The following is a 59259-nucleotide window of genomic DNA, read 5'->3' on the forward strand; positions in this document are numbered from 1 at the left end:
AAAAAAATGTGTGAATCATTAAAGTGAAAGAAAAAGTACTTTTAAAATCCAGGAGATCTCCCCCCCCCCCCAAGAGGGAAGCTGACCAGTATCTAACTAAGCCCAGAGTTATGGAGATACACCTTATTTATAAAATTTCTAATAAGCACTATAAATTTACCTAGAAATTAACTTGATAAGTAGTAGAAAGGTTTCCCCCTCTCTCCTAAACGTTAGGGACCTATGGTTAAGACAGAGGGGACCACAAGCAAAAAAAATGGTTTGAAGGAGCCACCTACGAACTGACTGACGGACCGAGTCCATAGACTCCCATTGCCTTCCCTGTTCGATGCTGCTCCGTATGAGTTGGATGCCATCGACAAAAAAACGTTAGGAAACACTGTCACGTACGTTGCTGGCTGTTAAACAGCAGTGACTTTTGAGAAATTTATAGAGGTATTCGACATTCTGCATGAGGACTTCCAGTTGCCCCGTTCTGCAGTTTTGCGTATCGACAAGCCACGTACCAAAATCTCGACACGTCTGATATCTCTACAGCCGATATTGCAACGTACCATAATCCTGACAGCCCAAAGACTCCCATCCAGTGGTGTTACAGTCGGGAGTAGTGTGAGGTTAGCGCCAATTCCAGCAACCACAGATTTTGATCTAGAAATCCAAATCCCGTACATATAGCTCAAGACGATCACCCACAGGTCTGAAACACTTTCGACGTCCCTGCTCCCCTCAACACAACAGCTTACAGAATCTTCAAAGCCGGCGGTTCGCAACTGGGGGTGTTATAGATCCCCAAGGGGGCCTACTGTGTTTTTTCACTGGAGGGTCCATGGCCCAACAATTAAAAAGAAAATTTTAATTTAACTAGCTGCAACGTTAGTAAACCTGCAGTAGTAATATTGTAACGATTTGAAAAAAAATTTTGTTTTTTTTTCTCTTTTCTTCTAAAATGTAGTATGAACCATTGTTTTTTTGCAGTTCAGTAGATGGCATTGCTATCGCATCGCCTTTTCCCAGTGTCGGATAGAATGTCGTCCATTATTCGAGAACGTTTCCACTGATAGAGAGCTGTAGTTTCTTCTGCTAGAACTGTCTAGAACTGCTAGAACTAGATCCATGGCTGACACCAAAATTTCCGGGAGGTCCGCAACTAAATTCATTTAGGAGCCGCTGTGTTTTAAACGGATTCCTATTGTGTCACTACAAATCTTTTCTAACCAAACATTTCCTCTCAATGGAAAAAGAGCACCCTCCTCAAAACAATTTTCATCGAACACCATAACTGAAGACGCCGGAAATAACAGAAGATAAGTGTTAAATGAATGCGAAGATTTTAACAACTGGCTGTTGCGAAGATATATTTTGGAAAGAGAGAAAATTCAACTGCCCCTGCGGGGATTCGAACCCACGTCCTTTCACTTTCCGGGTGAACGCGCTAGACTACAGAGGCACCGAATCTCTCAATCTTTCCTTGGAGCTCGTGCACACTGAAAGGGACCATACCGTACATGGACGGCCGGACCAGACTCAGGCCAAGCTCACAACTGCTGACGCTGCCACCAGATGGCGACTTATACAAGGATGACGTCACTCGCCGCTCCAAGGAAAGATTGAGAGATTCGGAAGTTAAAACAGTCAATAATGAGGTGATGTGTAGATAAAACGACCATAGCTGATTTTTTTAATTCTTCAACAATGAACGAATGGGTTGGATTTTTATACAAACACAACAGTAAATAACAAGAAAGGAAAAATTACAGGTAAATGGTAGGAATCTATGAATTTTATTTTATTTTTGTGCTGCTTAAATTCTGTGTTAATTCTATATAAATTCCATGTGCCGAAACATTAATTACTATATTTTTGGTGTTCATAAAAGTAATCCTACGGCAAACATAAGAACCCCAGTAGCACAACGATATAGTACAATATCTGGACCATATTGTTATATATCGAAATGTCAGAGGAATATCAGATGTCATAACTATGATATAGAACGATCTTGTGCTATATGGTGCAAATTATTTATGATGTTAATTGATCAAGTCTTTAATTTTTCAGTCGAATATGTATTTGATTCCATGTGAATAATCTCTACTTTGAAGGACAACAACTTGGGACAATAAATTATTTTAATATAGTTTGAAAAACATAGATCTATATCATGAACCTGACAAAGATCTATATCAGATTCTCGATATAGACCTGATATAGATCTTTCAAAGAAGACATAGTTCTATATCCTCAACGTGACATACATCTATATCGTGAACCTAACAAAGATATATATCAGATACACAATATGCTGATATATCAACATATTGTGTCCATTTAAATAAAAATATTGCCTTCAAATAAAAATTTGGAGAAAATTTAAAGTCGGTACAATTTTTTGTTTGAATGGAAATTAAAAACGTTTGAATGAATAATTTTTCATAAGAAATTTTGATTTTAATAGGATTAATTATGTTGATATTTAAAAATCATTTCATCAGTTATAATTGAATCCTTACTGTGTATGTTTTACATCGTAGATGTTGGTATTTTAGTAGGGAGCAACAACTTATCCACCGTAACTTTAATTGCCACTTTATAATTGCACATATTTTTTTAAGTTAGAAAAATTTGCTCTTGTTTTTGTTGTATATGTGTGTTTTTCTTAAAATTATTTATTTTTTCACTTTGATGTGTTTTCATTTTTTACCATACTTTGAGAGTTTTAACTTTTTTGTGTTGCATATTTTTATTATGTTTTATTAGCATAAATTAATAATTTTAAATAAATAATTAATATACTACACAATACATTAATTTGTTTCTTGTGTTATATATAATTTCCTTATTTATAATATAATTTTTTTCAATTATCTGCCTCAAAATGATAAATATATCTCACTATTTCTCTATTTTGTAATTTTTGTGTGCATACATATGAAAATGAATAAATTTAATTGAAAACACAAATAAAACGAACCATAACTTGTAAACTAATGTAATAATACAAGATATACTGAAGACTGGATGTTGTGAAGATATTTATTATTTGAGATGTTAATTTTTTAAGGAAGGAAAAAACTCATCTCTGCCTCTACAGGGAACCTTTTCCTTCCTTAAAAAATTAACATCTCAAATAATAAATATCTTCACAACATCCAGTCTTCAGTATATCTTGTATTAACAAGTGGAGAGCGACATTCATGTCATAATGTAATAATAACATCCTGTAGTCAGTTCTGTTGTGGTGGGTTGGTAAGATGCGGAGTTACAGATGGGATGGGTTCAAACCCACCCACCTACAGAAAAATACACTTTTTTTAAATTTCTTCTGAAAGGGCGCCATCTATCGTCCAAAATTTGAAGTATTTGAATATATCATATTCACGATATAGATCTATTTATCTCTGACTATGCCTTTTTTAGCCAGAACGATATCGTGACCTGATATAGATCTATTCCCAACAGGATTTGAAAAATATTTCATTTTTCATTTTCTTTAATTGAATTTCGAAATAATTCTGTTATTAAAATGTTATGAAGAATTTAACATAAAAAAAATTATAAAAAATGAATCAACAGTGAGTTTGCAGTTGTGAATTCAACTACGAATACTGTCGATCCCGCTTGTAATATTCCCACTTCTAACGTTTTCCCGCTTAGTACGGCTGTACGACTTATGAAAGTGAGTGGTCTAAACTCTATCTAATTCTCATTGAGATTTCCCGTTTAAAGCGTTTTCCCATTTACAACTTTTACCATGATGATTTTTTAGAAAACGTTATAAGCGGGATTGATTGTAATATTTATAATCTTTCCGAGCCTTGCGGTGGCGACCAGTTGAAAGAAAAATTCCCAAATATACAGTGCTTTTTGACCTTTTATTTGGCCGGGTATCTCTCAAGCAACATGGTTTTCGTGATTTTTTCAAGCAAAATTTTATATTTTGATCTTGTGTCAGCATTGTCTTCTAAGCAACTCCTAAAATTCGATTTTTATTTGTGAACTGCGAGCGAGTTTTCACAATCGCCAGTAGATGTCTAAAAAGTACACGTGTCCAGTGCCGTCTTAAGGCATGGGCCCACCCGGGCACGGCCCGGGGGCCTCAAGAGAAAAGGGGCCTCACAAAAATGTGATCTGGTTGAAATTTACGAGAATTTGCCTGGTAGGGCCTCAGAAAGATGACTTGGCCCGGGGGCCCATGATGCTCTTAAGACGGCCCTGCACGTGTCTCCTACTTTTTGATAAGTCAAGCGAGAACGATTGTTAACCCTAAGATTTTGGAATGAAATATCAGGTGTGGAGGAGAAATATTTATGTATATTCTTTAACAATGGTACAAAATTACGTTTTCAAACAATGTGATATTTTTATATTATTCTAAACTACTTAATTCATATGTATTTTATGTGCTACCTGAAGACAAAATTGTCAGTTGTAAGCATGATGCGGACAGGTTATATTGCAGTCATGAAGCAACTTTGTTCAATTTTTTTCTGTCATTTTAACGAGTAAATATCAACCAATCTATATATATAAAATTGATTTTGTGTGTGTGTGTGTGTGTGTTCTCTATACAAATGTACAATTTTAGATCTATCGTCGCCAAATTTTTTATATGTACCAAATGAGATCCGAGTAAAACGATAGGCTGCTTTAAAATTTCGTCAGAGCAGGGCAAGAGTGCCCGAAATTGGCGAGAAACTGTCGGGCAACAATGGTTTTTGGGCCTCAACAATCACTTTCCGAACGTTTACTTTGGTTACCGTGGTTCCCTAGCAATGCGTTTCAGACGTGTATATTAGGGTGGAACGAAAAAAAAATTTCGAAATTGCCATTGTAATAGAATTTAAAATATGCCATTCCTAATTTTTTTCCCCAAAATTCAAACTTCTTGAGGTTACTCATCGCCCCTTCAGTATTTATTTGCAATCTTATCCCTTAACTGAGAGGATGTATAGCAGTCAAAATGATGACCAGAAGCTTTTATTGTTGTGACGTTTTAGGAAATCCTAAAGAGTGGGATTCTCGGGTCTCACCCACCTATGGCGGTGTTATGCTTTGTTATTTGCTGACTCAACCTTAGAGGAGAGATAAATATATTTCTTCTTATTCTTATATTTCTTCTCGATGGACTCAACGCAATATGAAGGCACAACAATCAAGAAAAGATACAGCTATTGCAGACATTCTTGAAATTAGATAGAAAATATTTGGAAAATTGCTTCAATTTCTACGGTTTCTCACCAACGGATATGCGAAATTTTCAAAGACTTTTATTGTAAACTAAACTGAACCTTTAATGATTTGCATAATCGTGCCTATCAATACACCAGTTGATGGCAAGTACAAATATTAGTGATTAAATTATTGGAGATACACAAAACAGAAACAAATACATAAGGTTTGAACACAAAAAACATACATGCATAATATAGTCTCGAATCCAGATAGATTTTAAAAAAAATAAATAAATAAAATGTTACCTGGGCGCGCATGGGCAGAGATGGGGAGCAAATAAAAACAGAAAGAGCGTCGAAACTATTGCCCCAAGAAAAATACAATTTTTGATATATCCTCGATAAATCGAAAAAAATGTAGATACATAGAAGGAGAGGGGTTGCTAAACATTAGATAAAAGTTTGATCGGGAGTAGGTATGGTGAAGGTATTTAGAGATATGAGTATGTCTTTGAAGGGCAAAGAATGTGCATTCCTTAAGCAGGTGAAAAAGATCATTGTAGCTATTTAGTTGATTGCAATACTGACAAGGTTCATCAGGGTTAAATTTGTGCAATATACCTTTGTTAGTATAAAGTATAAAAGGGTAAAGGCGAAGCCTGGCCATAATTCTTACGGACCACCAAGGGAAGATTGAAGAGAAAGTAAGACTGTAGGGACAACGAAAATTCAAAATTATCGGCAAAATGGAATAATGTTGAAGCAGACAGTGTCGAGATCTGTCTTTTACTGTAAATACAAGAATCTTCAGAAAAATATGAAAGCATGGAAAGATTCTCAAACTTTCAAGTTGAACTTGAAATCTTTTCAGTGCGAAGACCGGAAATTGTTCGACATTGCAGCATGCATATGTGATTTTGAAGACTTTAAGTGTGACAAGTTGAGAAAGGTCCCAAATTTAGATCGAGGTTTCTTGCAATATCAAAGAAGTGCACGCAAGATGGCCATTGGTCGAGCAAATGTCCTAATAATGAAGAAATTAAAGAACAATGAACAAAGGAAAATGAAAATAGTATCCCATTTGAAGTCATCTCAAAAAGAAACGGCAGAAACTAGTTCATCAACCACTGAAAACTCTATATCCAACGATTCTGAGGAAAGTGATTTGTATGAGCCAAAACACAGTTTACCGTTGAAGTGAGCATTTTTATCTACACTGCTCAAAACAATTAGGGGAGCACATGGTTTTAACAAAATTACGCAAAGATGTATACCGATAAGTAACATAAAATGAATCCTCCATAATTTAAAGGCTAGCAGGAAATGGAAGAAGAAAACTTCATATGCAAATCAAAGTTCATGACGTCAAAAACCAGAAAAAGGAGATAAGGGCAGAAATCGGGATGTTGCCGAAACGTCTGTTTTACTGCCGTAACTGTGAAATTCGATTGCGCAGTATTTTTTTTTTGAGACAAGGTGACTTGAAGATGTCTCAACAACGTGATTTACCGGAATCCATGGCATGGCGTGTTATAGGCAGACTGGAATCTGGGCAAACACAACGTAGTGTCGCGGACGCTGTTGGAGTCGCCAGAAGTGTTGTTGCAAGGCTGTGGAATCGATTAGAACAAACAGGAAATGTTAGACGTCGACCAGGGCAAGGTCGGCTACGCGCCACTACAGCAACTGATGACCGGTATATACGGTTAACAGCCCGTCGAAACAGAACAGAGAATGCTACGCAGCTGCAAAGACGGTTGCTCTTGGCAACAGGACGAAGGGTGTTCAGCCAAACAGTACATAATCGGCTTCATGAGGGAGGGCTCTATGCACGTAGGCCAATGGTCTGCATTCCGTTGACCCCACGCCACCGTGCGGCCCGAAGAAGATGGGCTGCTGAACATCGAGATTGGGAGCAACATGATTGGAGCCAAGAGCTGTTTACAGACGAGTCCCGATTCAGTCTGGAGTGTGACACCCGACGTGTTCTGGTATGGAGGGACAGGGGCACTCGAAATAACCCCGCATTCGTTCGTGAAAGGTCACAATACAGACGAGCTGGTTGGATGGTATGGGGTGGAATCAGCATAGGCGGACGTACGGACCTGCATATCATTCGGAATGGCACTTTGACGGCCCGAAGGTATGCAGACGAGATACTGCGACCTCATGTCATCCCTTACTCTGGAGCCATTGGAGATTATTTTGTTTTCCAGGATGATAATGCCCGACCGCATAGAGCTCGTCTGGTGGAGAACATGCTTGAAGCTGAAACAATACAGCGTATGGAATGGCCAGCGTGCTCTCCTGACCTGAATCCAGTCGAGCATGTTTTGGACATGCTCGGACGACGCATTGCTGCACGACCAAGGCAGCCTGTTACTGTCCGAGACTTGCAGATTGCACTTCTTGAGGAGTGGAACAGTATTCCCCAAAGTCTGATCGATAACCTCATCGCATCCATGGCAAACAGGTGTGCAGCAGTCTTAGCTGTTCGAGGAGACCACACGCCCTATTAAAACTCATGCATCATGTCTAAACAGTACTTTTTTTACTCGTTTACATGTAACCAAATTGTTGCCCTAAATCATCTTTTCATGTTTTTTCCATATTTTCAAAGAATTAAAGCTTAATTCCAAATTTTTTTACGTCTTTTTTCTGTATTGCGCATTGATACGCGTGTACTATCCATTGCATGCCAATACGTGGCTGCCTCGCACGGTTTTCTTCACTTTTTTGCTTGCTCCCCTAATTGTTTTGAGCAGTGTACTAGTACTGAAGCTGGTCCATCAATCGGTGCCGAAGCAAGTACTTCATTTGCTTTTGAACAACTCCAAGAAGCCGTAGAGCAAGGGATATAAAGTCATCAATCCTAGACTTTTTGAAGCAATATTTTGATACGAAGGAATTGATGGCGATCGGATGCGATCTATTACCAATACTGGTTATAAAAATGGTGTTATCAAATTAATAGAGAAAAAAATTGGCCATCCCTTGCAATGGCTTATTTGTCTTTTTCACTTTAATGAGTTACCTCTAAGGCATCTTGTGAAGCATCTAGATCAGTGATTCCCAACGTGGGCGATGGAATGTTCCAGGGGGGCGGTAGATGCTACGGATATAACATGGGATCCTATGGGTTAGATTATGTTGGGGGCGATGGGAGAAAAAACTTCTATGTCCACCCAGAGAATTTATTGCTCTCATTACTCTCAGATGAGAATCTCATTTACAAAAACTGGGAATCTAGAGAATTTTGAAAATTAGAAATGATGGATTATCAGAAGCAGAAATCCGTACATTCCATGTTCCGAAAATAAACTTTTCTGCTGAGCACTATTCGAAACTATGTGCATGGGATCAAGTGCGTGTGACTGAACCACCTATTATGGAAAATCAGGAAATGGACCCACAAAAATGATCTGAACCTGCTTTTCCATCTATACCGAATTTTCACACACTAGCAGTTGAACGGTGCGTACGACTCGTAACTGAAGCATCTCTTGCTGTATCAACAATCGAGAGTCGTGAAGGCTTCATTCAAGCCAGAATAAATTTAAGAAGTACTCATCTATCGTTTGAAAAAAAAAACGGAATATTTTGCAAAAAAAGCGAAATGTAATAACAGTGTGATAACAGATGAAGCAATAGAGGCATTCTCCTTGTTGACACCTATATCGTCAAACTTTGTTCTTTTTGTAAATTTGAAACATGGTATAGTTTTGTACCCAAAAAAAGGGAGGGTTTATCTTCATCTCCCTCTATCAATCATTATATTCGCAGTGCTTGAAAAATTCTCCTTTCAACTTCCATGACAGCTGCAAATAAGCAAATATGCTTATCAGTTATAACATATATGGAAATCTTAACTTGCTGAGTATTTCTTTGGGTTTATATATATACATAATATCTGCCCTCTTTCTTTCTCCCCTTCTCGCCGTCTTCCATACGCCAAGAAGAGTCTTCAAAAAAATATAAAGATGTAAATTTCATGTAAATGTGTTCATTTATTTTTTTACATTAGTCTTTCATATTATTTTATTTTAACGGTTCTTTGAATTCCGGGGGGGGGGTGAATTCCCGAGTGTCTACTATCACTACTTAACCGTACATGGCCTCGTAAACATTCCTCTGGGTGAATTTATAATGAATTGATGAAAGCTGCAACTTGTTGAGTGTGTGTATTGCGTAGCCCTAACATATCCGTGAATGTCAGTTATACGTATTTCGTCTTATATAATGGTCTCCATAAACATGATCCACTTACAAATATTCAATGAAATTACTAAATAAAATTTATTTAATATGCAATTTTGTATGCAAAATTATGAAAACACGACTTCCACATATGCATTTTCTACTACAAAACGTTTCCTATTTTTTTTCCTCTTCAAATAGGTGAACAATGAAATTTATAGGTACTGTGAAAAACTCTAGATTCCACTTAAGGGCCATTAATAAAATAATAATCAGCAAACAGTTTTATCCGATATGCACCTGAATGGGTCCTACTCATTTATTTTGTGTTTAATTCCACTTATAAATTAATTTGGCAATATTTTGAAAGAAATTAATTTTTTTTCTCCATTAACCTTTCTTTAACTAGATTACGTCGTTAGAAACGAATAGAGGGTCGCTCTGAGGGTTGATCATAATGGAAATACACGAAACGAGTAAGTTCTTAATTCATTATGCAAATATTTCGCCGGATACAATGTATAATTTGTATCTATGTGTAAATGTATTCAAAATCATGTTTGCCCCTTCCCCCCCCCACAAAAATTCTAGTCACTGCCCTGATGTTTGGTCTATATATTTATATCGCTTTTTTTTTTTTACTTTTGGATATAGCTTGTGTGTGTTTTGTTTATTTGTTCACTTTAATTGTCCTTAAACCAGTCACCAATGTATGTATATATACATATTTTTTATTCAAAGATTTTTTATGAAATAATTTTAGTCGAAGTATGTAATGATTCTCCGTGTCGAAAAAGGATCCACCCTGTAGGAGGTGAACATTAGCGTCGCCTTCACCTTCAACATCCGAGAGATTTCCCAATTTCTCTACGGCAATAAAAAAAAGGGTCCCAGATGTTACATCGGGATCAAAGTACCTTGGCTTAGACCGAAGCTCAGACAAACCTTTTCTTCACAATTATTTCATTCCAGCCAATTAGCCTGTTACTCATTGGTTATTTAAGGTGTTGCTCTATTTTTTTATTTAGGCTCTTCAATTTCATGAAGTTCATTAAAGGCTGTTCTAATAAAAATGTGGACAATTCATCTTCCATCCAGGTAAGCGGTTGCAGGGTCCTGTATCTCGTCAAAAGTACATGCGAACATTCACTTCTTTCACAGTTACCGAGTTAAGCTGAAAGTAGTTAGTTACCAGTGAGTTTATATTCGAAATGTTTGGCACGCTTTTAGCACCGAGCGTACGCAGCAGAAAGCTTTATACTAAGCCCAAACCGCCTCGAGATGTGTCCGGACGCTTAGCATGCGTTGTTCACCGATAGCACCTTTGTCTTCAACTCTGTCTACCATAGGTAGGATAAATGCACACGCGTACATGGCCTATAGCCTACAATCAGAGTCAAGCGCCGAACATCCAGACACTGCCACGAATTATTAACAGATTCCACAAGAGAACTGCGACTCGGACTGTAGCCAGTTTGGACCAAATGTCATCATGAAATGGCCCATTGGCTTTTTAATTAATTTCTTCTCCTTTTCTAGCCTCTATTTACACTGTTATTTACACTCCATTGTTGCCAATCATGGTTGGACCAATTTAGTTTAATTCCTATTCAATAGCTATTCCGTAACAATTGTTCGATAACAATGCAACACTATGTTTTTGGGTGGTGGTGACACCGGCAAATTTTAGTAAGAAACCGCACTTGTTCTACGAAACAGGTAATAGTGAATATGATGAATCGGTTATTATGCATACTCGCTGGTTGTTATGCATAATCGTGAATCTAATCGATAAGTCTAATAAATTTATCACTTTTACGGGCAGTTATGCTTAATACCCAAACGTTGTTGATCAATAGATAAATACTTCACTTTTATCGGCAAGCTACTCAGTTTGCGTCATATTTCTAACAGGTAAACATGTGGTCTGTATAAGAGCTAAATATCCATGAAAAACACTAAAATAATTTTGAACATGTTTAATTGATGCTGAGATGCTTTCTCTGCGTAGCACCCAAATCAATAAAGCCTTATACAGTAGGGCTCGACCAATCACAAAGTAATCTAGTTTAATTAAATCAAAATCAATTAAATTTAATTTAATCTTTTAATTTAAGTTTTTAAATCTAGTTTAAATCTAATCAAATTTTTTTTTCCTTGAAGGAAAGGGTTCAAAATAATGTTTCTTTTGACTTTTTCCAGGACATTGACTCTTATTTTGGCAAATATGCTGCTATAAATTCTAAACATTTTGTTCTGCTCTCAGCCCTTGATTTAGTAACTACACAAATAAAACTTTGGGTGCCAATACCATTTCTTTAGTCGCCGTGGCAACCTGGCGCCTAGGATTTGTCCTTCCCTGTTATACAGCATCATTCTATTTCATGTTCATATCACACTGGCTATGGCTCCAGCTGGCACTCTGCCTGGGTTTTCTCCCTATAATGAGAGCATTAGAGAAGTAACAAACCGTTGCGAAGGGATAAACATGACTGAAATGTATTTGTTTGGGAATCAATAAAAATATTCCAAAAGTCTTTGTTGAGGCCCATGAATCATTGTTGTCTGGTCGTTTTTTGCCCATTTTGGAGCATTTGCCTAACCCCCAATGAACTTTTAAAGTAGCTTGGGTTGTTTGGTTTAAGCCAGCGGTTCCCTGTTAGGGGTGCCTGGACTCCCAAGGATCCACAGCCCGATTGTGAAATTATAAAAAAAAACTTAAGTTGCAATAGTATAAATAAATTCCTAAAGTTTTAATTGAATTAAAGTGCAAAAACCCCACTGCAAAATGCTAGCAAACTGCAATAATAGAATTTATTTTTTGAAAAAAAAATTATATACTTGTGGTGACATCTCTCGATAGGAATAAGAAATGCTGTTTTAGTTCAGGGCTCGGGCATTGGTATCGCATCACATTTACCAGTACTGGAACATGGCTGTAGTTTTTACTACTATAAATGGGGTCCATGTGACAGACTCCAGTTTCCGGGAGGAGGGTGTCCTTGACTAAAAGTATTTGGGAACAGGGCTATCTTAGGAGTACCATGGGCCCCCGGGCCAATTGATTTTTCTGTGGCCCTATCAAGCAAATTCTCGAAAATTTCAACCTGATCTCATTTTTGTGAGGCCCCTCTTTGATCGAGGCCCCCGGGCCGTGCCCGGGTGGGCCCAAGACGCCTTAAGACGGCGCTGTTTGGGAACCGCTGTTTTTAGAAGCGGCCCAAGAAATAAAAATTTGCCAGGCATTGATTAACAATTGGAATTTTCATGCTTGCCGTTAAGTGGCTGGATGTGTTCCTAAAGAATTTCATTTTCGTGGGAAAAATTGGTCAAAATTGATCCATTCAACAAACTAAAAAAAATAAATGCAATTCCCTCCTAGTATGAAATAATTGACTTCATTTCTCCACCGATAGATGGCAGCAGATTTTTCGACATGTGTGGATAGAAATTTAGACAAAAGGGAAATTTTCCGTGAGGAAGTTGCCATTGCTATTCACAATTGTGAAAATAAATATTTTAATAACTTCATGTTTATTTACTATTGCATTTTCCATTTTTGGCATAGGCAAAGGTTTTTCTAATTCTCACTATTATTTGAATTCTCACAGCTATATTTTGCATATACAAAAAAAATGAAAAACTCCTTTAAATGTATTTTTATAAAAACCACTGAACTTCAAAATTTCTATATACTATTATTTTGAAATCTCTGATGGACCGCAGTTTGCCCATCACTCGTTTAAACCTGAGGGCGGGGGGTTATGTTTTTTTTTTTGCATTAAGTGTTTTTTTTTTCTTTCAAAACCACACAAAAAAGTGGTCTAAATATAATTTTTCCCCTTTAATAGTATAGTCACGGCCCCCACAAGGGGTGGGCTGACAAGGCTCCAGCCCTGGGGCCCGAGAGGATTTTAATCATTTTTTTTGTTTTTTCACGCTATTAATTCATCATAAAGGGGGCCACGTGAAAGTCTGGTCGGGGGGGGGCCCCGTAAAAGATCCCAGCCTAGAGGCCCTGCTTCAAGATGTGGGGGCCATGAGTATAGTATCAGTTCTTTGTTAGTGAAATTTTTTCATTTTTACCACATTTTCTAACTTTGGGGTAAATTCTGATGGTACGTCTTTGAATTTGTATAAACAGGTTTTTGTTTCATAAAAAAAACTCTTAAATAAAATTTAAATATACTTTTTTTTTCATATAAAGTACTTTAGTTACTTGAAGTTAATATATATAATGCAGGAGCTAGAATTGCCTCATTCTTATCACTAGGGCTCGGATTTCTATGTCTTTGCATATTTAGCTATTTTTACGGGATGGAACATATTTTCACAATTTTAAGGCATATTTCATAACTTTCGATGAAACTAAATTTTTTTTCCTCGATATATTCCAATCTTGCTTCAGACTGGTTTTTTTGCGGTTCCGGCCTCTGACGAGGAGCTCCTAGGGCTAGTATTTTAATGCCTTAAAACTGAAACGATGTTGCTAATTAGTAAAAAATCTTGAAATTCAGGTTTTTCAACCAATCAGCAATGACATTGAATTTCTGGATCATAAAAATACTAGCCCTTCAAGGACACTGGTGTGTGTGTGGCTGCAAATAGATTAATCATCTGAATCCGTGTCGGTGATGGTAACTCCTGGGGAAAATTGGTAAATGGGAATTTTTTAGCGTTTGTAGGAAATTTTGAGAGTTTTTATCAAACAAAAAGAATTATTTATTTATTTTAAAATGAAGACCGGTATTTGGCAGTAACTGCCAAAAGAAGCAGACGGAGCACAACATCCGACCTGTCTCGTCAGCTATCTGCAGCCACGGGTACCACAGTTTCAAGGCAAACCGTGTACAGACATTTGGGAGATATTGGTCTATATGCTCGCAGGCCTGTCAGATGTGTTCCGCTCACGGCAACTCACTGTCGGCAGCGATTAGCCTGAAGTAGAGAACATGCAATGTGGACATAGTCACAGTGGGCTTGTGTGATGTTTTCCGACGAGTCCAGGTTTAGCTTGCAGTCTGATTCACGTCGGACTTTCATATGGAGAACGCCAGGCACCCGTTACGACCAAGACAATATCATTGAACGACACCGTTATGGTGGTGCAGCATTGCTCGTTTGGGGTGGAATTATACTGGGTTCCAGAACAGATCTGCATGTTCAAACCGGAACCATGAAAGCCCAGATTTATCGGGACATCATTCTGGAACAACATGTACGTTTGTTTAGGGGTGCCATGGGCGCGGAATTTGTGTTTATGGATGACAACGCCCGTCCTCACCGAGCAAACATCGTAAACGAATGCCTTGAATCTGAGGATATAACCCGTATGGAATGGCCAGCATTCTCACCTGACTTGAATCCGATAGAGCATGTGTGGGACATGCTTGGAATTTTGTTCGGCGAAGAAAAATGCACCAATAGATGACGCTGTACTAGGCGAGCAGTATAATCTTTTTTGTGCAATCACGTCATTTTGCACTTCAACAGCATGATTGTGTGTGGAGAGCACAACTTTTGTCAAGATGCTCATTGCAACACCAGCGGTGACGGTGCTGTTGAAGAATAATTTCGGGAATACCAACACATGGCACTACATTCACCTGACCTTAACCGTTGCATTTTTTGGCTCTGGCATTGTGGCCAAAGGTTAATCCAACCCGAGTTGACTGTTTCTCTCTCCCACGGTTCTAGTGATGACAGTAATGGCATTAGCGATAGTGTGTAATTCTGCCATACCTTCAAGACATTTTCTGCATTTGCATCTTCTTCTATTGCATGCACAATCATCTTCATTGAGTGACATGTATAGTGAGTCTTTAATGAGTGCATTATTCCCCCACAAACAAAGGGCTGAATGATAGATGTTGTATTAGGAGGCATATAAAGGACATCAGCTTTGAACTCATCTACATCTGGGTGTCCAGGGGTTTTATCCAGTATCAAAAGAACTTTGAAGGGCATGTCTTCACTCTCAAGGTACCCCCGGACTTTTGGAACGAAACATTTTAAACCAATCTAGGAAATGTGTTTTCGTAGTCCAAGCTTTTTTATTGTTCATCCAAAATACTGGAAGATTTGACTTATCTTTTCCTTTCAATGTTCGCGGATTTGATAATGACGCTGGACTTTATCATGTATCCATACGCATTTGCACAAAACAACATAGTAAGTGTTGCCTCAACTTGCCTTAAACCAATTCAACTCGCTTTTCTTATTGGGTGATAAATGTTCTTTGTTGAATTTTCTTCCAAAATAGTGCAATTTCGTCAGCATTAAACTTTTGCTGAGGTGCATAACTCTTCTCTGCAACAATTTTCTGCACAATCTTTGGAAATTTTCTAGCTGCTTCCTGGTCGGCAGCGACTTGTTCGCCAGTGATTTTTACATCGCGTAATCTGAATCGTTTCTCAAAGCTATGAATTCAACCTTTTCATGCATGAAATTGTGATGAAATAGACGTTTCACCAGCCCTTCCCTTTATAGAAGAGTAAAATCTTTTCGTCTTTTTCATTATAATATTACAATAAATTGGAATACTTTGTTTGTAGCAGTCTTGTACCCACAAAAAACCAGCAATTTCTGTAAGAGAAACCGTGGTGGCGATGCAAAGTTTTCTCTGCCACAAGTGCAGCTAAGACCTACAACTGATCGAATTTCAGAGATTCCTTTTTCTCGATATATCTCACCGTAGATCCATTGATTTCGTAATGGCTGGCCACAGCAGTAATTGACTTACTTTCACCAAGCATAGTCGATATATTCAATTTTTCTTGTAAATTTCTCCCTTTTTTTTGTCTTTTCGAAGCATTATCACTAGACAAATGAGCCATCCTAAACACGCATAACTAAAAATTTTGTGAATAAAACACGTGAATGACGATTGCTGAGTGTTTCCAAAAAAAAAAAAAATTCCAATAAAGAAAAAAAACCGTGAATACGTGGGGGGGGGGGGGACCAACTGTGTATATCAGGCTTACCGAGAGAGGATCCCATTTGGATTGTTTACCAAATTTTTACTGGGATGGATAGGATGGACCATGAACTTTTAGTACACCGCCAATCGACTGCTTTCACAAGGGGACACCAGTATCGATTGATGAGGGACAATGCAAGGTTATTGTGTCGCAGACAATTTTTCTCTAATAGGGTTGTTAATAAATGGAATAGCTTACCCCCGGATGTAGTAAATTGTAACACAATTGACACGTTTAAAAAGAAATACGACAAATATACATGTTGGGGTAAATCGAGAAGTTATCCATACTTAGTATAAGACAACCATAAGTATTCTTTATGGGCATTGTATAGTATTTGATCATGTGTATATACTGATTATAATTTTTGTTAATTGCATTTTTAATTGGGTTGCTATATTATTTTTTTTGGAAATATATGACATCCATACTTTTGGGCATCTTTTTCTCAGCCACCTCGTTGGGCATTTTGCCTGTTGTGGCGTTGTATTTGTATTTGTATTTGTCTCTCGGTTGCTCAACGGGAAGAAAAAATACGTCTCCGACCAGAGTTCTGGTTATGATATTTGACTTGGACGGACGTATATTTTTTATTTCCACTGAGCAACCGAGAGTTCAGATTTGGTAACCAATACAAGTGGGATTCTCAGTTAACGTGATGTTCTTTTTTTTATCCTCAGAAGACGACACACATAGCGTGTCTTAATGCATTAGGAGTTTTGTATTTTCCTTGTATTTCCAATTTTTTGTTGTTGATTTTTCTGAGCATTATTAGACAAAGTTTATCTACTCTTTCAAGTCATAGTTGTTTGTTTAATGACCTTTTTATCATGTTTCCAATGAATTATATACAGGGTGCATAGGTAGTAGGACGTATAACATTTTACTGGTGAATCGTTGATCCTAGAGGCATACTTTCAATTAGGAAAAGTATCCAAAAACACAAGAGTGCATTCATTGAGATGTCATTCATGTTGTAAGGGGTTGTATAGTTATTAAAATAAAAATTTCAACTTGTAATACAGTCCCCGTACGCCCAAAAACCCAATTAGAAAGTTGTTGCCCTGTCGCTCCTGACGCCAAATAAAAAAAATTCCATGTTTCCAAGTGCAATATTCACTAAGATATTTTATTTTGAAAAACGGAGGAAAGTTTAGGGAAAAAATTGCATTTAATGTGGGTAAAACAGTTTTCCCACAAAATTTTTTTTCAATGCTACTTTTTCCCAACTTTCTTCGATTTTTCGAATTTCTAAGCTCATACCTGTAATGGCATGATATTAATTATTAATCACTAATACAAATTCTCAAACAAAACATAAGAGGGAAGGAAAGAAGGTTGTCTTTCCTTCTGAGTAACGATTTTACCATAAAGGTCTTCACCAAAAAATCTATTCCTCCTTCGAAAAGAAGAGACTACATTTTTCCTGAATTTCTTTAACACTCGATTGGGTTTGTATTGGTAGTTGTTGTTGGCCGATCCAGATGATGCACTTTTAACAAATTTTTCTCAGTTCGACATCAATGTAATTTGAAATTGTCATTTTGGAATATACTATCATTGCTTTTCGGGAAGAAAATAGGCATTCTCTCAGTTAGAGGTGGTCATTAATTGTGCTTATTTATTGCTAGCGAGTATATCGCCAAAAATAACGTCCAGATCATAGCACTATTGATACAACGCTGGGGTATCATTAAAATTAATCGCACTTTGCATCAAATAAATAAATACTGGGTTCGAAGCGCTCCTGTGCGCCAATTGATATAGCTTACAAACTTTAGTTATAACACTATCTCCTGAGGGTGACATACAGTGAGTACACAGCAGTGTTCATCAAAAAATAAATAACGGAGAGAAAATATTTTTTACTTGTTACAATAGTTTGCTGGTCTTCAAATTATTTCTCAAATTTATAAATTTTTTGTTGGACTTTAAATTACTTCGATTTATTTACTCGCACCGACCCACAAACTAGACCTTTTGCTGGTCCGGATATTATATATATATTGTTACCAAAATTATGTAAATATTCCCTATTTACCATGTATTATGTCATTTTTCGCCTGTAAATAATCATTAATACAATTCTCTGTAAATATCGCCAAATTAACGACAAACTTAGCAGGTTTGGTGACAGCAATGATTAAGGATGCAGCCGAGAGAAGTGTAAAGATATCACCAGAATTGTCGAGGTTTTTTTATAAGGTCTATTTTTGAACTATATAGTAGCGCCTCCTCCGAGGAACTCGCAGTTTGTAGAATTTTAGTCTGAAGACAAGGTTTTATTTGTAGGATCGTGTTCCGAATCGCTGCTTGTGAATACGTGTACACACAGTGCCGTAACTAGGCAGGTGCACCCACACAGGGCCGGCACCTCCTAGATATAGAAGGCCTCCGCACGGGTTGCCGAATTCATCTGTAACGTCATTAAAACTACCTAGCAAGTTTGTCACATTTTGAACCACAGCATCCCATTTCGTTTCTTCTTATTTCGGCGTAGAATCCTTCAAGATGGCTCACAAATACCACAACTACTACTAAACCACACATGCAACTCGTTCATATTCCTCTGCGAGACCTCTAACGAATGTAGTGAAACCTGACGTGAAGTTTGTTTCTGTGTAATGCTTGTCATGTGTAGTGCTGCCATCTGCCACCAGTTTTTCTAACTTTAAATGAAGTGTAATGATTGAATAATTTATCGTTGTAAGCCTGTTGCTTTCTGGCTCACAAATACCGCATGATGATTGGATGTGGGGCATAGAAATCGGCAATTCTGAGCCTGGTCATTTCTTTTACGCACAACATGATACTGGCGCAAGCAGCAGAATTTTTATCCCTAAATATTCTGAGAGAAAAAGGACTACTTTCTAACGTCACGAGCAGCGTGCGCCTTCTATATCTAGGAAGTGCTGATAGGGCCCACTTGGAAAAGGGACTGAGAATGGGCCTAAACGGGTCATTCTGGGCCGATAAAGGGTCCTAAATGCAAGTTCTTACACGGGGCATTGAAATGGCTAATTACGGCACTGCTTGTACATAGCTGATCTGTACAAGAAATTTGTGTTGTCCGTGAAACACACATCTCCTTCTCTCCCTCCCATTTATTTATAATTTGCTAGTCCGCCAATCATATTTCTCCTATTTATTATATTTTTCACAGGTCCTCAAATTAGTTTGCCTATTTATTTAGTTTCTCAGTTTCTCATACTTATTTAGTTTTTGCCAGTTCTTGTCAATTTCTCCTATTTATGGTGTTTTCTGCCGGTCCGCGAATTATTTCTCTTATTGTTTGCCAAACAGTTCACCAAATTATTTCTCCCATTTATTCACTTTTTTCTCATGTCTTAAAATTAATTTTTCCCATTTTTTAATTTGTTGCTGGTTCGCAAATTATTTCTCTTATTTATTTACTTTTTATCGGTCTTCAAATTATTTCCCCCCTCTATTTTTTTTTCGTCGGCCCTCCAATCCCCTTATATATATATTTGTATATTTTTTTCCGGTCCTCAATTTATTTCTTCTCCTCCCTTTTGTTTTTGCTGTTGCGTAAACTATTTTGTTCTTTTATTTATCTTTGGCCAGTCTTCATAGTCTTTCTCTCATTCATGTATTTTTGCTGGTCCACAAGTCATTTCTTTCATTTATTATATTTTCCCCGGTTCTCAAATTATTTTTCCAATTCATTTATTTCTTGCTGTGGTTCGCAAATAATTTATCACGTTTCCCCTGGTCTACGAAATTGTTCAAGTATTTTTCAATAGTACGCGGTGAAACATACTATACAATAGTACAATTAATATACTATAGCACAGGTTACCACGAATTTTTTATTTACCAGACATTGTGCATAAATATGAGTGTGCCAGAGATGAGACCAAAAATTCATCATTATTAACGAGAATTTCTAAATTTTTCATAATTCCGTGAAACACACTAATGATGTCAGTTATTTCTTCAGAAGTGAGACTCTCATTAAACTCCGCAGGAAAAATATTTATATCTCAACCTGTGTCACTGTATAAATGAGCGCTCATTAGTTCTCGAAGGTCCTTGAATTTCCACGATGTGATTACCATTTGATATATGATGTCTCTCTATTCTCTCTCTCTCTCTCTCTCTACGTGACGTGGACCACACAAGGATGAGTCATATCTCTGCGGACTCAAATAAATATTTATCGAGACATTCATTGAAGGCCAAGGTTTTCTCAGTGTCAATCAATCAGAAAACCATACGAAAATAAATTTGAGAATATTACAGCTCCAAGAGGTGGTCCCGTATATATAGGATTCATAAATTATATATTTTATATCTATAGAGGAAATACTCCTCATTCCACTAGTTTCTGAACGCAGAAGGTATTTAAGAACACTTTCGTAGTAGTCAGAGAGGTAAAGTGACCAAAATCGAATGAAATTCAAGTCATTTGGAGTATGGCTTAGCAAAAGCGAACGAATAATAGGTGAGTATAATTATTTGGTAAGATATATCAAAGGACCAAAATCATTATGAAATCAGTGGAGAAATCTTTATGAACGGATTAACTAGCTTAAAATTGGCCTTGTTTTGAGTAGATTTCAATGTTATGATAAGCACACCGTCTGTGAAACGTGAATAATTGAAGAGCTACTTTTACTGATGCCGCGTCCGGTGCGAAAATAATCTCGGGCCTTCATTGATTGAATAATTACCCTTTTATAATAGGGGGTTGCTAACTCAAACATTGGTCAGCCGCCACCGTATTCAGTAACAGTTCATGTACATACGCTAGACTACTACTTAACGGTGCATAAACCTCATAGACCCCTCATCTGGGGAATTTCTAACGAATCGGAACATGCCGGAATGTGTCTCTCTAACGCGTTTGTGTTTTCGGAGGACAACCTGGAATTGTCCCTTACTAAAAGATACTGGTGTCCCCCCTTGTCGAAGCTGTCGATTGACAGCGTATAAATAACTCATGGTCCATCCAATCCATCCCGTTGCAAATTTTAAATTCTTCTCGGTCACTAACAGTACATATCATTATCACAATACATTCATATACCGTGCATATGCTCGTACACATTTCCTCTACGGAATTTCTAATGAATTAGTCTACATTGGAAAGTGTGTTCTGAGCACCCGTGTGGCCCTAACGTATTTCTGTTGTCTAAATTAAGCGTGTTTCGTATCTTACTGTTGCTGCCTTTGCGATCTATTGCAAGTACAGTATTATTGTTGCAAATTAGCAAGCATTGAAGGTCCATGCCCTAAGACGGCCCTGGTTTTATGGGTGGTTTTGTTGGATTCTGTAAAACCAGTGTTGGATTCTCCAAACACCCTTTCATGGCCCCTTTTCCATTTTCTTCCGTGGCCCCCTTGAGGTATCCCAGTACCACTAGGGGGCCATATGGCCCCCGGTTGAGAACCACTGGCTTAAAGGGTTAAAATAGACCCCTGGTTGCGACGAAGCAGAGGAAAACACGTGGGTGAAATGTTATCATGAGACTCCAACAGCAATCAAATTTTCACAGATGCAGAAATCGTCTCCGAAATTTCAAATAGGCTCATTCATTCCATTTAACTCATCGTCAAGCGATGTGTTAGATCAGTTTTGGTGTTGTCAAAGTTTGCGCCGTTTCTCCTACAGACATGCCCAGTTTTAGTCAAGGGCGTCGAGATGAGCTGCGAACGTTAATGATTACCTATTCAGTGCTTTGTAGTGGTTGTTTATTAAACTATTATTTGGTGTCGAGGATAAACATTTTCATAACAAGGGAGCAACGGATGGCCTATATCCGTTGAACCACTGACAGGGTTACAATACGATGCCCTACCACCAAAGACTCGTTCACAAGCTGAGGTAGGTTTTGAAACTGCCCTTCCATAGGGGCCATTCAAGTATTACGTAAGCAGATTTTTAGCCATTTTTGACCCCCTTCCCCCCTCCTGTCGCAAAATTTCGTCAGCGGCTTAGAATACTTCATATCTTCAAAAAGGGGGTTGATGACGTAAGCAACCTTCAAACCCCCCCCGTCATCAAAAGTCAGCAAATCCGAACCCCCCCCCCCCGATGCTGACGTAATACTTGAGTGACCCCATACGGCAGGGCCGTCTAAAGAGCATCATGGGCCCCCCGGGCCAATTGGTTTTTCTGAGACCCTACCAGGTAAATTCTATTAAATTTTAATCAGATCTCATTTTTATGAGACCCCTCTACTCTTGATGCCCCCAGGCCCATGCGTTAAGACAGCGCTGGTTAAGAGGGTTTTTTGTATTTGTATCCATTGTTCATATGTAAAATGTAACGTGTTACAATGCAAAATTTATGAGCGGTTTTTCCCCTGTTGCTGAAAATTTCTAGCGCAAACATCATCTTTTTTTCTTTCTCTTATTTTTAAGGGCCGTTCATATAAGCGGGATTCTACTGTATTTTTCAAGCATGAAAAAATATCAATCCACGCACCTATCGTTTTTAGTTACATGTCCGAACGGGCATGTGACTTTTTAAGATTTGTACAGCCCGGTTATGCATATTAACACTTTAAAACCCCATCTTAACGGACAACCTTCAGATGCGGTCCGCCCTCTTTTATGGCCAAATAATAATTTCTCGTTGTATAATAAAAAGTACGCATTTTAAATCCCTGATTAACGGTCACTTCCCCCCCCCCCCCCGTCTCTTTTACGGATGAATTTATTTGTCCCGGTGGTGTCCGCAAAAGAGAGGTTTTACTGTACTGTATTCTTCGAGAAATCTAGGTTTAAAAGCATTTCTCAAATTTGAAGATAATTTTTATAACTGAAATAAAGAAGAGAGAATAAATAAATCATTGATAAAAGTTAACTTACCAATTATTTTCTGTTAATTATGACTGAAAATACAAGCCCACTATAACCCCTCTTACGACACCCCCCTCCCTTTTACGGAAGAATTTTTTTGTCCCGCAGGTGCAGGTTTCACTGTAATAATTTTTTTTCTTTATTGAAATCAAGGATGAAAATGAAAATGTGATTTTAATGTTTTTTATGATATTTAAAGGTTGTAAATATCATAAAAAAATATTACATCTCTAAGGTGACCATACGTCCTGTATTTCCCGGAACAGTCCCGGTATTTTCTGTTTTTTAGCCGTCCCAACTTTTTGACAAAAGTGTCCCGGTTTTTCCCATATTTCACACGAAGTCAACTTGAATTTTTATTCTTTATTGAAGTCAAAGATTGACATTATTTTTCAACTCATAAATTATTTTATGATAATTACAACTATATATGAGAATATTAATCTCCCACATTTGCCTGGGTAAACGTTTTTTTTTTTTAGTGGAATACATTTTTATCCACTGCAATTTGCAGTTTTGCATCATTTCCCGCCATTGTGATTTTTCCGTAATTTCAACAATATTTAGCAACTTTGTTTGGTTTTGGCATCGTTTTTGGCGATAATTTTCGATGTCCCGTATTTTCCCGTATTTGGAATTTCGATGTCCCGTATTTCTCTCGAGAAAATATAGTCAGCTTATACACAGGCACCTGAACTAACATTCTCCCTAATCCCTTACAGAGCCACTTCACGGATCATTCAAGTGTTCTGGAACTGTGCCGCGGGTTACTTAAGTGATCTTTGAATGTGCCGCGGGCCTACTTCGATGATCTGAAAATGTGCCACGGGCCACTTAAATGCTCTGGAATTGTGCCACGGGTCATTTAAGCGATCTGCGCCGCTCAGTTCATTTTTACGAAATTAGATTTGAGGGGGCAAGCGACATCAGATAATCTTCGGGGCCACATTTGCTCCGCGGGTCAACGGTTTACCATAAAAGGTTGGGTCTCAATGAATTTCTTAAAGAGAAATTTTGAGTTCTTACCCTTCAAATAGCATTGAATTAACAGAAATCGATTATAATAACACACAAAGGCATTTTCTTTCGAAATTTTAATTTTTTCAAGTATTTTTAAATTAAAAAATATTAATTTTTTCATCTGGGGAGGGAGGACCGCAAGCCCCCATGTCCCCCGTCCAGCGCCCGTTTCTGATCCCACCAATATGCGTTAGGAGATAGGGGACGGTGCTGACCTTAGAGGAGAAATAAATAAATAAATTACTTTATTTCTCCTCGATGGTGCTGACGGAAGAGGTCACAGTTTTACTGACAAGGAGGGAGAGGGGGGTCGGAATGGCAAAAATTTACTGACGTAATACTTGAACGGCCCCTAATTAGCAACTTTTCTAACCTTCGGCATTATTTTTGGCAATAATTTACGTTTTTTTCAAAGAAATATGGTCAGCTAAACAATCTTCCGTATTTTTCCTCGAGAAAATATGGTCAGTTACGGAATACATTTTGGCTCTTGGTTCATCTAGATGTGATTTTTCACCCATCATCTCCATAATTTTCTGTTTAAAATCAAGCAGACGACAAAACATGCCATAATTTATTATTCAAATTAAATGCAGACGAATTATTCATCGAAGCGAAAGTAAGTTTTGTGGCATCGGTGCTTGGCAACAGCACGAAGTTAAAAGGAAGTGACGACGATGAAATGAATTTATTTTTTTATTCCCTTCCCCCCTCCGTGGCTGTATATGAGGTGCAGCGGGTTACGTCATATACGGGATGTGATTCGAAAAATGTTTTGGAGGTTCATGAGTTGGCCGTGACTTTGAAAATTCATCGCCCGCGGAGGTTTTTTTTTTGTTTCTCTTTTACTCACCGTAGCAGAAGATCATCATCTATTGCAATCTCTCTCTCTCTCTTCTTCCTGTTTGTAGCAGAACTCATCCTTGTTGTTATTTATTATTATTATTATTATTACTACTACAACAAAAAATTCAACCGTGTGTATGTGTGGTGTATACAATTGTTACAATCCTACTAATCATTCATCCAAGGAATAAATTCATCCAGAGGTCAAAATATTAAATGTTGCTGTAGCGGAGGAGAGAAACGTTTATTATTATTTTATTTTTTTGCAGTGACGTGTTCAAGATTTGTATACATCATCATCCTTGGCATACCTGAAACAAGCTACATTTTAGTTGACGGTAAGTTTATTATTTGTTATTGCTTACATTTTTATTTTATTTAGCTGGAGCGCGTTGACCCCTAGTTTTGTTGACATTGCCATTTAGTATTAAAATATTGCCATGTGTGGATCCCAAATGAATGCCCTTGTGCATGTACCTTAAGGGCATCTAAGGTAATCTTTTAGAATTTATATTATTTCATATGAAAAGAATGATGAAATGGTAAATTACATAGCACATTACAATGAATATTCATCAGATCAGTGTTAAGTAACTATTTTTTGGCTCATGGGCTACCTTTGTTTCCTTCTTGTGGCCCCCCCCCCTCCTCATCTGTATGTCCAGAGCTCTTTACTCTTTAAAGGGAGTGGAAACCCCTCATTCCACTTATTGAATTGGTTTTTTTACATTAAATTTGTATTTAATAAGAATTTTTATAAATTTAGTTGATATCAAGACCTCTGGGCTAACATACAACAAACTTTCCCCTTGCGGAGGCTTTATATGGGACTGTCTCCACGTCAGGTGCCACAATGCATACTAGGCCCCTATACTTAGCAAGAAGTTACTTACATATTTACATGTGTACTCTAAAAAATCACCACATCTCATCATTAGGCTCCCCATAGCTCTGATTCCTAACCCATAGGGTGCCTAAAGATGAGCTCTATGGTCCCAGAGCCATGCCTGGGGGAGAAGGCCATGAATTAAGATGGTCTTGGGCAGGGCCATCTTATGTACCAAGCAGGCTAATGTTTCTGAGGCTCTAGCTGGTTGAAAATGCTAGCCTGCAAATTTGCATGCATGCTTTCAAAAATTTCAACCAGATCTCATTTTTGTGAGCCCACCCTTCTCTTAAGGCTCCTCCACACCATGCCAGGTAGCTCCATACTTTATAACAACATTTATTTCTGGATCAGTGCCGCCAGTAGCTGGACAATGCTACTAAGATTGTGGAAATAAACCACACTGTTTTCCCCACTATTCCGCTTCAAAGATTTGTTTCATTACATCTGTATTTCTGCTTCTTTTTCCACATCTCTTGGTGACCCCCCTCCAACCATTTGTCATGGCTCCCTTTTCATTTGTGTTCTTTTTAATGATGAGCAAAAACAAAGGAACAACCTCATAGAAAGGGATTTTTCCCACCCTACACTTTACAGGAAAAGATTCAAAACTCCAGCACAAAAAAATAGGGATGACAAGACTATTAGCATTAAAAGTAGCGGAATAAGTTAGTAGTTGCCAAGGGTAAAAAAATATATTTCATATACAAAGGACCATGTTCATAAGGTTTTTCGAAAACCTTCATGAAGAAATGTTTTCAGTAGAAAAATGCTTCAAACGGGAAATCTCAATGAGTATTGTTAGAGTGGGCAACCACGGAAATAAGTCAAATAAGTCGTACCAAGTGGGAAAATGTTCTAATCTGGAACATTATAAGCAAGATCCACTGTAGTTCCAGTGGAAGTAGATGTTTGTGGTACATTGAGAATCATTCAACATTAATTTTTTGCAAGTTTCTTTGTAATTATCCAGGGCATGGCCAATCAAAAAAATTTAAGCTCCATCCTATCAGAGCCAAGAATGATTTTAATCTCAAGTAAAATGGTCCAAAATAATGTTTTTTGGCTCTTCCAGGACTTCATATCCTTTTCCTATGTTATAAGACATGTCATAAAATCTGATTTTTTTTTTTTTTTTTTTCATTCATAGATTACAATTTAGCAATCACGTACAGAAAATTTTAAGCACGCACCAATATACCGATTTTCCAGTTGCCACAGCAACCTGATATATGTGATTTGTACACACATAGAAAACACTATTATGAAAAGTTTTACTACTACTACTTAACCATACTTTCACCTTATACACATTCCTCTGCAGAATTTCTAACAAATCCTTACATGCCGGAACTTGTTGTGTGTGTATGGATGACCCCAGGGGTGGCTGATTTTGACACATGACAGGGTTTTGAAAAATATCTCCATTGGAAATCCTGTCAAAAACCTTAAATATTGCCTTTTGATATAAAAATTCCCATTGAAATACACATGCATACTCATTGGTTGCATGTAATGTTTGAAGTGACTATGTTAGGCTATACATATACTAAATACTTGATATGATTGTAAAATAATTTCTGCTCTGTACAGAATTATTTTGGACAATATTTTTCCCCCCTGTAAAATATAGAATTTGAATATAGAGCATAACAATAGCTGAAGGAAAAACTGTGGAACTACAGCAGGAAAATGTTTTGAGTGGGAAATCTTAATGTGAATTACGTAGAATTGGGACACACACACACACACAAAAGTGTAAGTCATACCAAGCAGGATACACTGTATTTGATATTCTTCAATTCAAGATGATTCTCGACCTTCTAATATTTCTTCAACTGCTGTTATATCACTGTATACGTATTGATATAAACATCTGCTGTTCATTACAGATAGGTGTTTAAAAGTTTTTTTATGCCATATATGTAATGATTTGTTGTTATTGATATCTGATTGATTTCTGTTATTAAATTATCTAGATAATCACTGATACTTAAAACGAGAGTCAGTCCTAGCGTTCACATTGATAATTAAAACTATACTTTTATTGTGCATAACATTAGAATATATATCTAGTAATCAAGATATAAATTGTAGGATTAGAGTTTCCTTTAATTTGGCAGTACTGATTGTATATGGTACTTAAAAAACTCCTATAACTTATTCTTAGCGCAAAAGTAAGAATGACTAAGGCTATGATATGGTATATTTACTAACTAACATTTATAATGCAATGGTCTTCCAGTTGAAGCTGTACCTAAACGTCCAAAACGATGCTTTGGGTATCAACTCCTGCCAGCTCTGCTTTGATTAAAAATACTCTTTAAAACTTTGGATTCATGTGATCCGAGCCGAAAAAATTTTTAGATGAGAATACATGTGAGTTTAATTAGTGCATTAACAGATGCTGCATGAGAATTTATACTAGAGAATAAAATTTTGAACAGATAGAAAACTTCAAACATAAATTTTTTACTCTGTAATTACATGGTAATTCAAAATGTAAAACACTTTTAATTTACATAAAAGTAAGTTGTTTTATTTAACATATCTATCAAGTTGAGAAAAAAACCAATTTGACAACGTTGACATCGAGAGTTTTTTACTGTTATAATACTGAGTTAGTTTCTGAGGTCCAGAACACAACCCTGATTCCCCCATCACCCATACTGAATTTTGAAGAAACAACTCTATTTTGCTTAAGATATTGGACACGGGTAATCAGTAGTATATATAAAATGAACCATAAAACTATATATTATCTGTTTTTGACTCTTTTTATGTCGAAAAATTCAAAATTTCAGATTATAATTAATATTTTGTTTCAATCATAATAAATTGGCATTTAAAAATGAAACAATATACAAAAAAGTTATTTTCTCATCATGTTATATACTAATTCAAAATACAGTAAAACCTGTCTTCAACGGAACCTGTATTAAGCAGAAACATGTCTTCAGCAGAAAAAATCATAGTCCAGTGATTTCAATGCCAAAATACGCATAAAAAAACCTGGATTAAATAGAACCTGTCCAATGTGGAAACGAAAAGGAAAAATTTACCCTAATATTAACACTTCAATATTTAAAAAAAAGTATATAAATCAATATTTATTGAAAAATGAAATATTTATAGATATGGTGTATGGTTGTGAGCATAAAAATCGGCATTTTTCCTACAAAAAATTCAGGGTAGACTATGTCAAAGACATGGCCACAAGCTTTGATGCAAATGCGTTTTTTGTGTCCTGAATCACATGGTAGGTAGGTTGCTGACTTAATAAAATTTTGTATCATTGAATTTTTCTTTGTAATACCTAAAAGAGGATGCCATTGCCATCTATTTGCATTGCAAACTTCCTGAGATGTGGATAAATAAGTTTCATTATGAGTGAGGGCTGCAGGCCTGTTGCTCGGTCTGGAAGAGATATCATCATCCTTAAAGTGTTATCAGATTTGTTTTTTCCAAATATCTAAGAGACTCTGCAATTGGCTTTCATTTGTATTTCAAACTGCCTGAGATATAGGGTAAAACAATTTTGTACGAAAGTGGGCCGCAAGCCTGGTGCCCAATCAGGAAAGGATGTTAAAACCAGAGTGATACCAGTACATTTGTCTTAATGAGATCTACCGACCAACATCAAAAACACTGGTATATTCTGAATACTTCCTGAGATATGGGCGTTTAAAGAATTTTGTTACACAATTTTTTGGGAATGCATTCAGTATTGTCGAATGATTTCAAAGATTTATTCATGTTGAAAAGATAACACTAGGTCCTTAGCAATCTGGAAAGTCAGGGAAAGTTAGGAAAGCGTCAATTATTTGACAAAAGTTGAGAAAAATTTCTGTGAATAACAAATTCTAAAAACATTTGAAAGTTAAGATTTTGAACTGTCTTTCTGCAGGATTTTCGATCAGGGAAATGATCAAGCAGGTTTAACTGGGAACCCTGTAACCACCTCTACCATATCTCAAGATTTGATTACAATTAATGATATTTTCCTATGCGTATTACATGCTGCTGTAAATTATATGATTACATTTTTCCTCAGTGTAGTGAAATTCTAATCTGCACATTATATGCAAGAAATTGTGATATATACAGCCAAAAACCAGAAGGCTTAGGTTGTTAAATATGTTGTTAAATTTATTTTTTCCTTAACAATATTTTTTAGCTGCATAGCTTCATAAAAACAATTGTTACTGTAACACTATTAATTTCCTTGTACAAATCGCACAAACATGTTATGAAAATAAAAGATTGTTATACGTTTCACAGTATAACATCCTTTATAGAAAGTAAAAGGGAAGAGGAATAGGACACTTTTCACAAAAATATTTTAAAAATATTTTTTGTAAATTATAAAATGGTGTAATCACTTTTGGAATGAGGAAAAATATATATCACTTCAAAATAAAATAAGTAACATTTTCTTTTTAGGAGAACTTTAAATTTGTGAAAATAATTGTCCCATTTTTCCCTCCCATGTGGGAGGAATGAGACAATCATTAAAACAAAAATTTAATTCATATTGAAGTGTGATAATTTAAATTAAACTAAAAGTTAAAAGAACTATTTAAATTACTAACCACAATATTGATAAAGCTTTGAAAAATTATATTCCTTTGACCAGATTTAAATAAAATTATATCCTTTAATATGAAAAATGTGAAGGAAAAAAAATTGTATCTGTTCAAAAACACTGGTAATTTACAGATTCATGAACAAGCGTGAAATGTCTCTAAATCAGCGCAGCGATATTCTTGACCTTTTTAGTTCTATGGACCCCTTATATCAGTTGAGTGAAGACCATGGACCTCCCCCCCCCCCCCTCTAAAAAGCACTTTTAAACACACATAAAATATAATAAAATAAAAATTAAGAAGCAGTCATGTAATGAGTGTGTTACTTCTTCGACATCTTTGAAATACACAGTAAAACTTGTTTGAGGTCGTCATAACACTATAAATTTTGATAAAAGATCATTTACAAAATTTGAAAAACATCCAATAAGTCTGTTTTTTTACATTTTCTCGAATGTAACTGATATGTTTATTGGTTGCATTTTCAAGTTTTATAAAATAATTTTTATCAAACTTTTATAGTGTAATCCCGGTGTCAAGCGGAATCACAAGGGACTGGATATATGTTCAAGGTTGAACATTTCGGCATTATCAAAATTTGTTTATGACTGTAAATCAGTAGTGACAGTTGTTGGATTAAAATTTTTGTGGAGACATCAGATGTTTCCTGAAGAATAAAAAGTGTGCATGCGAGCGATAAATAAAATTAAATCCACATTATATATGTATTTTAAACACTTTCCACTATATACTGTGTTATTTTTTTACATAAAATCTTTTAAAAATTTGATGATTCAAAGACCTTCTACTGATGAAGTAAACTTCTATTAACTATTGACAAAATTTCCTTTAGAGTTGGTGAAAAAGTCTTTGTTGCCAGTGCATATCTGTGCAAAAAGCAATAAGAGAAGCTTCTTTTCACCTACCGTATATACTCGTGTATAAGCCAACCCCCCTACTTCAGGACCACCAAAACCGCAATGAATTGAAAACCCGTGCATTTCAGAGAAAAAAAATTCTTATATTCCCATGCAAAATGAATAGCTTACAGAAATTTACAACAGAAAATGATTCAAACTTTTTAAACCGTTTCTTCTGAGTCTCCAAGCTCATCGTGATCCATCAGATCATCATAGAAAGTGCGGCATCGCCCCTATGATGGGTGCGCTGTCATCGCCATTGTCACTTTCAAAGAGGATATCATCTTCAGTTCCGTCCATCGCATTGCTGATGCAACACTTTTTGAAGGATCAGATGATAATTTTGGTGGAGACAGAATTCCACGCCTCATGTACACATTGGAACACTAAGCGGATGTCAGGTTTCTTCGAGGCACCACCTTTTGTGGTTTCTTTATTATCGGAACTCATCCATTCGATCCACAAATTCCTCAAACAGTCTTTGAAAGGCTTGTTGATGCTTACATAAGGCTTTACAATCTTCATTAGCTCACCTGGTATCAAAGTCAATGATGTTTTAGATTTCTTTGCCTCGTCTTTGACATTTTCGGGGGTTGAACATATCCCATACCAATAATGCGGTTTCTCGAACACTGCTATAAAAATGACTACTGATTGTGCGGGGTCGATATTTTCTCATCAAAAACTGACCCGAGTATAAGCCGACCCCCCCCCCCCCACCCCACTTGAGGAACGAATTTTTCCACAAAAAAACTCGGCTTATGCACGAATATATACGGTAATTATCAAAACCAGATTTATTACCAAGCATCACAGGAGCTCCATCAATGCAGATTGAAAGAACTTTCTCTTTCCAATCAAAATTTTGTCTGTGAAAAAAGTTTTTACCATTTCAAAACATTTATAGCATTTATGTGTAGTTTCCGAAAGATGCTCACAAAATAAGAATTCTTTCATGGCTCCGACATGCACATAGCGAGAAAAAACAAGAAGCTGGCAACATTGAGAGAAGTATGCAGTTTCATCCAACTGCATACTGAAGGGAAATGGCAAAACTGCCAATTCCTCGATGAAATTATGAATACACTTAATTTCGTTTGATGTATGAAAAAGTGTATTTAGGTGAATTTTCTCTTGATTAAGCTCAAGAGCCTCCTAGGGGTCCATGGACCCCGGTTAAGAAACCATGTTTTAAATAAAAGAACTATTTAATAGTCACAGAGTATCAAATATTTTTAAGCTAATTACACTAATTAAATTACGGATGTCCCATTCCTTCCTCTATTGGAATTCAATTCCTGAATGGATTCATAAATAAAAAATAGTCTCAAACACAAACCACAGTTTTTAGGCTGAATGTCACTGCTTGAATGTATTCAGAATTGATCATCTTTAACTACTGCCCACCCAATTTGCATTCAAAAAGTAATAAAACTAAAAAATTACTTGTACATAAAATTAAATGTATTCAGTTACTTTTGAATATAAAAAATGATTTTTTTTTTCAATTTATAATACAAGAAAAGTTTGTTGGCAATAAATGTGAAACATTAACACCTCCATACATTGGAAAAAACAGAAAAAAATCAATTTATTAATGTGTAAAAGCAACTGACCCACTCCTCCCACTCTGTCCCATACTTTTTTACTCTCCTCTACATACAAAACATTATTTGAGATGTTTTATAAACAAAAAGTTCTTCCATTAATTTAGGGGATTCTTTTTCCTGTTAAATATGATTCAAAAGTATGGTAAGAAATCATTCCCTTTCAGCAAAGATATGGTCTACTCTTGAAAGTACTTAGTAGTGCATTGAAATGCATATTGATGTAGGCAGAAATTTTGTTTTGAATGATTTCATTTGTTCAATATCATTCAGTTTACTTGTGATTTATTTGGGATTCTGAGTCCCGTTTGTGTGTGTACGCTAGGGCTGGACAAAATTTACATTCCAAACTTGAAATAACCCGTACTTGATGAATAATACATAATGATACTTGAATCAATATTTAATCATGTGATAGAAATTTTGACCGTACATGTATTTTTTTTTCTATGTGCTCTAGGTATGTTAGACAATAGATTTGTCTATCCCTGTTGTAGGCATATATGTATAATTTTTGATAGATGCATTCAAAACATATTTGATCTTCATACATCAGGGCTTGACAAATTCTAGGCACCAGCTTGTCATAGCGACTAGAAAACTTGGTATTGGTGCCTAAAGTTTTCTTTGTGTAGTTACTAAATTAAAGAACAGCACAAAAATGTTTGGGATTTATATCAGTACATATCTGCCAACATGGGGTCATTATGCCCTGGAAAAGTAAAAAGAAACAGTATTTTGAACCTGTTTTTCTTGAGTAAAAGAAAAAAAAAAATGTTGGCTCCTAAAAATTGTTCTGCCACCTAGGTTTTTTTGCGATTCGTCAAGCCCAGTCATACATTATGATAATATACTCATAAAAATCTGTGCCTGACCATTGTGTTTCAGAAAATATTTTTCCAATATTTAAATTAACTTTTGTATTTAATGGGTTTTGCTGTATATATTCATCACATCCTGATTGAGAATTATAAAAATATATATACTACAGTTCAGCCTTGATTATCCAGAATCAAAGATAATCTATAACTATTGTTGAATAGCAAGGACTAAAAAGTAAAGTGTAACATAACAGTAATCACAAGATAGTTCAAATAGCATATAAGTTCCTTCCTTTTACATGGTTTAAACAAAAGATTGATGTGCATGCTCGTGTTGTTCATGTCAAAGTATCACAAATGAATGAAAGCGAAAATACAGACTTTCTATAATTACTTCATAAACTGGAGCTGCTTTCCGCAAAATTTTAAGGGGTTTGTTTTTATCAATGAAAAATAACTCCATATAAAGAAATACCTAAAATTTGAAGGAGTATTTCACTCCTCAATGAAATTCTGAGGAGTAAAATTGAATTTTGATGCGTGTGTGTGAATCGCTCATCTAGATGCGCATTGGAGAATACTGACGGTTACTGAGCTTAAGTTGCTCAGCAAGTTGAGGTTTTGCTGTGCCACGTGTTTTAGTCATTCTCTTGTATACAGGTTGATTACATGATTTCTCCGCTCCTTGCCACATTTCATTGGAGAACCGTTGATCCTAGAGACATACTTCTAATTAGAAAGAGTATCCAAATAATGTGTAGAACTCAGATTCATCATTCATGCTACAAGGACGTTTCGTAGTTTTTAACATGATAATAATTAACTTTTTATACAGACACCCTGTTCTAAATAACCCAGCAAGAAAATTGTTGCCCCGTCCGTCTTTCCTGAAGTCAACAAAAACAGTATTTTTATATTTTATATTTAACTATGCCATCCCTTGCAACATGAATGGCGTATCTGAGTTCTACACTTTATTTGAATACTTTTTGTAATTGGAAGTATGCCTTTAGGATCAATGGTTCGCCCAGTAAAATGCGGCAAGGGGACTAACTTTTCAAAAAACATACTGTGTATATGATTATATACACTTATTTTAATAATATATTGATCTGTATACATAGGCGTACGTGTTGGTGGTGTTACGTTTTTTCCTGCAAAATAACACTATAATCTAGGCTTGAGGGGGTTAGAACCCCAAACCCCCCTACCCCTTTGCGTACGCCAATGACTGTATACCCGTGTGCATAGGTGTACGCAGGATTTTCTCATTGCGTATGCCAATGAATACCCGTGTGTGGGTATTAATTATATCGTATTGATGTCTTTGTTATGATTTTTAGTGCAAGGCTGGACAAATCCGGGTAAAGATTTCCATGGTGGGTAAAAAGTTGACATTGGTGCCTAATTCTTTTATGTATGATAATTGAAGTGTGAGACAGCGCAAAATTATCGGAAATTATGTCTTGTCTGATAGCATGGAAAGGGAGACCCAATTCCAGTAAAAGACAAAAAAGGTACTATTTTGAACCGATTGTGTGGGAAGAAAATGTTTGGTGCCTATGAAATTTTACTGGCGCTTAAGTTTTTCCCCGATTTGTTAAGCCCTGTTTAGTGACTTTCATTTAGGAAGTCTAAGATTTGTGTATCATTAGCAATCATAGGCAATGTATATACGCAGATAGGTCTACAAAATTGCCTTTAGGTTGACTAAATATCTTGTTGGGGTTTCGATTTAAGCTACTTGAAATCTCTCATGAGGAATATTCGAAAGTTATGAAATTTTCTATGGAGCTTTTTTTTTTATTCCCTTGGAAAGTTTATACATTTTTCGTGTGTTAAGCTTCCTGTGTTGGAGGAAGCTTGGCAACTTCCTTAATGTTTTGAGGATTTGGAACGTTCTTCCTTCTTGGTCGGGTGTTTATCCATTAGGTTTTCCAGTGAAAACGATGTTCTAATCGAGATCGAAACGGCGTAACGTTTACTCGAGAGCGACCACATTTCTGTGTAGTGAAGGTAAAGAAAGGTAAAAAAACAGCGAAATTCGTGTCTCGGTGGCCTCTTGTGGGAATCTTGTAATCGAGGGCGATAGGATGTGGCTTTGGGGCGTTTTGTATGCTATCGGAAGAAAGAAAACGCGTTTTTTTTCTTTCCGTTTTGTCTTAACATTACACCACCTGCATGCACCAGCAGAGAGCGTGTGTGTGTGTGTTCTCAGCAAGAGCTAGAGGTAGTAGCAGCAGCCCGCCACCACTGAGCACACAAGCGATACCAGTCCAATAACCTCAGGTTTCCCAAGGTCGTGGGGTTCGGGCCATCAGACTGCGTTCTCCACTGGAAAGGTCAGTGTCACGGTTTCCTCTGAGCTTCCTTATTAAAAAAAAATACCGCCATTTTGTGAGCCCGACGTATTATTTTAAATTCGTTCTACTGGTTTCATTAAGTGGGGTTGAAAAAATAATAAATAAAACACGGTTCTTTTTTTAAAACATGCCCCATTTAAAAAAAAAGCACGTGCTAATAATCATGTTTCGATCAAGACAAACTGTCCAAGCGATGCGTTAGAGGGATAGGAGAAAAAAAAATTGACTTGTGGTAAGATAGCAGCTTGATACTTCCTCCTCTTCGAGTCCAAACCTCAAAGTGTTTGTGTGGAATCCGTGCCATGGGGTCAAGTATTCATACGTGAAATCGATTTCAATTGGACACATCCGAAAGAATAGGATGTTGTGGTTATTCATTAAATCATTCCCGATTTTGACTGATTAGCTATAGAGAGCTTGACCAATATCAAATAAAGATTTTCACATCAGGATTAAATTCGTGAATACTTTCGAATATCAGTGTGACGAATTCTCGAAAAACAGGACATATCTAAGAGGTCCACCTGGTGAGTTTTAGTGAAAATACGATGAGAGAGAATGACTAGGGCAGTGGTTCTCAGAGTGCGACGCTAGGCTCTTCGAGGCGTCGCGGGGAGCTGTCCATATTGATCTGCACCTATTCAGTCTTTATTAGAACATTCTGGGGAGCCGTGGGAGAACATGAAATGCGGCAAGGGAGCCGCAAGTGGCAACAGTTTAACTAGTGGGCCAATTTCTGTTAATTTCAATGCTATTTGAAGAGTAAGAACTCAAAATTTCTCTTTAAGAAATTGATTGCGACCCACCCTTTAAGCAATGTGTGGTATGGTAAACCCTTGACCCGCAGAACAAATGTAGCCCTGAAGGTTATCTGATGTGGCTTGCCCCTCAAACCCAACTTTGTAAAAATGAACTAAACGGCGCATTTACAAATCGCTTTAATGACCCGTGGCACAATTCCAGAGTATTTAAGTTGCCCGTGGCACATTTTCAGATCATTGAAGTAGGCCTCAAAGATCACTTATGTAACCCACGACACAGTTCCAGAACACTTAAATGAACCGTGGCACATTTAGAGATCCCTTGAGTGGCATGTGGCACAGTTTTAAAGCACTTAAGCGGCCCCCCAGTGCGGTCCTACATCACTCAAGTTACCCGCGGAGCATTCCCAAATTACTTAAGTGATCTGTGGCATAATTACGGATCACTTGAGTGACGCGTGGCACAGTTACTGAGCACTTGAAGGATCCGTGAAACATTTAGATTAGAGATCTCTAAAGTGGCTCTGTAGGGGACTTATCAATAGGAAGAATGTTAGTTCAAGTGCCCAATAACTATTGAAAGATTTTTTTGTTTTTTTCCGTTTTTGACGCACCGAATACGATGTCATTAAGAATATTTCATATCTTCATAAAGGGTGGTTGATGACGTAAGCATCACCCAAACCCCCCATCCCCCTTTGTCATCAAAAGTCAGCATATCGGAAACCCCCCCCCTTTCCCCCCATCGATGCTGACGTAATACTTGAATGACCCCTATAAGGTAGTTTCTCCTGTCTTCAGACTAGAGCCAACATCGGCTACAGTAGATAACCCGTATTGCTAAAGCACTGTCAGACCTGCCCCCATCCTCGAGGGAGGCATATCTTTCCGGGGGGGGGTGCCTTATTGTTTTAATGTCACTGCATTAAAGATGTTTAAAAGTGAGATGATATGGGGCCTGCTGTCTTGAGTTTTCTATATACACACACTCTATCTCATAACTTTTCACCAGATTTATCTAACTTTTTTCGATAAACTATTTTTTTGCCGCTGTGTTCGTCGATTATGCTGCCCAATTAATCCATTATCTCGATCGAAGTTTTCGACTTACGTTTGTGATTTTAGTTGTGAAAAGCTTTTTTCCCCCCTCTTTTGTTTAGGTTCAAATAGAAAATGAACTTTATACTTTTCTGGTGCCCCCAATGCTCAGCAAATTCCTTCCTTTTCATATAAAGAGCGTTAAAGTGTGTCTCAGTGGTGAGACGCACTGATCGATAATGACTGGCGGCAGCTTTCGGGTCAACTTTGCTGGCTTGGATTCAAACAACTGCATAAATACTTACTCCTCATTCGTCATGTTTTGACGGATACCGTTCACTCACTTCCTGTATTATTAGTTGTTTTTTTTTCCTCCGGTGTTGCGGTTCAGAAAAAAAGCCTCACCCAGTGTCTGAATTCAGAATACATATTATTAACACGTGCGGAGACAAAAACCATTGGTGGATAATTCAATCTGCTGCTTATCTGTAGATAAGCCCTTACGGTGAGTTTATTGTTTTCCTTACAACAAGATTTTCAACCTAGGTTTCGAGTAACCTCGAGTTTCTCTGAGGTATTGTTAGGGGTTCAAGGAGAAATATTGTAGCTAATGAACAGCAGTAGCAAATACTGAATTCTGGTAATGTTCCAAAAAAATCCCTTCACAGGCAAGGGCGTCGGAAGTGTTTCGAATCTGTGGGTGCCCGTCTTGAGATTCATGTAGGAAATTTCTATTCTTGAATCAATTCTGGGGGTGATCGGACCCGTTCTACAAACTTCCGTGGGTGCTCGAGCACCCCCGGCTCCGACGCCACTGTTCACAGGGGTCGGTAACCAAATTCACCTGGTGATCTACGTCATGAATTTTTGCTAACCAAAGATCGACTCAGGTCTATGGTCAAAAATCTATTGGAAAAATTATGTTATATCTTTTATGGGTTTATAACAAATCTTTTAAATGCTATGCTCATATTTTTTTAATTTGGCATGCTTTCGGATACTTTTTTCAGGATTTTCAAAGAGACTGTCAGCATATAACGATCCCGCGATCGGCGAGTTGCCGACCGTTGGTTGCCCTATATCGTAAGGGAGTGGTTCTCAAAATGTGCGTCACGGTGAGCTGTCCGTATTAATGTGTGTCTATCGAATACCATGAAGTGGTTCTTTGTTAGACAGACTATTCTGGGAAGCCGCGAAAGACAAAGGTTTAGAACCACTACCGTAGAAGTTCCTTAAAATATGATTATTTCAAGAATTCCACAAGGAGTCCTGGGAAGAATAGATTTAGCGTCCCCCCCCCCCTTGAACTTTTTGTTTTAACAATTCTAATTTTTTCCTCCTCAAACATCTCCAATCAAATATTTTATTGTAATTCCAGTTATTCTAATGGGTATTGAGCAGAACTCATTTTTCTCACAGGATCCTTGCAATTTTAGATTGTGCTTCGGGAGGATTCCTGGGTGATATGCACACGGTGTTTCTTGACCTTTTATACCAGTGGTTCTCAAACTTAGTCACCGGCGGCTCCACTGTCCAATTTATGGTTCATCTGCAGCTTCCCAGAATAGTTTTGTAGATATATGGGTTTGTATAAAAGAACCACTTCAAAATATAAATAGGCACACAAATCAATACCTCCAGCTCACCGCGACTCACACTTTGAGAAACACTGTTTTATGCTTATAGACAGGACCTTTCTAACGCGTTTGATGACGTTACGGGTCCCTCTTCAACTTCTGCAAACAATGTCTTAGCAGTTAAACGCTGAGCAGAATTTCCAATAATAATACTAATTATTGATAATAGAAGAAAAAAAATTAGTCTGAATAAAAATGTTAAATTATATTTGGGAGTTCCTATGCGCCCGTTAGAACTCCGCTGCCCATAAATATATGAATCAAAGCTTGTATAAATACAGTGGAGCCTCTTGTAATGGGCACTACCATTAGCGGACACCTCCCGTTAGCAGGCACTTTTTTTAAATTAGTATGTCGACGGACCTCAATGTATTTCAATATCCATTATAACGGACACTCCTCTTTAGCGGATGAAATTTTCGGTTCCGTGGGTGTTTGTTATCGATAAGTTACTCTGTAGGCGGGACGGCCGTTAGTTTTTTGATAATAGCGTGCATGCAAAAAAAATTCACATCTTATGAAAACTATTTTTTAGGAAGTCTATAACGGGTGAATTTACTAGGCCAACCTACTTCACGGCTGCTATAGAGTGCATCCAGTAAGGGTTGTGGTGCATGCCAACAGATTGCACGTATCATCGATCTTTTATAAGCTACCGTCATAATTGTGTACTTTTTTCGTAGATTTCCGCCGAACCTAATGGGAAAGTGTTCTTTACAGGAAATCGATGATGTGCCGATAGAGTTGTCATTTCAACTCAGGGATACTGTTCGGAGGTTTAGTTTAAAACAATGCATGGATTGAACTTGGAAAAACAGTGAACGGATGCTTACGCACGAAAAAATTTAAGCTGATTTTCCCGTAAAATTGTCGGTATTTTGGACTAATAAAGATGTTTTTCTGTCGTTCGGTTTCCGTCATGACATCCATGATTATCGTGCAACTGATGCTATCTCTCACGATTTCTCATTTGTTATTTTTTTTTTTTTATTTATTGTGAAGGAAGGATGATATTATCGAATGTATTCGAAGAATTTATGCCGTGACAAGTCTGACTCATTCCTGATGTTTGAGACACGTTGGCTACTTCAGCTTGTGTCGTCATTGAGTCATCATCAGTCCTTCAGATTTTTGAAAACAAAAGTGGAAGTGTTGGTTTCGCGGTTGTGATTGGCTTGCTCCCTTTCACCGCATCGATTTAAAAATGACTTATCGGGTCGAAAGTATTGAGCGCTGTGAAAGTTAGTTAGTAGTGAATGATTTTTTTTAATCTGTATTTTATGGTATAAAAGAGTTTTCGAAGGTTTTCAAAGATTCATTTCAAGTTGACATTTTCCAGAGGACGTCACTTAAATGCTTTGGTCTTGTTGTAGAATATTTTAGGTAAGTTTTTTAATGGTTTTTTTTTTTAATTACCGTATTGGTAGTTGAAAGGTCCGACTCGCGGCCCTTCGGCTGCATGCGACTAAACATGCAATCTCGAACTAAAAAAAAAATTAGCTGTTGGTTCAAGATTGTGCGTTTTTCAACGGCCGAACCTCTCTACAAAGGGTCTGCCTTCTATAGGACCATTTTTTTCCCCCCGTTCTGGAATTTTCGTCGTATATTAGTTTGATCCTTTCAGGGATCAGAAGAGGCTTGAAAAAAAATTCAAACCTGTGCGAGACATAGTTTCTTCTCCCCCTCTAGCGTAAAGCCTCTACAACCGAGCTTGACAAATCCCTGATCGCCATGGCGACTATAAATTCTGAATTTTCTGTACGTGATTGCCAACTTAGTCTTTGAATGACAAAAAAAATTTCTGATTTCATGACAGTGTGTCTTTTTAACACAGTAAAAGGATATGAAGTCATGTAAAAGTCGAAAAACATTATTTAGGACAGTTTTTCCCTTCAAATTAAAATCATTATTGGCTTTTAAGAAATTTGGCTGGCGCCTAAAATTTTTTCAATTTGTCAAGCCCTGTTCAGCAGTAAAACTAACCTGTCGCAGCTGTGTTCCCAGTATTAGATTGAAGCATCAAAATTTGGTGTTTTCTCTGCAAATCATTTAATCAAACGCATTCATGGTTATAATTTTGCAGACATATTTTTTCAACATTTTTCTGCAATTCTCATTTTCTTTTGCCCCTGATTTGGCGCCCCTTATATAGTGGTGCTTGCGGCCGCACTGGTCGCATAGCCCTAGGCAAAGCCCCCTACAAGGGTGGGGCTGACTGGGCTCCAGTTATGGGGGGGGGGCCTCTACAAATACCATCGTTTTTGTGCTATAAATTCACTATAGAAGGCCCCATGAAAAGTCTGGCTGAAGAATCTGTCAACATTTAACAATTTTTTTTGGCATAGTCATCTCATAATGACCAGTTTTAGTTTGAGAATATGATAATATTCTTTTAAAGTAGTAAAATATATACCAGCCTTGGGGGGTCTCCCAACATGTGGGGTCCATAGCTCTAGGGCCGGGCTTCCGTTTGAAGGCTGATTTTTTTTGGTGCCCAGTTCTTCCTTCAATGTATCCTTAAACAATTTCTCTTTTTACAGTGTTCTCCTCTTAATGTTATAGGGGGAGGGGTATCCAGTAAAAATAATTATTTGAATATAAAGGGTGTATAGGTAACAGCACAACATGTTACTAGCGAACCATTGATCTTAGAAGCATACTTCCAATTGGAAAAAGTATCTAAATAATGTGTTGAACTCGGATACATCATTCATGTTTCAAGGGGTTGTGTCGTTATTAAAATAAAAAAGTAACAATTATACAGTCCCCGTACTCCCAAAAACCCAACGGGTGAAATGGTTTACTAGAATTTGATGTTTTTTCCAACTTTCCTTCTTTTTTTTTTTAGTCTGAATTTCTCAACAAATATTGTACTTGGAAATGTGGATTTTTTTATTTTTGCCATAGCATCAGGACAGACAGACCCACAACTTTCTAATTGGGTTTTTGGGCACACGGGTGGCATAAAAAGTTTTTTATTTTAATAACTATGCAACATGAATGACATATCTGGGTACTACACATTATTTGGATACTTTTTCCAGTTGGAAGTATTCCTCTAGAATCAACAGTTTGCTAGTAAAATGCTGTACGTGCTATTATCTATGCACCCTGTATAGTTGATACAGTAATTTATCTACCAGTAACTACAATTATTGTAGCAATCATGTAATTAGTTGGAAATTTTTTTTAGTATTGATGAGTTGTATAGGGAAACTTTAAATTTCAACGAGTCCCATATTATTTTGTTTTAGTTTTTATTCATATTTTTCCATTGGGGTATTTGTTTATGCTCATTTCTTTTCAAATGATCTAGTAGAAAATCTATGTCAGATGTCTAGAGAAATTTATGATAGATTACATCAATATTTTTGAAGGTCAAATATTGTTTTTACTTGGCAATTTTTATTTTTGTTAGCTTAATACCTATTCAAATGATGACTTTTTTTTCATTTTCAGACCGATCATGAACGGCATGAATGGGCAACACCATTGGCCAGAAGATGTTGGGATCATTGCCATGGAGATCTACTTCCCGTCTTACTATGTGGAACAGTCAGACCTTGAAAACTTTGACAATGTATCCAAGGGAAAATACACCATCGGGCTAGGGCAGGACAAAATGGGTTTTTGTTCAGACAGGGAAGATATAAACACTCTGTGCTTGACTGTTGTGCAGCACCTGATGCGTAAAACTTGCTTGAGCTATTCTCAGATCGGTCGTCTTGAGGTAGGCACTGAAACCATAATCGATAAGTCGAAGAGTGTGAAGACTGTTTTGATGGAGTTGTTCAAGGAAAGTGGGAACTACGATGTTGAAGGAGTTGATTCAACTAATGCTTGCTATGGTGGAACAGCCGCTCTTTTCAACTCTGTTGCATGGGTTGAATCAAGTGCCTGGGATGGTTGGTTGTGTTTTCTTATTTCCAGTCATTCGATTGTAATACTGATTTCCAGTGAAATTTTTATTTGTACAAAATTATTTATTGTTCTTAAACAAAATTTCTTGATATATTTTTTGTTGTTAAATTTTGAAAGGTCGTTATGCCTTAGTTGTGGCTGGAGATATAGCAGTTTATGCGGAGGGAAATGCTCGGCCAACTGGTGGTGCTGGTGCTATCGCTATGCTTGTTGGTCCTAATGCTCCAATAGTCTTTGAAAGAGGTAGGAGTAGATCCAAATATACACAAATTTTTCATGATTTATTAGGTTCAGTTAGGCTTATCTATAACTTCTGTAATTACGTTTTTCATGAAGTCCAGAAAAAGCAAATTATTGCTCAAATGAGAGATGAATTGTGATTCTTTCCGTATGTTTCTGACTAAATTAACATAATTTGATTGTATGAATGTCGTAACTGATGCCAAAAATATATATACTTTCCGTAACAGGTGAAAATCAACAATATTTTCTTCATTCATAGGTATGAGATCAACGTATATGGAACATGTGTACGATTTTTATAAACCAAATTTGAATAGCGAGTATCCGGTTGTTGATGGGAAATTGTCTGTGAAAAGTTATGCCAGAGCCCTTGACAAGTGTTATGAAGGATTTTGTAGAAAGGCAGAGATTCTTTCGAAGACAAGAGGTTAGTGCGCTGTCTGTACCATTTATCTAATCAAATTTGTTTTCTTCTTTCCAGTCATTCAATTGTAAAACTGATTTCCATAAAAATTTTTATTAGTACAAAATTATTTATTACTGTTTCAGTACAGGGCGGGGTAGCCCAGGTCGATAAGATATTCACCTAACGTACCAAAGGATGTGTAGATGTGTCGCAAGTTCGATACCTGGTTCTTCTTTGTCAGAAACTATCCTGAACCAAGGCCTCATCACGAATGACTGCATGACCACAGAATATTATTGCTACTGCAGGGAGTCCCACAATGAAATAAAAAAGGCTGCTGCTTGGAATCTGCAATAATTGTAGCTCCCGATTTAATTAGCCTTCCTTTGTAGAAAATAACCGTAGTGCAACAGAAATGATCAAATTTGAAGTTTTCAGTCCACAATAACTTTTTGCAAGCAAATATAGAAGCAGTTCGGGAATTGGATAAGCTGTTCTGAAATATGTACTTTCTTTCAATCTGAGCACAACTCAGGTCTATCACCATCTATGGACAATTTACTACCTAGTGAGCTGTGTTGGAAGTGTAACTGTGTGTGTACCTAACAGTCTGAGTGTGTATGTAGTATTGTTTGATTTTTCAGTGCTGCCATCTGTATTTCAGAAGTGAAGTGAGTGGTGTGTTATGATTGAATTACATTTTTACTGTTTGTAGGTCTGTTGCTGTCTGTGTAGAGACTTTTTAAAGGGGAGATCGGCTCGTATTCGCGCCTTGAAGTTGGGAACCACAGAAAACCAACTTCAGCCGAGTACCACTGTGATGAAAGTGGGATTCAAACCCGGGACTTCGCGACGCGAGTCTGTCACTATGACCACTGAACCACCACAGCGGCTGAAATGTACTGCTGTACGCAAGAGCAGTTGTGCATCATGTGGTCATGGTGATGAACTCGCATCCCGAGGACCCAGTTTAAAACCCCAGCTGTGGCATAGTAGTTGTTGGCGGAAAAGGATTTTGGGTGGTTTTTTATTATGAAGTGTGAATGTGAGTCTATCTCCCCAAAAGTCTCGCCACCGAGTGCAACAGACCTACAATGGTACAAATATTTCAATTATTACGCTTAACTGATAGTTTGAAAATAGATATCAAAACTAAAAATTCATACAGAACACTAGATACGCTCTTAGACTGTTTGACACACTTCCGGCCCAACTCATTTAGTAGCAAATAGCCCATGGTGATAGACTAGAGTTTGACCTGGTTTGAAAAAAAGAAAGGAAGGTGTATACGCAAGAGGGGCGTAATACATCCCTGTCACTCCTAGACTCGGATTTTACTTTTTTTCTACATTTGGGCTCAAGTGAAAAACAATATTTGTTGGCCGCTTTGGTGGAAATTTCATGTAAATTCATTGCTCTTTGAAGTGTTTTTTAGAATTCTCATTTTTATTTTCTCTTTTATTCCAGGGAATTGTAGATTTAGTCTGGATGATTTAGATGTTGTGCTCTTCCATACTCCTTATTGTAAACTGGTACAAAAGAGTTTAGGTCGCCTTGCTTTTAACGATTTCAAGCGTAATCCAAACCCTGAATTAATTGAGGAGTACAGAGGTCTGGAAGCATTCGGGTAATTTTCTAAGCTCTTTAATTACATGAAGAAAAAAAATTGAAAAATGAGTTCACTGTTATTTACCATGTCAGAAGTCATAGATATTGATGAACATTTTGGAAAAATGATATAACGAAGTAATATTTTATAAATAATGTAAATTATCTAAGTAATTTTTTTTTCAGTGATCTTGAACTTGAAGACACCTACTTCAACAAAGATGTCGAGAAAGCGTTTGTGGACTACAGCAGAGCAATATTCGAAAAGAAAACTAGGCCAGGACTTGTTATAGCGAGTCAAGTTGGGAACATGTACACTCCATCCCTTTACGCCTGCCTTGTTTCATATATTTCCAGGTATATTTCATAAATGTGTTCCCACATAAATTCAGTTTTGAAAAGATTATTCTACTTGAGTATTTGTGTCTGTTATTCATATATTTTGAATACTCGTGTACAATACTAATTGTTTTTTCATCTATAATTGTGCTATCTAGCCAAGATATTGTGAATGATATATAATAGATATTTTATTTGATACACACTATGTTTATATATATATATATATACAGTAAAACCCCTCTTAATGGCCATCCCTCTTACAGCCAATTAATTAGCCTTTTTTAAAATTTCTTCAAGCTCAATGCCCTCATTTATTGTCACCCCCTTTTTTATGGACGAACTTTGTTATCCCACCAGTGTTCAAAATATTTTAAAAAAGGTTTACAGTATTCAGTACAAAAGAGCAGGCAAGCAGCAACATGATACTGACATAACATGAAAATTCAAGTATTTCCATGATGGCATCATGAACACGAAACAAGCACAACAAGCACATTCACTCAGAACACACCTTCCGGCATGTGCTGATTTGTTAGAAATAACGAAGAGAAATGTGTACAAGGTGCATGTATGGTTAAGTAGTAGTAGTAGTAGCAGGTATATAGTGCCAGTCAGTGACTGAAGTCTGCCAGTTCTGAAATTTCCAGCTTGTATTGGCAAAAATAGGCCTATATGAAAACAAAGACCAGTGCCATCTTAATGGCACTGCTCACTCAGGCATGCTCCCAGTATAGTGATATCCTGTTAAAATTTTTGATAATATGTACGCAAATAGGTAGACAATTGCTTTTGGCAGGTAAAGGGGCTGCCAGAAAATCACTTTGCCCAAGGGGGTCTATGATGCTTTCAAGACAGCCCTGACTGAAACTTCTGGCTTTTAGCAGACTGAAAATTGGCCATAACACATATATATACACATTCACGTTAAGTAACAATAGATAAAGAACTCTAAATTTTTCTTTAAACATAAAACCATATACTTTCTGAAAATGTGTATATTTTTTAATTGTGGTTATTTCATCCTGATGTACAGTAAGAGTCTTAGTGAGCTGGCTGGTATACGTATAGGCATGTTTTCGTATGGATCGGGTCTGGCTGCTACTCTCTTCTCTTTGCGAGTTGCTGATGATTTGACAGATCCAAAGCTTCGGTTTCTACACGACAGCCTGCAGGACATTCAGAAGAGGTTGGACAGTCGCTTCAGAAAGAGCCCAGCTGAATTTACTGCAGTTTTGCAGCTGAGAGAACAAATGCACCATAAAGGTATTTGTTTTTCTCTAAATCTGATTTCGATATATAGCTTTACATTTCAGAGTTCTTTAATTCACACTTCACGTAAAGCTGAAAATACTCCAATTGCTTTAAATTTTTCATGTATTAGAGTGAAAATTCTATGTAACAATATTACTCCCTAGTCCTGATGAACTTTTCATGGTGTTTATATATTCTATCTGTAATGATAACTCCTTTATAACAATGTTTCTCTGGTCTCTTTAATATCGTTGTATCAGCATTTCACTGTGTATTGAAATATATTAATTTATGCATACAGAGGAATGTAGCAATACCACTGGAATCTTGCAATCTTTAAACTGTGACGAACACATTGTGAATCATTTTTAGAATTTAATCATTATTGTTTTGAGAACTTTTTTGATCCAATTTGATGTTTTTCTTGGATGTTCATATTATCATTATTCTTTATCTTACTTTGTAGCTCCGTACATCCCTCATGGTTCTGTTGATGACTTACTTCCTGGAACATGGTACCTGGAAAGTATTGACGACAAACACAGGAGGAGTTATCAAATAATGAAGGAATCGTCAATCATCAAGCAGAACGGATGTGGCCCCGAAATCGTAAGACATTCGTGTTGTATTTTTCAATCTAAAATTTGCAATATAACATACATAGCACAATTGGAATTTTTTATGACTTGAAGATACAGCTAAATTTAATAAATTGCAGTTTTTAATTAGGTGAGAACATAAGTTCATTATAATCATAAACAGCAGTTGAAAGTTTGTTTGTAGCTGTTAGCTGTGCGCAGTTGTTCTGTGAATTTTAATTTGTCTAAAATTTAAAAGACAAGAAAATTTCAGTGTGGACGAAAGTAGAGTTTGCTGTACTTGTATTAAGTCAAAACAATTGTTCTGTAAAAATATCTTAACTTTATCCTAGAAAATAATTGTCTACAGCAGATCATCAATTGTAATGATAAAATAATTTTCAAAAGAATTTTACAACGATTACATGGTTGATCCTTTTGGCAATCGCCAAAAACTGCATTGCAATGATGCCTTGTCTGACGAATATAATTCGTTCCAAAATTACATTCATTATCTTAAATGTGATTTTTCATAGATTTCTATGAAAAATTGTTTAATTTGTTCTAAGAATGGCCCAAAATTTAAAAGTAACTTTCATAAAACACTAGAAAAGATATACGTTCCTAAAATGACCAGACTGTTCAGTTTGGTATTTAAAGTCTTGCTGTGTGTGTGTGTCGGTATGCACTGAAACTAATTAAATCTAAGGCTGTTTTATTAAATGCATCTTTTTCTGAGCTCAATCATTCATTTTGCATGAAATGACTCAAAATCTTTCTGAAAAAGCAACAGAGGTGTATCTGGAAAGTGATTATGAAGTGGAAATAAATTTATTTGGTTGAAGTGATAGTTACTCAGATTTATTTTCATTGACATGAAAATTTAGCTCATGACGTGGCGGTTTTATGTTATTGCATGCATCCATATCAACTAAAATGTTCATATTCCTTAGCTAAGGCTGAAAAATGTTGAAAACAATCTTCTTCGGCCAAGCTATCACCGTATTGCTGTGTGGAATATGCTAGTCAACAACAGACGTTTGACATGGGCAAGGGAGAGTTTTGGCATTCTTGCGTCACCTGTGAATATCATTTTACAATGCCATCTATCTATACATAAGGAGAGTTTATTCACTAACCCTCATTTCCTCTCTGAAGAGCATGTTTTGTTTTTTCTTTTCAATTTAACGAATGATAGAAATTTATTGTTTCAGCCATCTTCTCAAATATAAACTTTGAGTTATTTTCCAACACATGCACATTTCTATGAATGCTTAAAGGCCATCTATAGAGGGATAAGCATAACCTTAAATAATCAGACTTTTTGTAGTTTGGATAAGAAAGGTTCAAATGAATTTATAGAATGTTTTTGTCACTGTTCCCATTCCAGACTACCAGGTCTCCCCAAAGAAATGTCTGATGTGCATTGTACGGGTTAGGTGGTAATCTCATCATCACCCAGTGTTTTCTATGACACTGTCAAAAATTAATACAAATACAACGCCACAACGGGCAAATTGCCCAACGAGGTGGCTGACTTAAGAACATCATGGATCCCCGAGCCATTTTTTGGAGGCCCTACCTACTACTGCTACACCACAAATGCACCCCCCCCCCCCGCGGAACCCCCCAACGAATCAGTACATGCGGGAATGTGCATGTACGTGTAGTGCAACCTGACGTAAAGTTTGTTTCTGTGTAATGTTTGTTATGTGTAGTGCTGCCATCTGCCACCAGTTTTTCTAACTATGAGTGAAGTGCTATGATTGAATGATTTATCGTTGTAGGACTGTTGCTCTCTGTGGCGAGACTTTTTAACGGGGAGACCGACTCGCATTTGCGCCTTGAAGTTGGGAACCACAGAAAACCAACTTCAGCCGACCACCACTGTGGGGTTCGAAATTGAACGAGAACTTTCACAATTACCTAATGTAATATATTAAAGCACAGTCTTTTTCTTAAATATGAATTGTGTTATTTGACTGAAAATGAATTATTATTAGAAAAAATTATTATTACTATTTTTTTTATCAGCACCATACCTTAAACACGGGCCTGAAGAGGAAAGAAGACTGCCTCATACAGCACCGAACAAATTCATCCTCAATGCCGATTGCTACAAAGATTTCTCTTATGTGACCTATGACGAACCTCATGCGACCATCCAAGACAAAGTACCTCATCATCAACTGAGCCGTTGATGTTGTAACGTAGTGGTATTGCTTACGCTGTTATACTTATGTGTGTTTGGAACCTGTGGTGAAACAGGAATGAGGAAAGAGAAGAGACTGCATATGTAGGAAAAGAAATTTACGAGAAATTTAAAAATTCAGGATACTGTGAAATTGTCTGATTTTATGGGTGAATGATTTTTTTTCTGCTTTTTTCCCTTCTAGTATGTTGAGCATACTTTAGATCATGTAATAACATTACGAAAATTACTTCGTCAAGACAATTAATTTAATTAAAAAATTAAAATTGAAATAATGCAATTTTTATACATACATATGATTTTCGATAAATCTCAAAAGAAAATTACTTATATCTGCCTGTTTTGTATTTTAGTCACAATTGCAAGATTCTGGTCTTAATTTAGTACTCTATTGATTTTTGTAACAGCAATCTCGATTCAAGTTTATTTGTATGTGAGTGTTGAAAATTGTCAATTTATCAAATTTACTGTAGATTGGAGATTCGGGGAACATGTTGCAATTCATTCAACATCAGAAGTATTTAACTAACAGTATTGTTTTTTTTCTCCAAGGTTAATTGATTTTTTTCCCATATAAGTATTCAAGAGGCCTTCTGTGTTTGAGTATAATCACTGATTTTAAAATTGTTCATGATAATCTCATTTTTGAGAATTAAATCAATGATTTTGTATTTCGACCCTGACACTTGAAATAATACTGGTTATCAGTCATTATCATAATGGGTTGATAATGACTTGCCAAGTATAACAACTGAATTCTGTTGATACCGATATATTTCTCAATACGTGCAGTAAACATGGAGGTTATTCTATTTCTTGGTACTAGGTTATTACAGGAAGCCTGTACGAAACGAAATGTCAAGAAACTGAAATATTTTTCCTTTTAAAAAGGTGCACATGAATGTACTAATCGTTGATGAGACTATCTTTTGTTTCCGTTGAAGACAGGTTTTCCACCTCATACAGTGTCTATCTTAGACAGGTTGCACTGTACCTTGTTTGCAACCATAAAATTTTTCTCTCCTTAAAAACGAGGAAGATTTTCCCCCATTCACTACTTATCAGACAGAAAAAAACATAGCTCTGATTCGCTATATTAGTGGAGCCACAATAGTGATTTTCTGAAGTGAGCAAATCTCCCTTACACCCCCCCCCCCTGAACAGTGGCAATCAAGTTTAATGGAGATTGAATTTTAGTTGCTTTAATATTTATGTCAGTTCTCGACACCTGTACTCTCACTTATTAATATCTAAGAAATTTTAACTCCTGAGAAGTTTTAGTCTGATTACCATAATTTCCTGCTTTATAATCTGCTAATTGTACAGTAAAAATCTGAGAAATTATCTACAAATAATTATTTTCAAAGATATCAGTTGGCACATAGATGATGAGAGAAAAACATTTTTTCGGGAAAAGCTTGATCAATAAACCAACCATTCTATTAAATTATTGGTGATAAAAGTAAGAACAGACATTTTCTTATGTCAATTACAGAGATACCCTGCCTTACGTCAATAATTTGTCCAAGACTGACAATGTACGTCAGAAAAGACATACGTTGAGATAAACTTTAACAATGATATTCCACTACTTCAACTCCATATCACTGTAATGCAATTTACTGCCATTAATGAGTTGGGTTATAAATGAAGGCACCACATCTATCCGTGTTCTCCTCAAGCTCGTTGGGGGAAAATATCTTATCTATGTTCTTCCCTGGATTTTGAACCTTTTGACCATAAGGGAAACTTTCACGGTGGTGGACGAGCATCTTACCACCAGGCTACAGAAGGAAAGGGAATTTAAATTTGCAAATTTTCTGCATTCTTCCCTGTTTATTTATTGTTTTTTTATGTGGTTCTCAAGGAAACATGTCTTTCTAAGAACAGGAGAAGCCTTCAAGCTTTGTTCAAAATGCATCCTAGTTGAGAAAACATATTTAAGTCAGGGCTTGATAAATTGAAGAAAAAAGCCATGTCTGTTTTGAGATCCTGTATTAGGCAGAAAGTTATGGTAATTGACTTGTAAGTTTTACTGAGATAATACAATCAGTCTTGTGATATTTCATTCATCTCTCTGAAGTTGTTTGAAAACTTCCATTTTTACTTTGCATCTCCATATTTATATCGTTTCATTTTGAATGATAACTAATTATGACTATAGATTTTTACAAGTTAAATTCTTCAAAATGTTTCACATAATAATATGTTTGTTGAATTTTATTTTAAATTATTTATTTAAACCATGCACATTTGATTCCTAGAGTACTGTGGCTATGACACAGTACATAAAATGTGATCAAAGCTTATATGCCTATATTTTATGCTGATAGCGATAACTTTTTTTTTGTTTTTTGCCTGACAAATTTTTTCCCTTGATAATACAATTATTTTTTTTTTTGTGTGCATGTGATATTTTTTTCAATATTTTCATACTTTGTGGTTTTTTTTTTTTTTGACTGCATGAACTGGTTGCAATATTTTGAAGTTTCGATAAACTTGAATGGTATTTTGTTGCTTACGTTATTAGATGCAATGTTGTGTATGCTCTTTATGTTTAAAAAGTTTTATGAATGCAGTGAAACCCCTCTTTTGGAGACACCAGAGGGACAAAAAAAAATGATTACATAAAAAAGTTCCTATTGAAACAAAAATTCCCTGAATTCATCTTGGCATCAGCCAGCTTTTAAAACCGTCGTATGAATAGCAGAGAGTGATATCTCTTGGGGTTCCTATTGAAGCATTTATAATAATTAATTTTCATATAAACCTGGCTTTATATAATATCATTAGTTATAGATTGTGTGTGTGGAAGTAGTATTTTGCATAACTTTTGTACTAATACACAATTTAATTCACAATGGAACTTAATACGAATTACTGTCATTTTTTCTGTAAATAAGCCGCACCCAGAATTATTGCCTGAGGGGGAAAAAGTCTAGTAGAAATGCTGATGCTTTGTATGAACTGCAGTATTTTCCTTCAAGGTCTGATAAAACACCAGAAATTGAATAAAACTTAATCTGGTATATTTCACTTACTGTTCAAGAATTTCATAACAACACTGATTAAAAAATCAAGCATTGCCCTAGGATAAAAAAATACCAGTTAACAAATTAAAATGAGAACAAAACTATCCATTAAATTTGTTAAATTCCCTAAAAGTAAAAAAAACATGTTGATGGCCGTGGTCTTGAACGATCCAGGAGAGCAGGATCGTCAGTTGGAGGAGGGTTGAAGCCAACTGTCTCCCCCCCCACCCTCAGAGTTGGTGTTTGGTGAAGTAGAATGAAAGATGAAAATAGTGTCTGAAACTATAAACCGTGATGACTGTTAAGTATTGGGTTTAAAAAGTAATATTTAAATAGGGCTTTTTTGAGAATTTTTATTTGGCTGTGTAAAATAGAGGTAGCAGTATCTGCAGGTTGACCATTAAGAGGGGTTTTACCGTGCTTAAATGTTATTGTATTCTTAAAAAATTTCAGTTATTATGGCAATGATTTTCTTCTTGTAGTTGATTATTGCTAAAATAACTGGAATCATGTTCTTGATCAGATTTTCTCAAATTTTCATGACTCAAAGCGTCTTAAATGTACTAAAAGCAAGTACAGTGATGCCTCAACTAACATAAATAATTTGTTCTGGAATCAAATGTTCATTAGCTGAAACATGATTTCCTATAGGTTTCTATACAAAATTGTTTAATTTGTTCCAAGAAGTGCCCAAAATTTCAAAGTAATTTTCATGAAACACTAAGAAGCACTATAAAAAAGAAAGGTAAAAACTGATAGAAGGCTCAGCACATACAAGTGGTGAGTACTGATGTCACTAATCAGTGCATCAATTTGGCTAACTTTTGTCCCATTGGCTTGGATTTTTTATTTATTTTCGTCATATTAGTTTTAAACTGCTACAAATAAAGTCAGCGAGAACCCTAATTGCATTGACTGAGAAAAGAAATGGATGAACAACTTAGTGCATGAATTTTCATCAATTATGTAATTATTTCTTTCATCAGTTATAAATCTTCATCAATTTCATGATTCTTTCTGCAATTTCTAATCTTCATCAATTATATAAATTGTTTTTTATTGTTTCTATATATTTTCATCTGTTATGGAATAACAGTAAAACCCCTCTTAACGGACACCTCTCAGATGCAGTCACTCTTCTTTCACAGCCTAATAATAATTCCCCCTGTATAATAAATGTATTCGTTTTTCAAACCCCTGATTAATGGTCACCCCCCCCCCCCTTTTGCAGACAGATTTTTTTTGTCCTGGCGGTGTCCACATGTATTTCTATCATTAATTCTGAATTTCTATCAATTATGAAATTATGGAATCATTTCTTTTTCATTGATCCTGAATTTTCATCTGTTGTAAAATTGTTTCTTTAATTCCGAATTTTTTCATTATTTCTTAATTTTCTTCTGTTATGTAATTATTTCTTTCATTAATTCTATATTCCTATCAGTTATGGAATCATTTCATTTTAATTGATCCTGAATTTTCATCTGTTGTGAAATTTATTTAATTCCTAATTTTCATCAGTTGTGGAATTATTTCATTTATTATTAACTTTTATCAGCTATGTAATTATTTCATTTATTATTAACTTTTATCAGCTATGTAATTATTTCTTTCATTGATTCTGAATTTTTGTCAATTGTTGAATTATTTCGTTCATAAATAGAATAATTGAATCTTCATCAATTATCAAATTATTTCTTTCATCAGGTTCTAATTTTCATTTGTTTTAGAATTCTCTCTCATCAATTCAGGATTTTCATCTGTAATGAAATTATTTCTTTCATTAATTCTGAAGTTAATCCTGAATTTTCAACCATTTTGAAATTACTACTTTCATTGATTCTAAATTTTCACCAGTCACAGAATTATTTCTTTCATTAATTCTGAATTTTCATAAATTATAGAATCACCATTTTCATTAATTTAAAATTTCCATTGGTTTTGGAATTATTTTTACAGTTATTCAGAATTCCCATCAGTTATTGAATTATTTCTTTCATTTCTGATTTTCATCAGTTTTGAAATTATTTCTTTCATTAATTTTGAATTTTTTTCAATTCTACAAACACTCTCGTTACATGAAATCATTCTTAAAACACATGCTCTCATTTAATTTTTTTTTAATTTCGCCAGTTTACAGCCACATTTTGGTCACATATATTCTTGTTTATAATATATATTTTTTATTGAAGGTGTCTCATTCACATGTATTTAGTAATCAGTTTTTTGTATATATCATTATAACACTGAGATAAATTCGTAAATCTATAATGCCTGTGTTTGGCTCGTCGGATGACAAAAGGTGATTTTGAATTGATATAGTTAAATTTTTTTTCTTTTGTATTTTATTCACAAATAGTATTACGTATTATACATCTAAATTATATAACGAAATTATTTCTGATATTCGTATGACAAATGAAGTAAACTATGAAACAATTTTTGGTTTTAGATATACAAACTCGTAATATACAGTTATGATAGGGAAAGGTGCATATTTTATACTCATTTGTTGACGTTGTTATATCTTATCTTCATAAGGTAGAGGTATACTTATTTATTTTTTTGTTTTTCAATTAAGCGACGGAAAATAAATATATAAACGTGCATAACTGCCAAGGTTTTCTTTTGCTTTTTTATAAATACCTGTTTGGCCTTATATGATTAGATATAGTGTTTAGAAAGTTTTTTAACGTGACATTATGTTATTGGTTTTGGGGTGCTGTAGTTAAAAGAAGAGCGATATAATTTTCTTTATCTTTCTTTCCCTTTCTTGCATGTAATATATACGTTTGTTGCCGCTCATATTGTATCATAAATATCGTGTGAAACTTGTTCATTAAGTAATGAGAAAAAAGATTTATTTTTTAAGAGGATTGATTTACAGATTTAGTGTTCCGTATATTTATATAAATTTTGTATGAAAAGATGAAAAAAAAACATGTTATAAAAAAAGAAAGTTATATTTCTGAACAATTTTTTGTATGTCGTTATTTTGATTAGAATTTCCTTTGTCTCTAAGGACTGTGATTGGAGCAGACAAAAAAGGGTTCCCAACCAATTTGGAAAACTACTCAATAATATTTTCGGCAGTTCTGCTTAATTCAAATACAATTATGTTTCACTTATGCATCGGTGCAAGAGAAAAAGGGGAAAAAGACACATTAATGAGAGAGGCATATGAGTGAATAAAATTGTTATGTGATATCTTTGACCTGGAGTACAGAAAATTGTTTTATAAGTGAGAGGGTGTACAAGTTAACTCCACTATTAAAGCGCATATCCTCCTTGTAAGTATCCCCCCTGAGGAATTTCTGATGACAGAATTACTGTCATGCACATAATGTGTAATCCTTGGATGACAGTAACTGTGTAATGCATGTGCCGTTGAACTCTGGCTTAATGCCAACATTTGTTTTGCTGAATTCTGGTGCTATTAGGAAGTTATATTCTATACCCTATTTATGGAAGTTATGCTCAAAGAAAATTTTTGGTGGTAAAACAATGTTTGATTGTATGTGTGTCACTAATAATATAAATTATTGTCTGAAGTGTGTGTTTAAAGTGGCATGTGCATGTAGCATTTGTATGTTTTGTTTTCTCTCTCTCTCCTGCACTTTGTGAAGATAATTTTCAAAAGAGATACTCCTCCACCAAAACCAGATCATGGCCCGTTGCTCTGTCTCAATCAAGAGATTTCAGCAGGGTGGTCGTAGAAGACCTAGGCCATGCTTGGAAGCTGTGCATGTATGTGTCGTGCACATTACATGAAGTCTGTTTCTGTTTAATGCTTGTTATCTGTAGTGCTGCATTCAATTTTTCTAACTAAGTGAAGTGTAATGATTGAATAATAGCACTGTTATAGGTTTATTGCTCTCTGCGGCAAGACTTTTCAAGGGGGAGATCGGCTCGAAGTTGGGAACCACAGAAAACCAACTTCAGCGAACCACCACCGTGGAAACAGTTGGGTTTGAACCCGGATCCTCACAATGTGCAAAAGAGACACCTACTTGAAAACCAACTTCAGCTCACCTCTGCCTGTGGGGAACAAACTGGGGCCTCAAGACCATAAGGATACCCCACACGGCTGCAACTAGTTTCAATAATAAAATACAGAGTGTTTTAAATCATGTATGCTCGATACCAGCAGATCATATGTATATGCAGGATTTTTCTTGGGAATTGGGGGGGGGGGGAGGACTTTGTTATTCACAGCGGAAAAAAACCCCACTAAAATGTCTGCTTGTGCACCCAGTTCAGCACACTATCTTGCTCTTTAGAGAAAATGCAGGGGCCTTTTAAAATATTTCGGTATCCCAACAAATATTTCATTCATATTGTTTCTTACAGTTTTCAAAATTTCATCTACTTTTGCAGTTCTATTTGAAATATAGAACTTTGTCCTGTCAATTCAAATGTTTTCAGTGATAACAAATTTTTTGCGTGTTCAGTAACAATGATGTCAGCACAACGATATAGTTATTCAATCATAACACTTCACTTGTAATTGGGAAAGTTGATGGCAAATCACTGTACAAAACATGTATTACACAGAAACAAACTTCACGTCAGACTCACTACACGTACACATGTACCAATTCATTAGAAGTTAAGTTCTGTAGAGGAATGTGGACGAGGTGCACATGTGGCTTAGTAATAGTAGTGTTCAGTAATTTTTATGGAATGTGTTGTCATCCTTGTATCACAACACATTGTTCTCTGCTGAGCATTTCTTTAACTCTTCCCGCTACTTAGTCCTATCTTCCGCACAGAGGCAAAAGTTACTTCACTGCTATTCTTTGAAATATATTTCTAATTTCGCAAGTATTTCTAATCCAGAAGCTCTATAATGCAACACAGTTATGCTTATTGCATCTGGCATTTTTAATAAATCAAGAATAGAGGGATATAGAAACACCCCTAAACATAATAAAGCTCTTAACTATCTGAACCCATTGAAACAGAAATGGTCCCGAGAATAAATAAGGTTCAAGCCAGCAAAATAATTATTACAGAGCTGAATATTTGGTAAAAAAGTATTAAATGTTTCATTTTTTTTTTATCTTCAGGGGGTAAGGGGCTTGGGCCAGTGTCGTCTTAATGCATGCACCAACCTGGGCGGGGCGCTCATGAAAACAAGATCTGATCAAAACTTTCGAGAGCAAGCATTAACCCTCCGAGGATCACAGAAGATTCACAAAATGGTTTGAAAAAAAACACTTCACCTTCAACAAAATGTTTTCAAAAGTGGCCAGCTAGAAAATGCTTTCCCCCCTTCTGCTCTGCAGGACATCGAGCAAGGGGTGCTAGGGATTTGACTGAAGTGGCATTTGTGTAACGCCCACTTAATGCCTCTATTCTTTAGGCTGAACAATAGTGTACCTCTGGATTTTTGTCGAACCTTCTCAATCGTACTGACAGAGTAGAGAGTTACTTACTTGTTCCGGTTTAACTATTCAGAAATATAGATGAGGAAAATATGCTGAAAAATTTTTGTATTTTAAGTGTTCTGCATATGAGATAATTTACAATTTAGGTGTTAAAAAAATAAAGGAGGAAAAGTGTGTATAGATCTTGAACGTATAATTTATACTTGATTTTTTTTTTTTTAGATCATCAATCTATTTTAGGGGTTCTTATCGCATCGGCTTCACAAATGTTTTGTACAAATCCATCTGAATTATAAATATACCTTATATTTGCTGTTCCACTAATTTCACAAATAATGAAAATCGAACATTTTGTTTTGTATAGGTGTGTACAAACTTTTTTTATAGGCGTTTGTATTGTTATTTAATAGGCGCTTTCAGATACAAAATATAAGGCTTTTAAAGTTGATCATTCTGTTGAATTTGTGTTACGGCTAAAAAAAGTCAAAAAACTCCAATTTAATTTAATGCCATGTCATTTCCGTTTTCAATACTCGAATTTTTTAGTTCGGCGTTTCTCAACCTTTCTGAACCCAAGGACCACTGAAATGTCTCATACAAATTTTCGGACCACAT

General features: G+C 36.1%; 1 protein-coding gene across 4 annotated transcripts; it reads left to right on the top strand.

Annotated features, from left to right (window-relative positions):
• The first annotated feature begins 24912 nt into the window (after window positions 1-24912).
• On the top strand, window positions 24913-56786 carry Hmgs (hydroxymethylglutaryl-CoA synthase). Of its 4 annotated transcripts, XM_089245462.1 has the most exons (10): window positions 24913-25021; window positions 25312-25380; window positions 43121-43566; window positions 43700-43825; window positions 44085-44252; window positions 45699-45858; window positions 46026-46196; window positions 47215-47444; window positions 47899-48041; window positions 50045-56785. In XM_089245462.1, exons 3-10 carry the CDS (start codon window positions 43128-43130, stop codon window positions 50147-50149), a joined length of 1542 nt encoding a protein of 513 aa, XP_089101588.1. In that variant the 5' UTR covers window positions 24913-25021; window positions 25312-25380; window positions 43121-43127; the 3' UTR covers window positions 50150-56785. The 4 variants fall into 4 exon arrangements, with proteins under 4 accessions (XP_089101588.1, XP_089101584.1, XP_089101595.1 ...); XM_089245458.1 differs by having other exon boundaries at window positions 24913-25380; XM_089245469.1 differs by lacking the exons at window positions 24913-25021; window positions 25312-25380 and adding an exon at window positions 36130-36204 and having other exon boundaries at window positions 50045-56786.
• Window positions 56787-59259: the final 2473 nt, after the last annotated feature.

This window comes from Pholcus phalangioides, unplaced genomic scaffold (assembly GCF_987345545.1).
Source record: "Pholcus phalangioides strain wild (caught in Gottingen) unplaced genomic scaffold, Ppha-v1.0 ptg000003l_1, whole genome shotgun sequence".
In the NCBI taxonomy this organism is placed as follows: domain Eukaryota; kingdom Metazoa; phylum Arthropoda; class Arachnida; order Araneae; family Pholcidae; genus Pholcus; species Pholcus phalangioides.

Excerpts from the sequence above, each read along its gene's own strand:
- Hmgs (XM_089245458.1), top strand. The coding sequence starts at position 43,128 with ATGAACGGCATGAATGGGCAACACCATTGGCCAGAAGATGTTGGGATC. Across the intron at positions 47,445-47,898 it reads AGAACAAATGCACCATAAAG|CTCCGTACATCCCTCATGGT; the intron begins GTATTTGTTTTT and ends CTTACTTTGTAG. Across the intron at positions 48,042-50,044 it reads ACGGATGTGGCCCCGAAATC|CACCATACCTTAAACACGGG; the intron begins GTAAGACATTCG and ends TTTTTTTATCAG.